General features: G+C 39.1%; 3 protein-coding genes and 1 pseudogene across 4 annotated transcripts; 1 reads left to right on the top strand and 3 right to left on the bottom strand.

The window, feature by feature from the left end:
- The first annotated feature begins 15,265 nt into the window (after positions 1 to 15,265).
- LOC104116632 (nucleobase-ascorbate transporter 3) lies at positions 15,266 to 21,300 on the top strand. Its single transcript, XM_009627526.4, has 14 exons — positions 15,266 to 15,575; positions 17,547 to 17,644; positions 17,733 to 17,909; positions 18,251 to 18,351; positions 18,515 to 18,590; positions 18,678 to 18,737; positions 18,814 to 18,998; positions 19,075 to 19,171; positions 19,313 to 19,399; positions 19,509 to 19,567; positions 20,043 to 20,134; positions 20,241 to 20,318; positions 20,398 to 20,558; positions 21,019 to 21,300. The coding sequence occupies exons 1-14, from the start codon at positions 15,416 to 15,418 to the stop codon at positions 21,235 to 21,237; spliced, it is 1,650 nt and encodes a 549-aa protein (XP_009625821.1). The 5' UTR covers positions 15,266 to 15,415; the 3' UTR covers positions 21,238 to 21,300.
- A 2,859-nt stretch (positions 21,301 to 24,159) lies between these two features.
- Positions 24,160 to 28,219, bottom strand: LOC104116631 (probable disease resistance protein At4g33300). The gene is made up of 6 exons (XM_009627525.3): positions 27,862 to 28,219; positions 26,924 to 27,330; positions 26,286 to 26,695; positions 25,832 to 26,187; positions 25,516 to 25,721; positions 24,160 to 25,236 (listed from the first exon to the last, which is right to left on the bottom strand). Exons 1-6 carry the CDS (start codon positions 28,134 to 28,136, stop codon positions 24,404 to 24,406), a joined length of 2,487 nt encoding a protein of 828 aa, XP_009625820.1. The 5' UTR covers positions 28,137 to 28,219; the 3' UTR covers positions 24,160 to 24,403.
- A 14,303-nt stretch (positions 28,220 to 42,522) lies between these two features.
- On the bottom strand, positions 42,523 to 42,631 carry LOC117281689 (U6 spliceosomal RNA; annotated as a pseudogene).
- Positions 42,632 to 44,979: 2,348 nt separating this feature from the next.
- LOC104117160 (protein OSB1, mitochondrial-like) lies at positions 44,980 to 49,216 on the bottom strand. Of its 2 annotated transcripts, none has more exons than XM_009628168.4 (4): positions 48,820 to 49,215; positions 48,598 to 48,736; positions 46,883 to 46,964; positions 44,980 to 45,600 (listed from the first exon to the last, which is right to left on the bottom strand). In XM_009628168.4, exons 1-4 carry the CDS (start codon positions 49,149 to 49,151, stop codon positions 45,374 to 45,376), a joined length of 780 nt encoding a protein of 259 aa, XP_009626463.1. In that variant the 5' UTR covers positions 49,152 to 49,215; the 3' UTR covers positions 44,980 to 45,373. The 2 variants fall into 2 exon arrangements, with proteins under 2 accessions (XP_009626463.1, XP_009626462.1); XM_009628167.4 differs by having other exon boundaries at positions 45,077 to 45,600; positions 46,877 to 46,964; positions 48,820 to 49,216.
- Positions 49,217 to 72,089: the final 22,873 nt, after the last annotated feature.

Here is a 72,089-nt window from a genome sequence, read left to right as displayed (position 1 = left end):
CTTTTCTATCTAGGCAACCGTTCTGTGAATAATTCCAAAGGCCAGGGCATTCCCCCCTCTAGGCCTCTTTCTTACGCCACGACTTGTGGTCGGAATCCTTCCAATCTCATAACTGTTGCTACCTTCCATCATGCAGTCTGTAGGACTTTGACCTTGTAAGTGTGCCTATGCGACTCTTCTTTTCTTTTTCCTCCACTTTTTAGCTAATCTCTAGGCCTCACTTTGTAAACATATACAAAGCTTAACAAGATGTCCCTCTGGGCATCTATGGGTATACTGAAGTTTTTCGCTCGGTACTTGCCGAACTTATGAATATTGCTATACCTTATTTTATAGATCTGTTTGTCCATCTGTATACTTTTACTGCATCTAGGTAGGCCATACTATACCATAACTCTTGCTTCGATTTATCGTTACTGAGGTCTGCTACCAAACTCCAGGTTACTCTCGTTGCTTATCCTATATGTATAAATCTAAGTCCTTTAATGCTTTTTCATTACTGTTCATCTTAAGAATGATGGTCTAATCTCATCTCATACTTTGTAACTTTTATCCATCCATTGTTGATTTACCTTAATACCGATAACTTGACCTCTTATGTAACACTACCGCTAAGGCTCACGTCTCATCATGGAACATCTGAAATGATTAGATTGATCCACCTGGGGGCGATACCATGCTTCCATAACCATATTTCATAGCATCCCAACGTGATTCATCCTATGGGGGTTATTCTAATCCCGTACAACTCATGACATCCCCCTTTCTTTTCTTCAAATCATAACTCCATCGAAGGCCCAAAAGCCATCCTTTATTTATCATAATTACACCCTTATTTTATTATCAGGGCAACATTTCATCTGTTCTAAATGTTATTAGTCTTAGACTCATTTGAGTTTATTCAAGCTATACTGAACTTTCTATAACTTAGAGAAACCATTAGCTCTTCTTGTTTTCATGAGCTCAATCCTGAGGACTTATCCATTTTCGTCACCTTCTCACTTTCCCTTTTCTTATCCTTACTCTTATCTTTCTAAAGCCTTGTCGCTCTACCATACTTTAGTTTGCGATTTACACATATCCATTTATACTACTCTCAATCTTCCTTCAACTTGCTTGCACAATAGATTTCCTTGTGTCATTATGGAACATCAAGCAAGACATCACATTATCTCTAACTCTTCTTTATTCTCTTGGCTAGATCTCTCGGTACCTAGAAACCATTTGCTGGAAGGTATGCTACTGACGACGCTGCTATCCTTCCTGGAAACTGAATCCCAGTGCTTCTATCCTTTTATCCGAAGTATAGTCTATTCACAACCTTCTGCATTTGAGTATTTCGTATGTTGTTCACCTTTACCTTACTTGCCTTAAAATCTCGCATCACAACTTTTATCTCTTTCATAACCTTACTTCCACATAGGTATAATTCACATCCACAACTTGAAGCTCTATTATAATATTTGCACCTCTGGTGCATACACAATCCGGTGGGAGCTTCATACTAACTTCTTATGCGGCTGGTACTTCTTCTAACTGGCTTTATCGTAAAGCCGTTATAGAATATGGTTGTTGTACTATCTCTCTTGTACCTCTGATATTAGAGTAAGTCTGCAATGTTCTTAATCACGATTTCTATAATTTTTTGGGTCTAATAATCAAACTCTGTTTTACTTAGTTGATGTAACTCTTTAGTTTCTTCTTCCTTCTAATCAGCCTTTATGTAGGCTTAAGCTATCTTCCGATCTGTGGCTCATGGCATTTAGTTATTTCTTTAGCCCTTCATGGACGCTATGGAATATCCATGATACAATCTTCTAATAATCCAATTATGTGTCTATGACCTGGATTCAATTCTTTCTTTTAACTTATACCGGAGTCTTCTACGGCTGTATGATTGTCAACATATATGCTACATGGATAATACTCCGAAATTTTAAGTGCGTTCATAACGTAACTAACTTTGAATCATTGATGGAATAATTCCTTTCGTTCCTTCTCAGTTTTCTTTAAATGTAAGCTATTACCTTTCATGGTCTTTCTGCCCCCTTGTTGCGTGCATACTTAGCTTTATCTTAGTTCCCACGCATTCCGAAATTTTCGTACAACTCATATGATCTCGAATATTACTTTTGATTTTTCTCCTCGTTCATTAGCCACAGTAGGTGCCACTTTCTTTTAAAGTGCATACAATTTTGTAGGGAGACTGTTTTTACATGACCATTTCTCCTTCAAGTTACCATGTTTAGGTTAACGCCTTCTTCCTTATTTCCTCAGTTAGTCTTTCATTGTAGTACTTAGGGAGGACCCTCTGACTCTTGTAAAGCTGCGAGCTTATTATATCGTATACTCGACGGAATTTTTGATGTCCTTCCTCGCATATAATTATCCATAGTTACTTACCTCCACGCTCTTGTGCTTGTAGGGTTGTTCCTGAACTTATATTTTGGTCGTCTTCCCTGTGGTATTTTCTTTTATTTTCGTAACACTCATATGTTACCTTTAACTACCCCAACTCCTATATGAATATTTCTCAAGGATCACGATATCATTATCTGCGAGATTGGATTCACTATGTTTATCTTGCACGATCTGTTGATTGTCTATATCCTCTTGTCTAGCCATAACTAGGCTCTTCCTGAATCAAATACTAACTACTCGTTGGCCCATTCTCATATTAATATTCCGCGTAATCTTTCTTGGGTTATTTCCTTTGTCTTAACTTACGTCTCGCACTGGTTCCTTATCTATCAATAACATCTCGGGCAGGAACCCTTACTTCCTCTCCTTGACGCTATGTTTGCATAATGTTCTGGAATTGTAGCATATCTGTAGGATTTGAATAAGTGCAATCTCATCCCTTTCTCATTTTTATCGCATTCTTCCTTTACCATTCCATAGTTAGTAGAACTGCTTAATTCTGACTTAATGCCACATCACTCCATATTCCCCCCTTTTAGGGGAGCACTGAGATTTAGTGCTACGATGATCTACGTATAGATGTTTTACCTTTTCATCTTTAGCGTGTTTTCACATTATCGATGACCCTTACTCGCCTCACGGTAATCCTTCTGTACCAAGGATAACAAAATTCCTTACTCACGAGGGAGACACCTAGTGTAACTGGCACATACAACCCTTTAAACTTAACTTTGCTCACATTGCTTTCTTTGGGGAAGCGTCTTCCTGAATGACCATTCTCTGAATTTCTCATGAATCTTCTTCTGTTGTCCATTCTATTATCGCCGGAACGAAATCTGAAATTCTCATGACGTCGACCATTATCAAATCACTTAGTCCCTAATTCATATTTAGTTTATCTTGTTTACCAGCCCATACTGATTTCTATTACTCTGGGGTCTAACTTTTCCTTTTGGTAATCATGTTAGAGTCACGAACTTACTTCTTGAAATGATGATATGACTTTATGGCCTATATTCTTTTATTGTCTCAAGGCATGTCACCTCTCATCTTTTCCTTCCCTTGACTATACACTCTGTAATACAGTCATTCATTTTTTTTTCTACCATTGTCATCCATGTATCACCTCTTACTCATAATGCTTCATTATCTCTTTTCTTATTTCCCTGCTAATATTTCTGTCTATCACTTTATTCTGAAAACTTTTACAAGACATTCTTTTGCTTTTAGCTCCCCTTTCTCCATCTACTGGCTCTTCGGGTTGCCTAACATTCTCTCTCTAGTAGGGACGGGAGCCACACTAAGGTAATATTTATCCCTTCCAGGCTTCCAGTGCCTATCTTTGTAGTACTCATATCTAGCTGTACTATTTTAGATAGTACTATCTAGGTATCTCACAAGGAGATCTATTAGCACATTTGCAATATTCTTCGGAAATGTCAGCTAACGCTAACAATCCATCCACCATTTTGGGTTACCCTAACCCCAGCTAGATCCTAATATCCTGCCTTCTCTTATACTACTTCTGTTAGCCCCCATAGGGCATAAATGAGATGGGTGTGGCCGATTGTACTGTCACGACCCAATTTCTCCCTTCGTGAACCGTCGTGATGGCACCTAGTCTCTACGACTAGGTAAGCCTAACACTTTGCGAAAATAAAACAAAAACACAAACATTAACTACTAACAGTAACAATTATCTAATAAGCAGCTGAATGCCACTCGGCATATACAATTATCACCTCTGAAAATGTACAAAAGATTTCCCAAAACCCGGAATACCGTAAGTCACAAGCTACTAAGAAGTCTTAACCATTCTATACATCATTTCTACAGAAAGAAGGAAAAATGAACATAAGGGGATAGATGGGGACTCTGAGGATCTGCAGGCGCGAGCAGATGTACCTTGAAGTCTAAAATAAGTAGCAGCGACTGTAACTAGTGATGAGGCTGGTAAGATGAACCTCGATCTGCACACGAAAAACATATGCAGGAAAGGGCGTGAGTACACCACAACGGTACCCAGTAAGTGCCAAGCCTAACCTCAGTCGAGTAGTGACGAGATCAAGTCAGGGCCTTACTGGTATAAATATAATGAAATAAGACAGAATGAAATATCGCAGTAAAATAAATACGAAAATCTAGCAGGAATAGAATCAAATGAAAGACAATAGCTCAGAACACAGTGATAATAGCAGAGGATCTTCCGAGATACCGTCTCGTAGTCCAAAACGTAAATGTGCAGGAGGATCTCCCGGAATACCGTTCCGTAATCCCAAAATAAATATGCGGTACAAGGAGATCTCCCGGAATATCGTTTCGTAGTCCCAAACGTAAATGTACATGGGGATCTCCCGGAATACCGTTACGTAGTCCCAAAATAAATATGCAAACTAGGAAGATCTCCCGGAATACCGTTCCATAGTCCCAAAGTAAATATGCAGCGTAACCAACCAAAATAACAATTACAACAAGAAATCCTACTGTTTAGACTAATTTCAAGTTAAGGAAAAATAGGTAATTTCACTAAACATGCTGCACAGAGTTCAAATAGGCAATTAAACAAGTAGGCATGCTATTCTAGTCTAAACAGGATAGTTACATATGCTAGTGTGTTTCAAATAAGGAGAAAACAAGTTATGACTTAGTGAAAAAAATGGAGTTTTACAACAAATAGCCCGTGTACGTACTCATCAACCTCACGTACACGGTGCTCACATATCAAACAATACCAAATCCTATGGGGAGTTTCCCTCACACAAGGTTAGGCAAGCCACTTACCTCGAACCAAGCTCAAATCAATATGTTACAATGCTCTTTCCACGAATATCCGACTCTGAATGGCTCAAATCTAGCCAAAACCAATTACATAACATAAATATAGCTACAAGAAACTAATCTAGCTAACGAAATCAAAGCTAAGGCAAGAAATTAGAAAAATGCTCAAAACGCCTCCCTGGGCTCACATCTCAGAATCGGGTAAAAATCACAAAATACGAACACCCATTCACTCACGATTCTAACCATACCAAAATCTCGATCAAAACCCCAAAATTTAGTCTTAAGAACTTTTCTCAATTTTTTCTAATTTTTCACCCCAAATCCGAAATTAAAAGATAAAATTAAGGATAGATTAGTGGGTTATAATCAAAAATCAAGTTAAGAATCATTACCCAATTGATATATCTGAAAATCCCTCAAAATCTCGTCCAAATCCGAGCTCCCAAACTCAAGTTTTGATAAAACATGGCTAACCCTCGATTTTGAAATGTTTAAGTACTGCCCAGGTGATCCTTCTTCGCGAACGCGGTCAAAGCCTCTTGTTCGCGAAGCACAAGCTGCTTCAGACCAAAAATATACTCATCGCGAACGCGATGCACTGGTCGTGAACGCAAAGCTCAACTAGCCTGATCCTACGCGAACGCGGGACACTCATCGCGAACGCATAGGCTAACATGCCTGGAACCCATCTGACCGTTGACTCTACGCGAATGCGAGGTCCTTATCGCGAACGCGTAGCCTTAGTGTTCCATACCTTCGCGAACGCGGGAACGACGTCACGAACATCTCAGCTGCCTTTCCCAGATGCTCTACGCGATCGCGAGACCTTCCTCGCGAACGCGATGAAGGATTATTTGCAACAAAAACACCAGAAATCTGCTATCTTTCAAGTCCGAAAACTAGTCCGTTAAGCACCCGAAACTCACTCGAGGCGTCCGGGACCTCAACCAAACATACCAACCAATCCTAAAACACCATACAAACATAGTCGATCCCTCAAGTCACATCAAACAACACTAAAATCATGAATCACCCTCCAATTCAAACTTAAAGAAACTTGAAACTTCCAAATTCGACAACCGATGCCGAAACTAACCAAACCACGTCCGATTGACCTCAAATTTTGCACACAATTCGAAATCAACACTACAGACCTTCTCCAACTTCAAGAATCGGAATCTGACCCTCATATCAAAATTTCCACTACCGGTCCAAAACTCTAAAAATTCGACTTTCGCCATTTCAAGCCTAAATAAGCTACAGACCTCCAAAACACAATCTGGACACGCTCTTAAGCCCAAAATCACCCAACGAAGCTAACTGAACTGACGAAACTCCATTCTGGAGTTGTCTTCACATAGTTCCATCTACGGTCAAAATCCTAAGACTTAAACTTTTATTTAGGGACTAAGTGTCCTAAATCACTCCAAAAACCAAAACGAAACCTCCCGGCAAGTCAAAATAGCAGAAAAAAGATATGGGAGAAGCAGTTAATAAGGGATTGGGGCTATAACTCTAAAAATGACCGGCCGGGTCGTTATATTTACATACCTCTACTACTGTTGAAGGTAACTCAAAATGCTTATATCTCCCTTCCTGAATGGTAAATAATACCCAAACCGATGGGCCGCGACGGGCACCCGGTACCTTACTCAACCGAGTACCAACGTAACGTATCTTTCGTATCATGCTATCATAGGTAAATGAGCCAGAGAGGTTGTCATGAGATATGACGTACTGGCCTATAAGGCCGGCATGATCCTTAATATACTCAAAACATAGGCCGACAAGGCCATACAAGTATCCGTATACATGACATCTGTCTACAAGCCTCTAAGAGTACATAAATATCATAAAGGTCAGACATGGCCTCGCCATACTAATCTATATATGTCCAAATCATACTAAACAAATAAGCAACTCCGGAGCAAATGGAACGCACCAACATCTTCCGTTGAGCTGATATCCTACTTGGAGGACTCTCTACCTGTCTATCGGGACCTGCGGGCATGAAACGCAGTGTCCCCAGGCAAAAGGGACGTCAGTTGAAATAATGTACCGAGTATGTAAGGAATGAAAATCATTAATTAAAAGACATGAGAGAAACATGGAGTAAAAGACTCAACATGTAAGTCTGAACAACTCTGTGAACCATTAATATTTATAATGCATGCATATGCGTATAAATGTCATACCATGCATAGGTATATGCGTTCATAATATCATCAAGCCTCTGAGGGCATCCCATCATATCATCTCGGCCACTGTGGGCAAAATCATCAACATATACCAGCTGATCAAGTGGTGGTGCGTATATAACGCCGTAACCTTTTCCCATATCCCATATACATATAATATATGCATATATAACGCCATCTGGTCATGGGTCAATGTACATGTATAAATGCATGAAATGCATAAGAAATACGTTAATAAGATTTCTTGAAATGTCATAAAATCAATATGCCTTTCGGATAAACTTTATCAAATACGTATTTTTCTGAGACCCATGAACATAAGATATAATAATAATTCACATGGGGAAATCAATAATATAGACACCCCTAGTACTTATATGAATAGAGTCATTTATGAAAATTGTGTGTTTACTCATTTCGTTTGTATCGTATGGATCATGCCAAAAAGAAAGAAGGGATAGCCTTAACATACCTAAGCCGATTCTCTTGACAATCCCTCTAACACACGTCAATTGCGACAACATGTAACGGCGGATCGAAGTAGGAAAAAATTCATATGATATTCTTGAGAAAGATTGCACTGTATTCCTTAAAATTGCAAAATCTCACGCTATATTGTAACATGAAGTCCATCTGTAAGCTTAACATCACCAAACAAATATCTCATTAAGCTTAGCATCATACTTTAAATGAGATTAAAAGATTTCTCAAAGTTAGGAGCTCCACCCGTTACCTTGTTGAAGATCGTTACTTGGTAGATGTAGAATACCTCCATTTTGGTGAATTTGATCACACTCTTGTATGGCTTTCCTTGCTGAAGCAATAACGTTTCCATTCTATGTTAAATTACAGTCCATTCCTAGCACACATATCTTCATTCTCCATAATAATAATGTAGTAAATAATGATGTAGGAAGATTGTCTTAAGACTTTTGGTTGTGGGCCTCACTTTAAGGGATGACTAAGCATCAAATATTCTCTTAAAATGCCACCTTGTAATGAGAGTTAAGAGTCATTATTAATGCCTCTTTGGGCTGCCACGTGAAGGTTTATTAAACCTTATCCAAATAACGTAATCACTTAGTTAATCTCTTACTAAAATTCATAATTACCTATTACCCACATAACTAAGAATTATCTCAAATTACTTAAAATACTACTCACTTTTAACGCACTTTATACATTTTACTATTATGGTCATGTGGTACCTTGTATGGCACTAGTCCATATATACCGGGTATTATAGCTCGGACCGTATTTTATCCCAAAATGTCAAAATTTGACGAAATTCATTTTCTTCGATTTGTTTACCCTCTCACTTTCACGAATTTACTTATCACTTGTTTGAAATAGTATAATTCTTATAATCTCCAAATAATCTCATTCCCGAGCTTTCATCAATTCACTTACTGCGTACTTTCACGTACGAAAATATGGGATGTAACAAGTGACAAGGTAAGGTCAAGGCCCTACTGGTTTTAAAAGAAAAGTAAGGCATAAGATATAATAATATTTGAAATGACTGAAAATTTAAATACGAGAAACTTCAGAAAATAACAGCTCGGCAATTAGAGGTAAACAACAGGGGGCGCTCCTAAGGTACCGCCTCGTAGTCCCAAATGTAAATATGCAAGACAGGGGGAATCTCCCGAGGAACCGTCTCGTAGTCCCAAAGTAAATATGCAGTACAGGGGGATCTCCCAAGGAACCGCCTCGTAGTCCCAAAGTAAATATGCAGTACAAGGGGATCTCCCGAGGAAACGCCTCGTAGTCACAAAGTAAATATGCAGTACATGGGATCTCCCGAGGAACCGCTTCGTAGTCCCAAAGTAAATATGCAGTACATGGGGATCTCCTGAGGAACCGCCTCGTAGTCCTAAAGTAACTATGCAGTACAAGGGGATCTCCCGAGGAAACGTAGTCCCAAAGTAAATATGCAGTACATGAGGATCTCCCGAGGAACCGCCTCGCAGTCCCGAAGTAAATATGCAGTACATGAGGATCTCCCAAGGAACCGCCTCATAGTCCAAAAGTAAATATGAAGTACAGTGGGATCTCCCGAGAAAATGCCTCGTAGTCCCAAAGTAAATATGTAGCAGATAACCGAAGCAATAACGAATTTACATCAAGAATCTTACAGTTAAAGATCTAATTCAAATCAAGGGAAGCAGGTAATTCAACTAAGCATGTTGCACAAATTGCAAGTAAGAGTTAAGACACGTAGACATGCGATACTAGGCTAAACATGATCACTACATATGCTAAGGCAACTCAATTAAGGAATTTAAAAGGAAACAACTCAGCAAGAACCGAAATTTTCACAATTAGCCCGTGTACGCACTCGTCACCTCGCGTACACGGTGCTCACATATCACAAATTGTTTCAACTATACCAAATCCTAAGGGAATTTTTCCCACGCAAGGTTAGGCAAGTCACTTACCTCTAATCTCGCTCAATCAATTGATAAAGATGCCTTTCCCTCGATTATCCGACTCTGAATGACCCAAATCTAGCCAAAAGCAATTACATATCATGAATACAACTACAAGAAACTAATTTAAAAAATAAAACTACGACTTTAGCAAAGAACCGAAAATTCGGCCCAAAAGGCCGACTCGGGCCCTCGTCTCGGAATCGGGTAAAAGTCACAAAATACGAACACCCATTTGATATCGATTTAACCCATACCAAAATTATCAAAATCCGACACCAAGTCGCCACTCAAATTCTCAAATTTAACTCTCCAAATCCCTAGCCTCAAACTCCCACATTCCACCTTAAACACACATAATCTAGATAGGAAAATCAATGGGGAAACAAGATTATTGATCAAAAATAAGCACAAGGGACTTACCTTAAGAAATTCCTCGAAAATGCTCTCAAGAAATCGCCAAACCCGAGCTCAAAATGTTCAAAATGATAAAAAATTCCGAACCCTTGAATTAGTAGAGTTTGTCAAGTGTTTTTGCTTCTACGGATCAGTTGACCGCATCTGCGATCCCGCTTTTGCGGAAAATACACCGCTTTTGCGGTTTTTCCCAGACTGCCTTACCTCCGCTTCTGCGATTTCCTATACGCTTCTGCGGACACACTTCTGCGGCTCCAGTGCACCTGCGACCTCCTTGTCCGCATCTGCGGTCTCGCAGATGCGGAATTTTCCTCGCATCTGTGACTTCTGCCCACACTGCTCCAGCCCGCTTCTGCGGGCTCGCACCTGTGGTCAATCTTGCGCATGTGCGATTACACTAGAGTTGGTGCCTTCAGCCATTCTCCCAAGTCCAAATTCGATTCGTTAACCAATCGGAATTCACCCGAGGCCCTCAGGACCTCAACCCAAACATACCAACCAGTCCTAAAACATCATACGGACTTAGTCGAGCCTTTAAATCATATCAAACAACGCTAAAAACACGAATTGTGCATCGATTCAAACCTAATGAACTTTAAAACTTCAAACTTCTACATCTGACGCCGAAACCTATCAAATCAAGTCCGATTGACCTCAATTTTGCACACAAGTCATAATTGACATTACAGACCTATTCCAACTTCCGGAATCGAAATTCGACTCCGATATCAAAAAGTCCACTCCCGGTCAAACTTCCCAAAAATTATCTCATTTTTCAACTTTTGTCAATTGATCCTAAAATGACCTACAGACCTCCGGTTCAACATCCGAACACGCTCCTAAGGCCAAATCACCCTACAGAGCTATAGGAACCGTCAAAACTCCATTCCGGAGGCGTCTTCACACAATTCAACCTACGGTCAATTCCTACGGCTTAAACTTCCATTTTAGGGATTATGTGTCCCATTTCACTCCGAAACCAAAAACAAATCCTCCCGGCAAGTCACGTAACCACAAAATGAAATAGAGGGAGAAATAAATAGGGGTTCGGAGCTAATTCTCTCAAAACGACCGATCGGGTCGTTACATATAATTATCACAAACTTCATACTACTACTTAAACTAATGGTTAAGTAATTGTTATCAATCTTTAATATTCAAAAAATTTATCAGAATGCAATTCGTTTTGCTAATATCATCTTAACTTCAATAGATATATTTCTATAGAAGTAATTTTCAGGGGAAAAAATCCGACATGTATATGTTACAGTAATCAAGAATTTTATGTGTGTCAATAAGTAAAATAAAAGAAATATAATACTTTTTACTTTCTAGTTTCAGTAAAAGAACAATTGTAAAACAATTAACAAGTGTGTTATTGAACCATGTAAACCCTACATCAAAATTTTCAAGCTATAAATCTTCTTTAAAATCTGCAATATGCGCCAAGTTCAGATGTAGAGTTTACGCAGATTCTGATATAACTCAGTAATTTTAACTCAAATTCTATATTTATCGTAAAGAATCATTTGATATTCATAAATTATCAATTTAGAACTCATTAACTCTAAAAATCTAGAATATATAGCTCATAAAATTCAAATCCTGAATTAATCTTCGACAATCAGGGCCGAAAACTCTTTCATCAAACCAGGTTCTTGTATTTTCATCTGAAATGTTGACTCCAATGAGGTAATTTGAAGTTTGCTATTATAGGATCTCATTCTGTAGGTTTTCAACTTTCAAGGCATTGGTCCTTGTTCGCGATCGAGTGCCGACCAGGAGATAATCAATTCTCAGATTTTGTAACCTTTATTTACATGAATTACCATTTCAGAAGCCTCTGAAATATTCAATATTAATTAGAACCAAACGTAAAACTTTATCGAGTTAAAAGCTGCTTTTGGTAAAAATAGCAAAAGTTAGTAGAGGGGTAATCAAAGTGCCGGTATAATATACTCCAATAGTAATCAACAATATTTAATATGAATACATAAAACTTGAATATTTGTACTATATGAATATTTGTACATAAAACTTGAGAGTCGAGATCCGAGTATACAATGAATTCTATATGGAGTAATATTTAATAAGTTTTATAATATTAAAACAGTTCGACGCAGTTGTTCCCACTTCCCATACAAACTGCGACTTCCACGTGCTGGCGCGAAGTTTCAAATAGTCAAACCATACTATTTCCCAATTTGGAGCTGCATTTGTTACACATTTACCGGTTCATGCCATCCCCACCGTGCTCTCTAGAGGGATGCAGGTTCCAGAGAACTCCTTAACTTTTGTTCCGTAAACCGTCGAAATCGGTCTCGACTATTGCATGACAGATCGGACTCGAAACGTAAGGGGTTGAAAATTAATCTGAAGTCTCATCGAACCAGAATACGAGGTCAGAATATTCATTCTTAAGAACATTGAGTCAATGATCCCGGGATCGACCTTGACCCTGAATAAGCTCGAGGAAACATAATTGGTATAACCAATAGAAAATCGAAATAACGGAAGGATGAAATATCCGTAACCGATCGAATATCACGGCGGGAATCTCGGCACGTATCAATAAGGAACCGACAAATCAGCAAATCAGGAAATTTTTTACCTTTTATAGAATTGTACCTAAAATAGGACTCCCCTATTATATAAAAGGGGTCTGATTAATTGTGAAACACACTGTAACTCACATTCGAAAGTAATATATTGTTATTTTTAGTTTTTATTATTCTCTTGTCATTCTGTTCTGATATCAATAAAAATACTTTTGGTTCGATGACGGCTAACCTTTTAAGGTTAAGACTTTTCAACCTGTGTGGTTTGCATTTGCTTTCTCATTATTTATTTTAATTTCAATATGATTTATCATTTTGTATCAAGATAGATCACGTATTCTTAAAATCATGTACAAATATAATTGTTATCTAATTTTAAAAATAAACATATTCAAACATTATATTTGTTTTAAAATTTTCATTGACTATATATAAAAATTACATTAATTTAGAATAAAATAACTTAACATGATTATCCTCCTAAACCCATAAGGCTTGAATCTTGGCTTTGCACAGAAGCCTAGGAGGAGCTAGAGGGGCTCCAAACGGCCTTTATCGAAAAATTAACAATATATTTATGATTAATTGTTTTTTCAGTTATATGATAAAAGATGAACTCTTGGTAAACATTCTACTTCCGATATTATCCCCTCCCAATAGTAATATAGTATAGATCCCATTGTTTCCCATAAATTATCTTAAATTACTATTGAATGACCCGCTTTATTTTTGTCATTAACTTAGGATAATTTTGTCATTCAAAAGCTAATGATTGGGATATTGTTTCCCAAATTCATCATATTAAGGGCGTTACATAAAACTTACTCTTGTAATATTGATAATCTTTTTAAATGAAGTAGTAAGCTGTCAGATAATAATAAGAAAAAAAAATAATTCCCCCCTCATGCCCTTCCATGAAGAGACATGTCTGCTTTATTTCTCTTTGATTTTTCTCTTTTTCTCTGTTCATTTTATATCATGATTGTGTCATATCAAATGAAATATTGGATAATAGAGAGAAAGAAAGGTGTAATTTTGTTAAGGTTGGTATTATGAGAATTTGATGGAAGAGTTGGCTGAGGAGATGATAAGGTTATTAGACATTTTTGCCTTGTCTTTATTTGTTAATGGCAGACACTTTATAGGAAAAAAAGTTGAAATCACAAGCTGTTAGTTTGTTTTATTCTCATTTTCTTGGCTTTAATTATTGCCCTTAGGCCCCCCTATATTCTCCTTACACCATCACCCTCATACACCATTTTCATAGTTCCACTATCAAACTAATTAATTTTTTTAAAATCATAATATGCAATCCGTGATCCTTTTATTAAGAAAGTGAAGTGGAGATTATTGTATTATATACCAACAAAAATATTTTCTCCTCCCTTCTTATTTTTCTTTTTCAATTTCCCTTCCCATTTATTGGTTTTTGAAAAAAAAGAAGAAAAAAAATGAGAAGAAGCTTATCTTACTCTCATTATCCTAAATTATTTGACACACTTATTTATTTAAGAGTAAATATACCCATTGATATGACATTTTCATCCGTTTAAAATATTTTTAGCTATATAAAGTTTTAGTCTATAATATGTTTTATTCAATTTTAATTTGTAATATATTCCAACAAATTTAAGAGTTAATAATCGAATTCTACACTGAAAATTGAATAAGTTAATTTTGAAACTTCAGTTTCAATTAGTCTTTTTTGGAACAAAAAGAAAGATTCATTATTTTCTTTACAAAGTTAAGAAGCAAAAAGTGAAAACTCAACTAAGATAGCATTTGTAAAAAAAAATGTTAAATTTAAATTTTGCAACACTATTGTTAGAATTGTTATTGAATAGTAATAAATTACTAATATTCAATAACATTTCTAATTTATGTCTTGCCTTCGTTTGTTTAGTAAATAAATAAATATATTTTTAGTACCCATTACCACTCTAGTACAATGAGCCAAAGAATGTCAAAACTGTAATTAACAGAAGAGTCAAGGGGTATTTGTAAGCTAGCGCATTGATATTTGTGGACCCACGTGGGATGTCCCCCCATCCCTCTTATGTTCCTCGAAACTATCAAAAAACCTTAACCCGTTTTACGTTTAACGTAATCTAACGATCTTTTTTCCCTCCTCTTTTTGGCCCTTTCTGAAAATTATCTCCGCCCTCTGTTTTTTCCTCTTATCCCTACACTCTTCTCTCACTTTCACCCTTGTCAGAAAAATTAAAAAGAAACACACACACACACACACAAAATATTACAGTATAAAATACCAATAAAAATAACAATAATCTGAGTGTCTAGCATGTTGCAGAAGTTGATCCCAATCTGATCTGGCTATTCAAATTTCATTTTCTATAGTAATTAATGCTCGTTAGAAAAAGTCACAATTTATTATACGCATCACACACACTAAGCTCAGATTTCATTTTCAATTTTAGTATTTCTATAGTGTACTTTCCTTTTTTTCCCAGTCTATACTCTATAGTGTCACATGTCGGTCCTGATTCTTGAAATCTAAGTTAGAAAGGTGTCCTTTAATTAAACTCCATTTTTGTAGTTTCTTTTGTAATTTGTAAAGTAGAGAGTAGCAGAAAGAGGAAAAAGAATTATGGGGGAGACTCACAATCATGACCACAGCCACCAGCCACCGCCGCCACAGGCGGCGGCGCCACCAGCAATGCCACTTGGTTCTGCCAGAGGACCACTTTTTCCTCCTGCGGAGCAACTCCTTCAGCTTCACTACTGCATACACTCTAATCCTTCTTGGCGTTAGTATTCTGATTCTCTCTTTTAACTATTTATATAGTAAAAGTGCCATACCAAAAAGATAAAGATGAAAATTTAACACACTCTTTTTGTAAAGTTTGTTTTTTTAAATAATATTTTTTGGTTGGGGTGAATTTTAAAATTTAAAAGTATTGTTATTGAAAGTAACGTTTTTGCAGAACAAGATTCTATTCTGTAAATGTTTTAGTTTTCTGACCTTTGGAGTTTGAGTGGTATTGTTATCTTGGAGAAAGTTGAGCTTTTTTTAGTAGTCTTTTTTCAATTCTTTTCTTTGGGTCTAATTGGTACAAAATTAGATTCTAATTCTCTGCAAGTTTAGTCACTGTTTCCTCTTATCCGGAGATAATTATGAAAAAGAGAGGTTATAATTTTTAGTTTATAGTAAAGTAAGAAAGATTATCGCCTAATGAAGATTGGCCAAGATTGTCATAGAACCCCAGGAAAGTTTCAAAGCTTAACAAAAACAATTATGGAGTAAGTTGTAGAATATAAATTAAAAGCTCATTGGTGTTACTTATAGTTCATGACTTGGAGATTTCCTTGGGCCGATTGCAGTGAGATAAGATTGATCAAAATACCCCAATATTGTTGCTAATTGAGCACAGTGGCGGAGTGAGTATTTTCATTGAGGGGATCAAAATATAAAGAAGTAAATCCATGAAGAAGCCAAGGGGTGTCAATATGTGGTATATATACGTAAAAATAAATTACCTCGCTACACAGTGTAATTTCCGACGAAGGGGTGTCGTGTGGCTCCTCAATCCATTGATTGAGCCAATGCTATGTTCTCAATGAAGAGTCTCTTTCGTGTGTGATTGTTGGCGAATTTGTTTTTGGAATGGACATTGCATGGTTGGGTAAATGGTTGCTGATGCAAGTTGGTTGCCCCTTTGTAATATGGCACAATGAATAATACTTATCTAATTAGAGCTCTTAAGATGAGCCAAAGATTAGATAGACGAGAGTGCCAACACCTTTCAAAAAAGAAAGAATTACAAAATGGACACAAGCCCAATAGCGCACGGGCATTCATCATGCTAAGGTGATTACAGTGAGTAATTGAAAGGATGAGAGGGGAGAAAAAGATAAGTTCAGCTGAATTCTAGTTCAGTCACTTGTCAAAAGGAAAAGCCAATTCAGATTTTAATCACTTAATATTCATCCTAACTTCTCAAGTGTCCGAGGCAGTGCAATGACCCCCTCATGTAAGTTGCTTGATGGTTATGCATTTATGACAACGATCAGGTGAAGGAATCAAAATCATATAAAGCTCCCCGTTTCTCCAGAGTTTGGAGTTGAGATTGCTCCGAGTAAAAATGCTTTTGTTGCTGTGGAGTTGAAGCATGTTCTTCTCTTTTTTTCTCGGGGAAGCTGTATATCATCTGAAGACTAAGAATCAAACTGTTTAATGGGGGACTGAGTTGTATTGAACTTCTTTTCGAAGACTACTATAAACTTTGCGATCATACAATAAATGATTTCCCAACCAAAAGGAGCTGGAGACTCTCCATGAGAAACCTAAAATTATGTGGATTGGGTTCTGGTAAAGACGAATAATCCTCTTAACCATTGCAAGATTGCCTCAACATCACCTTTTGATAGAATAAAGGTCTCATATTGAGAAATAAGACCTGGTTTACAGTTTCCTTGTTTATGCTGCATGTGGACCACTCAAAGGAAATTAAATGACTTTTGAACGAATTTGGAAACTCTCATGGATAATTTGATGTGGCATTTACGGATTCACTTCTAATTATTTGTAATGCAGTTCTTGTTCCTGTCAATTAGGAACTTTTTACTTTGTTATATAACAAAGAAAATAAAAGAATTCCAGAAAATAGTGGCCAGAACGATTTTAGGATTTGAAGTTCCCACATGTGGTAAATGAATTACAGATTCCATAACTTTTGGTCTTTTTTCTCTAATCAGTTGCATGATTCCACATTTTGCAGCACAAACTGTTTTGCTGGCTTTCCAACACTACATAGTTATGCTTGGAACTACAGTAATGATTGCCACCGTGCTGGTACCTCAGATGGGTGGGGGTCCGGTATATCTTCATCATTTCCCTCGTTGAGTATTGGAGATCCCATTTCAATGTAATATTGACATAATGAGCTCTTTAACTTCGTGCATAGGGTGACAAAGCTCGAGTTATCCAATCTTTGCTTTTCACATCAGGAGTGAATACTCTTCTGCAAACGCTTTTCGGCACAAGACTTCCCACTGTGATGGGTCCGTCATTTGCTTACATCATATCAGCACTGTCGGTCATTAACGATCTCTCTGACGGTAATTTCAGAAGTGAGCATCAGGTAAATAAAGTTTACTGTGTAGGTATTATCTCTATTACTTGTATAATATATTTTGTGGATCTGTTTTTCCTTATTTTCTCAACCCTTAGTAGGCTTGTCCCCCTTTTACTTGATTACACAGAAACACTTGCTTAGAAGAGTGATTGCTCATCTTCTCTGGTCTTGTTTATTTCTCTTAAGATCATTGACTACTCTTGAAACAAGGTTCCGTTTACATCATAGTCACCTTAGCTTTAGTACTCTGATATTAATTCTTTGATATTGAATGTTGGATCTTGTAGAGATTTAGTACAATTGCTGATGATATTTCTGATGCATTACCCTTTTATTGCTGCTTGTAGAGATTCGAGCACACTATGAGAGCTATTCAAGGATCGTTGATAGTGTCTTCCTTTATCAACATAATACTTGGATACGGCCAAGCCTGGGGAAATCTTACAAGGTAAGTTGTGTTTTCTGCTTCTAAATGCTTATTACAAATACCATTAGTTCTGTCTTAGAATCTTGGAATTGTCTTTCTGTCTTTGGATTGTCTTCTACTTGTGTTTCATCACTTTATTACTTTCTGTGATGGAGGAATCACATGCCCTTCTTTTTGCCTACAGGTTTTTCAGTCCTATTGTCATTACGCCACTTGTCTGTGTTGTAGGTCTTGGTTTGTTTGGTAGGGGCTTTCCTCAGGTAATGTCCCGCATTCTTAAAAGATTCGTTGGTCGAGAGTTGCATAAACGTCATCCAGTTTTATTTATGATCCTATGATTTGATCAGGTGGGTGACTGTATAGAGATTGGCCTACCCATGTTAATTCTACTTGTCATTTCCCAGCAGGTAATATATTATTCATTGACTAGTTTTTCTAGTGATAATCCTTTCAACTTACTATAAGATTGTAATGTATTTGCAGTATATGCAACGTGTTCATCCAGTTGCCCAATCTATACTTGAAAGGTTTGCTTTGCTCTTGTGCATTGGGCTTATCTGGGCTTTTGCTGCTATTCTTACTGTTGCCGGTGCTTACAACCATGTGAAGGAGCGAACTGAGCTTAGCTGCCGAATTGACCGTTCGTTCCTCTTGCAATCGGCTCCATGGTACTCAGCTGGATACAATAATGACAATGTCTTCAGCCTCTATCTTCTGCTGACGTGTATGTTTGGTTGCCTGTAGGATCAAAGTTCCTTACCCTTTCCAGTGGGGGACTCCCATATTCAGAGCTAGCAGTGTTTTTGGAATGATGGGTGCTGCACTTGTCTCAGCAGCAGAGGTTCACTTGTCATTTTGATTAAATTTAATCCCCCCCGCCAAGTCTTTGAATTAAATTTTTTCTTTTAGAAGCATGAGATTTAGTATAGGAGTTGTTGTCATTATGATTTCTTTAATATATACCTCCGATATTTGTTTGCAGTCAACAGGAACTTTTTACGCTGCATCAAGGCTTGCAGGGGCGACACCCCCGCCAGCACATGTAGTGAGTAGAAGCATTGGCCTACAGGTGCTTCATCCACCAAGTGATTCAACAATGCCCTTTTTACAATTTTCTTCTACTTTTGCCCTCTGATAAATTTTCAGCATAAAAAAGTGGTTCATTTTGCTCTGTCCAGGGTTTAGGCCAGCTCTTTGATGGGTTCTTTGGTGCTGTTGTTGGCACTACTGCATCTGTGTAAGGGTTAATTTCTCTCCTGATTTAACGCAAAGCGTCTTCTGGTTCAGTTGATAAATTTTCTTCATAGACTTTCTTGGCCTTTGCAAATTTTTAATCTTCCCCCTTGCAAACCATTTTGACTAGTTATTTATCACCCAAAAAAGTATTCTAATAAGTTTTAAAGGGCAGCCCGGTGCACTAAGCTCCCACTGTGGGCAGGGTCGGGGAAGGGCCAGACCACAAGTGTATACCCTGCATTTCTGCAAGAGGCTGTTTCCACGGCTTGAACCCGTGACCTCCTGGTCACATGACAATAACTTTACCGGTTACACCAAGGCTCCTCCTCTTTTTTAATAAGTTTTTTGAAGACGTAAAAGACTAAAAGTATCCTTCCAGAAGTACCATCTGAGGGATAGATATTTTCTTCCATGATACTTTCTTCGTTTAATGTTGTGGCATTCACGCCTAATTTATAGATGCTACAAAACTGCAGTGAAAATGTCGGCCTTCTCGGACTAACTCGTGTTGGGAGTAGAAGAGTTGTTCAGATTTCTACTGCTTTCATGATCTTCTTCTCTATATTTGGTTTGGCTCTTTCTCTCGCTCTCTCTCTCCCCCACCCGACCCCTTTGCTTTCTTCATCCCTAAGTATGTTTTCCAACTAACAATACTAACGTAAGTTATTGTCCAGGAAAATTTGGAGCATTCTTTGCTTCAATTCCTTTGCCAATATTTGCAGCTATCTACTGTATCTTATATGGTATAGTTGGTGAGTGCTTTTTTCCCTTAGCTTTTTTATCTTCTTGTAATCTTATTAACAGTAACTTGAGAAGTAAATTTTTTTGCAGCTGCTATTGGTATTTCCTTTATCCAATTCGCTAACAAAAACTCCATGCGGAATATTTACGTGCTCGGAATCTCTCTATTCCTTGGTATATCTATACCCCAATACTTTGTTATGAACACAGATATTGCTGGTCATGGACCTGTTAGAACTCCAGCTGGTTGGGTAAGAAACATAACTTCACACCATCCATTGTTATGATTTGTTGACATGCAATTGAAAATGGATCTAGTTATGTTCACTCATTTTAGCCTATAATAATAGCAGTTCAATTATCATCTTTACTAGACTAGGAATTAGAAGGGGAGCCTTGGCATAATTGGTAAAGTTGCTGCCCTGTGACCGAGATTACGGGTTCGAGCCATGGAAACAACCTCTTGCAGAAATGCAGGATAAGACTGCGTACGATAGACCCTTGTGGTCCAGCCCTTTCCCAGACCCCGCGCATAGCCTGAGCTTAATACACCGGGCTGCCTTTACTAGATTAGGAATTAATGCTTATAAAAGATGCACCTGTAATTACCTTATAAGTGACCTAATTGTGGAGACATCTTTTACACCGTGGTGTATAGAAATTTAACTCATTGATAGGCAGAAAGTTAAAATTCTCCCATGTTTAATGCAGTTCAATGACATATTAAACACAATCTTCTCTTCACCTCCTACTGTTGCAACAATTGTCGGGACGTTCGTAGACAACACGCTCGAAGCGAGACACTCGGTTGACGATAGAGGTGTTCCTTGGTTGGTTCCTTTCCAGAGGAGAAAGGGAGATAGCAGAAATGATGAGTTTTATAGTTACCCTCTTAGAATTCATGAGTACATCCCAAGTAGGTTTCTGTGATATAACTTATACATCCATGTATATGACTGTATCAAGGTGTATGACAAAATTTCTTTTTAGTTCCCAGCCTTGCCCTTTTTCTTTTCGTTTCAATTCTTGTCACCTGAAATTTGTAAACATCAGACATTTGAGGCCTGCAAGTTTAGATGATTCATATATAGCCAATAGGATGGCATGGCATTCACCACTTTCTGTTTATATTTCTCATGTTATTGAGTAAACTTTAGTTTATGGATTTAAGTTATATAACTACAACAATAGTATATGCACGTGAGTGAGTTTGGGAAGGGTAGTGTGTATGCAGACCTTATTTCTACTTTGTGAATGGAGAGATTTTTCCGAAGATTCTCGGTTCCGGGAAAGTATGAAGTATTTGCTATAGAGGCTTCTACAACTATAGACGGTATATTTGTTTGGTTGTCCATTCTCATATACTGTTCAGAGATTCAATAAGCTAATTCCTGTAAATGTATATTTGACAAGTTGTCACCTAAACCAAAAGCAATAATAAATGCTAGGCAAAATACATATTTTACCCATCGATCTTGTACTCAAATTCCTTATACACTTGTTAAACACGTGAATAGTATTACACACCAAAATTTTTATAAGTGTGTTAATTACACAATTCTTTTGTCATGTGTCACAGGCATGTATTACACATAAAAGAGGAATTAAATTTTTTTCCTTTTTTTAACTATTTTCTTTTTAAATTAAAGAAAAAAAAATATAACACATGTCTTCTTCCCCAACCCCAAACCCTAGCCCCCCGGTTCCCGTTTCATCTTCTTCCCCGACCCCCATTCCCTCATTTTTGGCCTCTCTAACCCTTATGACTAAGAAGAAAAAGAAAAGGAAGAAGAAAAGAGGAATTATTGGGTCTTGTAAAAATCACTATTATTGACCTTTTGAAAAAGCTTAAATTTAATCGGGTCTTGTTGATTTTGGTGTTCCATGACCTAGATAATTAATTTGAATTCGTGATTTAGGAACTATTGGGACTTGTAAAAATCACCATTATTGGCCTTTTGAAAAAGCTTGAAAATTTAATCGGATCTTGTTGATTTTGGTGTTCCATGACCTAGATAATTAATTTGAATTCGTGATTTAGGAACTATTGGGACTTGTAAAAATCACCATTATTGGCCTTTTGAAAAAGCTTGAAAATTTAATCGGATCTTGTTGATTTTGGTGTTCCATGACCTAGATAATTAATTTGAATTCGTGATTTAGGAACTATTGGGACTTGTAAAAATCACCATTATTGGCCTTTTGAAAAAGCTTGAAAATTTAGTCGGGTCTTGTTGATTTTGGTGTTCCATGACCTAGAAAATTAATTTGAATTCGTGATTTTTGTTGAGTAAAAATTTACTAAAAATATGCAAACGATTAATTTTGATAAAATTCAAAAAATACCATTAACAAATTTGAAGCTTTGGGTTTGAGCTTGAATTTGAAATTTGTATAAGGATTTGTGATGAATGTTATTAAAACTTGTTAATGGTGGAAGGGTGGTGGTAGTATGGTGGTGGTGGAGAATATGATGGGGTTGGGAAGATGAGGAGGGGGCGGGGTTTTTTCTTTTCTGTATTTTTTTCTTTGTGAAGATGAGGAGAGGGGGTGGGGTGAAGAGTTTTTTTTTTAAATTTTTTTTTCTCGATTTATGACACGTGTCAAATGCTGATTGGCGCGTGTAATAGCAATTTCTAAGCAAATATGGTCAAAAACTAAAGTATTGTGTAATTGACACACATTTAAAAGTTTTGGTATGTAATATTATTCTCGTATTTAATAGATGTGTAAGAGGTATTTGGAAACAAGCTCAATGGGCAAAGTATGTATTTTGCCTAAATGCTATAACAAACTTGGTGGAAAAATATATCTGGAAATCTATGAAGTTCGATTTAAGAAAAGGATGTCACAAAAGAGTGGTTATCTAAAATGACATTTGTGTTCAACGCCTATGGTCAAGATTCGAGAAATTTATTGAAAGCCATATGTCGGATGTGAACACTACCAAATTTGGGTGGAAAATTTATCAAATTCTTTGAACAAACCTCACTTCTTTCCCTATCACCTGAAGGATGAAGCTGAAGAAAAACTAGCAAAGTGTCCCCACATTTGATTTACTAATTCCGTGTTTGGTTTCATGAACTTCATATTAAATATTGTCTTTTACTTTCACAGTTTTAGTGATAATAATAAGTAGAGGGTCCACACGTTTACTTCAATTTTTATTTTTATTTTGGTTTTGGTTCATGAACCCGTACAGAGTGTTGATTATGACTCTCAAGAATTCATTTCGGATATGGCGTCAATGACTTTTTAGCTATATTGTTCACTGATAGCACTCAATTGATTCATGTTTAGCTTTTTGGCATCAGTTTATTCATTGCTACAGTCCTCCTTTTCCTCATAAACAAAACTGTGAGAGTTACACTGCCGTTTATTCAGAATTTAGACAATCTGCGTTCTAAGTTGGGAGAGTGAATTCTAATATATCTAACTCTATCTAAACGTATATACTTATATTATGTGTATACGTCGTGTCTGTGTCCGTCTCTGTGTGTGTGTTGATGAGCTTCTAACTTGCTTTTATCTGCTTAGCAAAGTTTCATTTTCTTTAGCAGAAGAAAAACCAGTAAATTCATGGCTTTCCGGGAAAGTGGAAATGACTGTGTAGTGAAACTGTAAAGGGCACTGTTATATAGATCTTCTTTTCGGATCAAACAAAGATAACTGTCATAAAATGTGGACTAACCTAGTTACTACACCGAAATTAACTTATATAAAAAAAATTAAAAAAAAAATTACGCTATCCACGTATTTGAGCTTGTTATAGTAAGTAACCTGCCTTATAACTTTATTTCTTATGGACGGTTATATGTAGTTATCTTGTTTCCAATACAGGCAAAGATCAACTATTGAGATGTAGTCCATCTATTTATTTACATATCAATATATACTATTTACAAGAGAGCCTGGAAAATGAACTGCAAAACTGACTACTGAGGAAGTCACTCAAGAATAGAGCACTTCTCAGCAACCTGCAGATACACAACAGACACAGTCCTCGTCGTGCTTCTACTAGCGCAAAACAAAAACAAAAAAACTTACTAAATTTACTCAAGAAACCCCAAGGGGAAAAATAGAATAAGGAAACTGGCTACTGAGAAAGCCAATCAAGAGTGAAACACTCCTCAGCAACCTGTACACAGAGACCTGGGATAGCCTTCTCAACATCATTCCACTGACAAAAAACTTCATTGTCACAAATTACACAACTCAACGATTCAAGAAATACCAGAGAGCTTGGCAAACTCTCGATTTGAGGGCACTCCCGCATATCAATTTTCTCCAAGTTTCTGCAGCACCCGATAGCCTCAGGGAGACATCTCAAACCAATACATTGAGAAATGTCAAGATACTTTAAGTTTACCAGATGACCAATTCCGGGAGGAAGCTTTTTTAGATGCGGGCAGGCGTATATCCTTAAAACTTGTAGAGCTTGTAATTCACCTAAATCAGATGGAAGTTCATAAAGACTATCGCAATTAGTGATACCAAGGCTTTTGAGCTTATGCAACTGGCAAATACTTGACGGCAGTTTATTGAAGTTGATGCAATGATCCATTGTGAACTCTGAGAGCTGTGGGAACAAACCAGGGAGGTCTACAAATGATTCATCTAGGTTGTTTTTCATGTCACAAAGTATTAGTGATATTTTTCGCAAGTTATTGAGAGGATTTGTGGAGTCGGACAGGTGAGTGACGGATATCTTCTCAAACCAAAGGCTTCTCAAGTTGGTTAAATTACCAAAGACCGACATGTTATGAAGAACTGCATTGGAGGCACTATAGTTTATGACTATCAATGCCCTTAGCTTAGGCATGTTTTCCAGGAAAGGAGGCAAAAAGTACTCAGATGACGAAAAATTGAGAATCAGTACTTCAGCTTTCGGGCAATCCATTCTGAACCAGTCCATTTCTCTCATTTCATCTGAAGTTAAGAGAAGGAATTAGAGAATTTTTGCTGCTACACACAGGAGGAGACAGGATTTCACTTTAATGGGTTCTGAATTTCAAAACGACTACTTCAAGTGCTAATAACTGGATTTTAAGTTTATATTTAATGAATTTTTTAAACACAAATACATTATTTGAGCAAAAGCTACTTGGTTCAGCTAAACTCGTATACGGGCTTCTAGCTCCGCCCCTGGCTACACAAGGACTAACTGTCATTATAATGCTATCAGTAATGGCCGAGGTTCAGTAATACCTGTATGCAAAGAAATAACTCGTGCGTTGAAAGGTTCATCCATATTTCTTTCCCATTCTTTTGGCAACCTTGTATCTCTTCTCGGCATGACCAATTGCCTTCTCTGATTTACATCCCCACGGTTGCTCACATGAATAGCTAGGTCTCGTAAGACATCATGTTGGGACACCGATATCTCATAGTAACTGGTGTACATATCTCCAGCTCTACCACATGAACAACACATTGAAGTCTATCAACATATTGATTTTTCCATAACAAATCACCTTCTAACAAAATTAAATGATTTTTTCATAAGATTTAAGTTTCCTCTTACCGTGCATCTTTCACTAGATTTAGAAGATTTTTGTCTGAAAGTTCAACAAGAATGTGAAAAGCCTCTTCCTCATCAATATCATGTAGCTCCACCCACATGTTAATTAGAACATCAAGAGGAATCCTTTTGTCTTCTGGAAAAGCACCCAAGTCGAGGAAACACTCTCTCACCTTATCAGGCAAACAGTCAATACTCAATTTCATTCGCTCAAGCAACTGCAGTTCATGAGACTCGCCGACAGGTTGGCTTTGTGATAATCTGTTTTTCGCACTTGTCCAGAACATCTCAGGCTTTCCCTTTAATGAAGATCCAATGACCTTAAGTGCCAACGGAAGCCCTTCACATTCCTCCACAACCTAAAAATTCAAAAAACTTTAGTTTGCTTAGTGCTTAAGTATAAGTAGAAGTTTTCGCAAAGAAAAAGGATATGCTGCCAAAAACATATTACTAATACCTTTTTGACAAGCTTATGATTGAAACCACGCGGAATGGAATTATGTCCAAAAGCAAAATGGCAAAATAAGGACATAGCTTCATCTTCCCTTAATAGCTCTAAATCATAAACACAGTCAATAACCGATGGAGGGAACTTAATGCGCGACACAACTAGGATCTTGCAGCCGGGAATTTTGAGAATTAACGGCTCTAGCACAGAGAGGGACCAAACATCATCAAGAATCAAGAGTACAGGGACTGTAGAGTTCGAGTTCCATTGGTACTGTAGGTTCCACTGGGGCAAAATCTCCGCACGTCCATAACTGTGAAGATTGCACCCTGATATGTTTTCCCAAATCGTTTTCCTCAATTGCTCCACATTTGGAGATTGAGAAACAGTGAAAAAGAAAATCTTGTCCTTGAAATAACCTGGAAAAACATGACAAATTTTAGACTATAGTCTAATCAATAACTTCTGTTCTTGGATTGAGTCATGTACATGCAAAATCAAATGTCTTATTTGTATTTAGAATTCACCTGATAAATTAGAGTTGATAGCCAATAAAGTTTTCTACCTTTTTTTCCACTCCGTTTAAGCAGCAATACAAAAGACTAAACAAAGAGAAATGAGAAACTTTTTTGGGAGTAATTACTTACTTTTAACTTGATCATCTTTACAAATCTCTTTAGCCAAGGTGGTCTTGCCAATACCCCCAATTCCGCAAATCTCAAACACACCCCTATCTTCTTTACCCATTAACATCTCCTTCACTTTCCTCTTCCCCAACTCAATCCCAGCACCTAAACTTACAAAACTATACTCAAACCATTTCTCATCCTCTTCCATTCTTTTCACAGCTTTCCCTAAACACCCTCCACCACCACCACCGTCGTCAACTCCAATCTTTATAGCTTTAAGCCTATGTTCAAGAACATCAAATCTCTGTTCCATATTAAACCTAACGTGATGAACATCAGCTAGTACATGAGCTTGCATTGTAACTTGCATGAACCTCCCTACTCTTTTCTCCAGCCTCTCCATCTTCCTTGCCAGCTGTAGGTTCCTGTTATCGAGCCATAATATAATTAAATAATTAGAAGTTTTTCTTTCTAACAGCTTAAGATGATCACACAATTCGATAAGATATCAAGCAGGCAAGAGGTCTTGGTTCAAAGGCCCGTTTGGCCATAAAAGAAATTTCACTTTTTTCGGAATCGGTGTTTGTCAATGAAAATTTCAAATTTGGATGAATTTCAGGAATTTTTCGAAAAATTTGAAAACCTTCCAAAAAGCTATTTTACAAAATTTTCACTTCAAATCACTCAAAAAAAATTCAAAAACAGCTCCAAATAGTATTTATGTCCAAAAACAACTCTAATTTTCAAATAAAAAAAACATTATTTTTCGGAATTTTACAATTCTTATGTCCAAACGCCGTGTTCCTTCTCAACCCTTAAGATGGTCACGCAATTCAACAAGTTCACGATGTTTGGCTTATAAGAATCACATACATATAAGAGGGGACGTTTTATAATTAAACAGTTAAAGATGTAATCTTTTTAACAGCTTAAGCTTTTAGACGAGACAATCACACCTGTAGACGTTCCAACGGCCAGAGTTGAGAACTTTTCCGGCAAGTTCATACCCATCTTGTAGAATCTTCGAGAAGTCATCGAGCTGACGCTGACGTGTCTGTGAAAGTTCAACGCCAGTTTGTTTGATTTCTTGGATGATTGGAAGGAGACCGTTAATGTCGACGATGAGCTGCTCGGCGGTTGAACGGCAGAAGGTGGATTTTCGGACTATGGCTAGGAGGTGTTTTAGGAGTTCGGTGGCGATTTCGCCGGCGAAAAAGTCCGTTACCGCCATGTTTGGGAACTTGGGAGTTGGTGGTTATTTTGATCTTTTCACATTTTGTTTTGAAGAGCTAGAAGTTTGAGTGATTGTTATGGAGTTGTAATTAACTACTACTAGTACTAGTCTACTACCTCGTGAGGTTTTATTAAATGACAAATTTAACCCTGTCAATTTTTATTTTATTTGTTAATTAAAAGGATAAATTTGTGTTGTGTTGCTTTTTCAAAAAATTTAAAAATCAATATTACTTTGTTAAATTTTGGGAAAAAAGAATAGGTAATATGAGGAATATAGTTAAACAACTTATGAGAAATAAAGATGGGTATAACAAATGGAACTCAAAATTATTATTTTTTTCACTTTATTTTGGAAGGCCATGTCTAATTGATTGGAGTTTGAGAAAGAAAAATAAATTTAGCACGTAACAAAAGTACCTTTAAAACTTGTGATCTGAACTGTGCCATGATATTTTAGTTAAAATAACAAGTTTAAAGTTATTAAAGAATGATGTGTCATTTTTTCTTTTAACAAATTAGAAAGTAACTGAGAAATTATATATTATCCCTTATATCTCGATATAAAATGTGTTTGAAAGATATATTAAAACAACTGTTGATTCCTACTTACAAAAATGTGTTAGAAGAAAACAATAAGCTCAATTATGATCATATTTGAACTTGAGATATTTTACTGACTTATTCTCTCACGATTACCACAACTGCAAGTCTATGGGAAAATAAAATCACATCCAAGATTAGAGTATATTGCCATGATTGAGCTTGAATTTTTTTAAGTCCACAGTCAGAATGCAAAATTGAAAAGTTAATATCCAATTTTTGTCTCTCCCATAGTTCCATATGCCTATATTTCAACAAAATGGAGTCCACGAGAAGAAAAAAGACACTCTGTTTGTTAAAGAAGATGTTTATAGTATAAAGTTTAAACATGAGAAAAAGAAGGCAACTAGGCAAGGTTCCTATAGACTTAATTAGGACATTTGTCCTGTCCCACACTATGGTACTTTTTTCCAGTTATTTAGGACAGCGCTTTTTGTCTTCCTGTGATAAAATTTTCAAACTTGAGTATACTATAGTTGACGACGGGGCCATATATTATTCTGTAATTTTTCATCAGTATTCTGCTACTTTTGAAATATTTCGGATGATTCTCCTTTTTAATCTCCAATCCAACACAATAAACTCGATATTGAGGAGATACTAATATCAGATAGTTTTACTAATTTTGAGACGCAAAAACCGTAATCATATCACCAACTACAGCTCTATCGCAAATTATTACGTCCAAAACTCTAAGACATTGGCATGATTCCGCAATAATAAAAAACTGAGCACGAACTTTCACACGCATGGCTTTAATATCATATGTAACAGCACAACCTACCAGAGTACTAGTAATATTATTCGCTTTGGGTCTAGGTTCGCGCGACTTTAAAACTTATAATTAGAGTCTAAGACTTGATTTTTTGTATTGTCGATGTGAGATTCGCATTCTATAACTATTTTTTTCTTACACAATACAATTTTTCTACGAAAAAAAAAACCTTCTCTCTTTGTAGCCCGGCCCTTGCATATACCTATGTTTCAACTAAATGGCAGTCCATGACAAGAAAAACTATGTCTACAAAAGAAGCTGGATGTACTATACAGTTGAAACGTAATAGTTTATGTATAAGCTAATATATCGATGAGATTTAATAAATTATAGATCACTAAAAGAAATTTGTATAACCTTAACAGGTTCTGTTTTTATTTTGGAACAGTGGTACTATTTTTAGGTCTTATTTATTATTATTTTTATAATTAGAAGGATCGATATATTACTCCTAACATTCTTCTGCTTTTTTCTATTTTCTTAAACAAAAGCTGTGTTTACATTGTTATTTATTTCTAAGTCCCTTTTTTGACGGGAAAAAAAATACTCCTACTTAAGTAATCAACTTTGAACTTACGTTGAATATTTTTCATAGGCATAGCGCAATACAATAATAAAATAACTTCCTTAAAAAAGTTTCTCAGTGAATGTAACACAATGAGACTTTTTCTTTTACTCCTGTCAATGTATTATTTTCTTTCCTTAAGCACGGCCTAAGCATACAAATTTCGACAATTAACATACATATCTCAAATAAAATATTGCATAAAATATACCATTTCTTGAACAATTGGTTCGAGTCAAATTAAGATACTAAAAATAGAACAAAGGAAGTACAATTAGTCTGAATCAAGATTTTATTAATCAATGGAAATCGGGGAAAGACTTCTATTATTGGATGCTGGGTCCATGGATAGACCGACCCGGTCAACACGGTGATATGGCCCATCTTAGTTGAGGCTACTGATTTTAGGAGCATTGTCCTAAAATCACTCGAAAAAGTTGGCAATGTGGGACAATTCTGCTATGAAATTTGGACAAAGATAAGTGACCGAAACTATTTATTTTCGATAATCATAAAAGTATATAAAATTTATATTTTTTTTTTATAATATACCTGTTTATCCAAAAAATGAATAGAGTTGAATTTATACGCAGTTTCGAGGATATGTGACGTAACTTAACACAAAATGTAAGAATAAATAGAAATGTAAATATAGATTGGAGAGAATGCAAAATAGATAAAATTGTCAGGAACAATGAATCTTAGGATTCAACAAATAGAATCAATCTAAGAAATCTGAGAGAAAACAATTCTTTACTGTAGAAGAATATAACACTTTTATTCCAATATAAGCCTCAGACCAACTTTTCTTACAGAAATGGTAACCAAGCCCTTTTATAGTGGAGTGATTTGGCTCTAAGCATAATAAAATAAGCATTCAGTGGGAGACCCATGATAAGTCAGCTTTTCCACAATTTCTGCCAAGATTCTCTCTAGTGGGATTGCAACGATTTTTGTCTGCGAGCTCGATCTTGCTTAGAACCATCGATTTTGGTTTGAGCTTGATTTCGACTCGAGCTCATGATCTTGGTTCGAGCCCGATCCTGGCTCGAGGCCTCGAATTGATTCGAGGTCAATATTGGTTGGTCTCTAGATTGTCAGCATGATAGATCTACTCTGCATCATGGTTCGATTTCGATTCGAGCTTGATAATGATATCGAACTCGACACAGATCGGCCCCCCCGGGTTCGAGGTTAATTTGTTCTACCTTCGGGATCTTACTTCGATAGATCATCATTCGAACTCGATCGGACGTTCTAAGACCGAAATCTATTTCGATCGTATATAGATAGTCCCCTCGTTTCTCAGAAAGAATGTGGCGAGAAACGATATGATTTTTTAACGGCTCGATCGGATTATAACCTGACATTTCCATCGGGTTCGACCATGACGCATTTGGTAACTGTCCCGTCGGTTTAGTCTTTCAAGGCATTTAATGCATGTCAGGCAGTGGTCGGCCACCGCTGATACTGAACTGCCATCGCTTGAACCTATAAATAACCCTTTCTTTTATCTTTTACCACTTTTACATCGTCTATTTTCCAAATTTCCAAGTTCTTCTTCGTACTCTCCAACTTATCAGTAAATCTGTGATTTCTTTCTGCAAAAGCCCCTTTTCAATTCTACCAAATATTTGTCACTTTCTTCTATTCCTCACCTTTGAATTCGAAAATGGTGAAAACATCACAAACCATTCCTCATAAAGAGAAGGCTTCATCTTCATAGTGTGCCGCCGATGAGACACCGGCAGAAACACGGCCTGAGGAGTGTGTTCCCGAGGCGTATGTTCTTACTTCAGATTTTAAGGTCGATAAAGGTTCATCGGTCCCTGGCCGGTGTGAGCCGGTATCGAGGTACATGTGTTCGATAACCGAGAAGTACCTCAAATAGCTAAAGAAGGATTGCAATTAGGGTGAAAAAGAAATAATAATTCCTACCCCTGACGAAGATATCACTTCTTACATGAAAGGGTTTTTGAATGTGTATACTTACCCTTTCACTTTAGGTCCCCTCGATTCCGTTATTATTGACTTATGTCGTCAATACCAGGTAACCTTAGTCCAGGTCAATCCTTCTTTGTGGCGGATCGTTATCCTGATCTGATATTTTGTGAGCAAAATCGAGGGGATGCGGTTCACCCTCGACCATCTTATCCGATTGTACCGTCCTCGACTTTTTCGAGGAGGGTTAATAAAACTTCAGCGTCGGGCTACCAAGGCTCTATTCTCGAGTATTGATGAGGACAGGGACTGGGGTTAGATGGGCAGGTTCGTTCGAGTAAGGACTTCAGACCTGATTTCGACTGAAAAGATGCCCTTTTCCGAGGAGTGGAATATGAAACGTAAGTGTGATCTTGCTGCTACTTCTACTTTGTTATTTCATTTATTCTCTCATCGACACTCCTCTTTTTATGATGTTCCTGGATGCCCGGAGCAGTTCCCGATCTCAAGAACTGGGTACGAGCCCTTGTTTCGACCTCCACACACGCCGAACGCTTATGGCGTGATTTGTCAAAGGGTCGGTGGGAGGCCAAAAATCACGGTAAGCTCATTTCTCATACTCTTTGATGATCTGAACGAGGTGGTTTTCAAAATATTTTATTAAGGTTTTCCATATGCAGGTTTAGGTAAAGACGCGGTTTTGAGGCCCTTGTCAAATGAGGAGGAAATTTCGGCCTCTGTCCCAAAGCCGGTGAAGGAAAATAAAAGGAAAAGAACCTCTATTCTCGAAGATCCAAAACCGAAGAAGAGGATGGCTCGTAAGCCGAACAAGAATGTCATTCCTTTAACCGTGGAATCCGTTCTGCGCCTAAGGGATGAAGAAGAAGAAGAAGAAAACGATGAGTCCGCGCTGGTGGTCTGAATGAAGAGAACCATCGATGCCTCATCAGCGGCTGGATCGATGATGCTCCATGAGGCTCCGCCTCGAACTGAGGATATACGGGAGAAAGATTCGGGTAGAGTCCCCGAACTATCGAATATTGAAGACGCATCTCATCGGAGTCAACGGGTAGGGGATACGATCGAAGAGGCCCCCGAACCCCTTCGAACCGAGGAGAATGCTCCAGGCGATTCATTTGGGGCAGCAGCAATCGAGGATTTGCCTACCTTTCCCGCTTTTTTCCGCATGGGTGATTCGGGAAGCTCAAGCTCTGGGAGCCCTCGATCTAGACAGGCCTCATGATGAAGAAGATCCCTTTTGTGACCTGTTTATCGGCATTGAGGACGTTGCCGGTGCTTGTGATGAATTGGATCTTTTTCACGGATTGCGGCAGGCTTTGAATAAGGTGAGCTTTTAAAATTATTTTTTCGGTACTATCTTTATGTTCATTTTTCGTTAACTTCGCTTCTTGTTTCTTTGTAGGCAGCGGCAGTTCATCGAGAACAATGTTCTCGATCCCAAAATGAGCTGCATCGATATGAGATCTACCTACAACGGGCTACTGACGAGAGGAACTCCCTTAGACTTTCCTTAGGGAAGAGAGAAGAGGAAATAAAAGACCTCCGAGCTGAGCTGGCCAAGGCTTATCGAGATCAGGTTGATTTGTCTGAGCAGGTAATGATGCTTTTGAAAGCCTATGGGCTTGATACCGGAACGATAGCTAACAGTTCGGTCTCACAGCTGCAGCAAAAAATTGAGATAATTGGGAAGCTTCGTGAGGAGGTCGACGTGATAAGAACGGATTCTTTGCGGTGGAAAGAAGGTATGGACCGCTTTGCTGCAGAAAAAGAGACTGCTCGAGCCCAGTTATCATCGTCCAAAACTCAACTTCAGAAAATGAAGGAAAAAGGCCTGGTTCAAGCAAGAAGAATTGAGGAGCTTGAGGCTCGGTTGGCCTCTGTACTTGCCAAGGCCGAATCTGATGCCGAAAAGGCAAAGGCCGATGCAGATGCGCTCGTGGCCATCTATCGGGCCGATGCTGAAGCTGCCCAAGTCCAGGCAAGAGAGGCAGCCGAGTCCGCCGATACTCGAGCACATTGGGTCGTCGAACTTGCTAAGTGCCGGTCCCGAAGGGAAACTCTCTAGGAGATCCATGCTCGTGGTTTCGATCTCGCTAAAGAGATAAAAAGGGCCAAAGAACTCAAAGCCAATGCCGAAGCTCTGGTTTCTGATGGCGATGATGACGACGACGATAATGATGATGGGAGCAAGAGCGGATCCGAAAACGAGGGGGGAGGGGATAAGCAGAAGGTCGTAGGTCGGGGGGATCCTGATAAAGAAAAGACCGCTCCTGACCGAGAAGTTTAGTTCTTAGTTTTTACGTTGTAATCACTCATGCAGATAAATTTGTATATAGATATATCTCCTTTTTTTGCCGACTTGCTTCTGTTTTTGTTTCCTGTCTTGTGAGGACTTTATTCACGCCCTATGAATATTTTCACAGTGATTTAAATAACTTAATCAAATTTGGACTTCGTAGCCTCTGTAACCGAGCGAGCACTTACTCAAACTTGGAGCGATGTAGCCCTTAGGCTTATTAGTTGAGTCAATGATTCGATCTTGAAGAAATATAGCCCGTAGGCATAATGGTCGAGTGAGTGCTTGCTCGAACTCGAAATAAAAGTAGCCCGTAGGCTTAGTAGTCGAGTGAATGATTCGAACTCGAAGCAATGTAGCCCGTAGGCGTAATGTTCGAGTGAGTGTTTGCTCAAACTCGAAATAAAAGTAGCCCGTAGGCTTAGTCGAGTGAATTATTCGAACTCGAAATAATGTAGCCCGTAGGCGTAATGGTCGAGTGAGTGCTTGCTCGAACTCGAAATAAAAGTTTCCCGTAGGCTTAGTCGAGTGAATGATTCGAACTCGAAGTAATGTAGCCCGTAGGCGTAATGGTCTAGTGAGTATTTGCTTGAACTCGAAATAAAAGTAGCCTGTAGGCTTAGTCGAGTGAATGATTCGAACTCGAAGTAATGCAGCCCGTAGGCGTAATGGTCAAGTGAGTGTTTGTCCGAACTCGAAATAAAAGTAGCCCGTAGGCTTAGTGGTCGAGTTTATCTTAATTCTAATTGCATAATAAATCTCAAAATAGAGGAATTTTCCTTGGATATAAGATGCCGATAAAGAAGAGAACTTTCTTCGCACGTTATTACACGCCTGGGTTTGGGCCAATCTATATGAGCATGGTTCGCTTCGACCATTTGGCTCTTACAATTTTTCCTATTGGAACCCTGTTGTTGTGAAATAACTCTCTTGCGAGACCTCGGATATTGTTGTAAATGCTGCACGATCATTGGTCGCCTCATTAAAAACCTTGCCGAAAAACCCATTTGGGATAAAACCGATCTAAGGGAAAAAGAGTGCAACGCGTGCTTTCAAGCGAGAGATCCATCTTATCCCTTGTTCAGACTTCTGCAGGGGTCAGTTTTGAAATATAAACGAATATGGAAAGGTCGTATCTTAGAAGTAGTATCATTTTAGATGTGATACATTCTAGCTGCTTGATAGCCGTTTGCCGTTTATAATGCCGAGCATGTACGATCCCTTTCCGATGTTCTCGAGCACCTGATATGGTCCTTACCAATTCGGTCCTAGTTTTCCTTCGTTCAGATTTTGGGTATTGATGGTGATTTTTCTTAACTCTAAGTCCCCAGGCTTGAAATGGCGGAGCTTGGTTCTTCGATTATAATATCTTTCGATTCGCTGCTTTTGGGCGGCCAATTGGACGAGAGCAGCTTCTCGTCTTTCGTCTGATAGTTCAAGGCTGGTATTCATAGCCTCGTTATTTGATTCTTCCATTGCGAATCGAAATCTGGCACTGGGTTCATCAACTTTGACTGGTATCAATGCTTCGGACCTATATACTAAGGAGAATGGGGTCGCCCCCGTATTGGATTTTGACGTCGTCCTATATGCCCAAAGGACTTCGGGTAGGATTTCTCTCCATTTCCCTTTAGAGTCGTTCAACCTCTTCTTTAAGTTTTGACTGACAGTTTTGTTCGTTGATTCGGACTGTCCATTCCCACTGGGGTGGTATGGCATTGATATTATCCTTCTTATCTTGTGGTCTTCGAGGAATCTTGTTACTTTGCTGCCAACAAATTGTTTTCCATTGTCACACACTATTTTGGCGGGTATCCCGAATCGGCGTATGATATGATCCCAAATAAAGTCTATAACATCTTTCTCTCTTATTTTCTCGAACGCCTGCGCTTCAACCCATTTAGAAAAATAGTCAGTCATAAATAAAATGAATTTGGCTTTACCTGGGGTCGATGGCAGAGGGCCGACGATATCCATTTCCCACTTCATGAACGACCATGGGGATAGGACTGAGTGGAGTTGCTCTCCGGGTTGGTGGATCATCGGTGCAAACCTTTGACATTTGTCACATTACGAACAAATTCCTTCGCATCTTTGCCCATATCGATCCAATAATACCCTGCTCTGATTATTTTTCGAACTAATGTATCGGCTCCAGAGTGATTCCCGCAAGTACCCTCGTGCACTTCCCATAGGATATAATCGGTATCTCCCGGACCCAAGTATACTGCCAACGGTCCATCGAATGTTCTTCGGTACATCGTTCCGTCCGAAGCTAACGTGAATCGAGCAGCTTTAGTCCGCAGGGTTCTGGAATCTTTAGGGTCCGATGGGAGTTTTCCGCTCTTCAAGTATTCAATATACTTGTTTCTCCAATCCCAGGTTAAGCTTGTAGAATTTATTTCGGCGTGACCATCTTCGATTACCGATCTCGAAAGTTGAACAACATTCCCCGAGCTCGAGTTATCTACCTCGACCGACGACCCCAAATTCGCAAGCACATCAGCCTCATTATTATGTTCCCGTGGTACATGCCGTAAAGTCCATTGTGTGTAATTGTGCAAAGTGACAAGCAGTTTATCTAAATACCTTTGCATTCTACCTTCTCGAACTTTGAAGTTTTGTTTACTTGACTCACTACCAGCAAGGAGTCGCAATTGGCTTCAATGACTTCTGCTCCCAAGTTTTTAGCTAGCTCGAGACCTGCAATCATGGCTTCATACTCGATCTCGTTGTTAGTCAACCTGATAGTTTTAAAAAATTGCCTAATAGTGTTACCCGTGGGTGGTTTCAAACCTATGCCCAGCCCGGACTCTTTCACGTTCGAAGCCCCATCCGTAAAAAGGATCCATACCCCCGACGATGTACCTAATTTCAATAGGAGTTCTTTTTCGACTTTGGGTACGAGGGTTGGCGTGAAATCGGCCACGAAGTTTGCTAAAATTTGAGACTTGATGGTCGTATGGGGTTGATATTCGATATTGTACCCACTGAGTTCGACGGTCCATTTGGCCAGTCGGCCTGATAACTCGGGGTTGTGCAAAATATTACGAAGCGGGTAAGTGATTAACACACATATGGGATGACATTGAAAGTACGGCCTTAACTTTCTTGAGGCGCTTATTAGTGCAAGTGCCAATTTTTCTAAGAGCGGATATCTAGTTTCCACTTCTCCTAAGGTCCGACTCGTATAATAAACGGGAAATTGCATACCTTGCTCTTCTCGAACTAGGACACCGCTTACGGCGACTTCCGATACTGCCAAGTACAAACAAAGTTTTTCGTCTATTTTTGGAGTGTGAAGTAGTGGTGGGCTTGATATATATCGCTTTAGTTCCTCTAATTCTTGCTGGCACTCCGAGGTCCAAGCAAAATCGTTCTTCTTTTTGAGTAGAGAGAAAAATTTGTGACTTCGGTCAGATGATCTTGAAATGAACCGGCCTCTGCAATCCGACCCATTAGCCTTTGTACGGCCTTCACGCTGTCCACGATGACGATGTCTTCGATGGCTTTGATTTTATCGGGGTTAATCTCTATTCCCCGATGTGACACCATGAAGCCGAGGAACTTGCCCGAACCGACCCCGAAGGCACATTTTTCGGGATTGAGCTTCATGTTGTATTTCCTCAAAATTTCGATCGTTTCCTGCAAATGGGCCAAATGGTCCTCTGCGCGCAGGGATTTAACTAGCATGTCATCAATATAAACTTCCATTGATTTTTCCATTTGTTCTTCGAACATTTTATTTACTAGGCGTTGGTAAGTAGCCCTTGCATTTTTTAGCCCGAAGGGCATCACATTATAATAATACGTTCCATATTTGGTGACAAATGAAGTCTTTTCCTGGTCCTCCGGGTTCATCTGGATTTGATTATACCCGGAATAGGCATCGAGAAAAGTGAGGATCTCGTGGCCGGCTGTGGCATCGATCATGCGATCGATGTTGGGCAGCGGAAAAGAATCTTTGGGGCATGCTTTGTTCCAAACCTTATAGTCCACACACATTCTAAGTTTGTTCCCTTTTTTAGGGACTACAACTATGTTGGCTAGCCATTCGGGATATTTCACCTCCCGAATGGACCCTACTTTGAGAAGCTTGGTTACCTCGTCTTTTATGAATGCGTGCTTTCTCTCGGACTGGGGTCTTCTCTTTTGCTTCACCGGTCTGAACCTGGGGTCCAAACTTAGTCGATACGTCGTTATGTCTGGCGGGATACCTGTTATATCTAAATGGGACCAGGCAAAACAATTGATATTATCGATAAGAAATTGAACGAGTTTCTTCCTGAGTTCGGGGCTCAACCTCGTTCCCAAGTATACTTTTCGCTCGGGCCAGTGCTCGATTAATGTGACTTGCTCTAGCTCCTCGATTGTTGATTTGGTGGCATCGGAGTCATCGGGAATCACAAAAGATCGAGGTACCCTTTGATCATCATCCTCTTCGATTTTCTGGTTGTCTGGCTGGGTTGAAGCCGATGCATGTGATTGCTATTTGGTGTCCCGTTCTCCTTCCGGGCCCGATCCTTTTATCGACGAAAGTGAGGATATTGGTTTAGTTTCATCGACGACGAACATTTCCTTTGCGGCTAGTTGTTCTCCGTACACCGTTTTGACACATCTCGATGTCGGGAATTTGAGGGCCTGGTGTAGGGTCGAAGGTACAGCTCTCATGTTGTGGATCCATGACCTTCCGAAAAGGGCATTGTATCTCATATTGCCTTCGATCACGTGAAACTTCGTTTCCTGGATGGTTCCGGCCACGTTTATTGGTAGGATTATCTCACCCCATGGTGGTTTCACATGCCATATTGAACCTGTTTAGAACCAGAGTTGCGGGTATGATCTGATATTGTAGGCCGAGCTGCTCTACTACCTTCAATCGGATGATGTTGGCCGAGCTACCTAGATCGATTAACACACACTTAATTTTAATTTTATTCATGAGTACGGATATTACCAGTGCATCGTTGTGAGGTTGGATGACCCATTCTGCATCTTCATCATCAAAGGACAAAGTCCCCATGGGTGCGTAATCTTGAGTCCGAGATCGCTTTTCCCTCACCATCGATGTTTTAGTGCGTTTAAGCACTGGTCCCTGAGGGGTATCGATGCCGCCGATGATCATGTGGATGACGTGTTGTGGTTCTTCTTGCTCGTTTTGCTTGCTAAAATTCCTGTTTTTAAAATGGTTCTTCACCCTATCACTCAGAAATTCCCGAAGGTGCCCTTTGTTAAATAAGCGAGCTATTTCCTCTCTTAGTTGCTTGCAATCTTCCGTTCTGTGGCCATGGGTACCATGATATTCGCACATTTGATTGGGATTTCTTTGGGCAGGGTCGATCTGCATGGGCCGAGGCCATTTAGTGTCTTTGATGCGTCCGATGGCTGACACGATAGCGGATGCACCAACGCTGAAGTTATATTCTGATAATCGAGGTGCTTCTATAGGATCGACATATTTATCGAAGCCGCTCTTACTCATAAGCCCCCGAGAATTTTGTCCTCGATCAATCCTTCGATTGTTCTGAACTGCATTGCGTGCTGAACCGTTGTTCACACGATCTGCTACGTACGGTCGATATCGGTCTCTGTTCGTTCTTTGTTCTCTATCGATCTCCTTTTGGTTTTTAGTAACTGTCCTGTTTTGATGAACAGGCCCGTACGGAGCCCCCAACTGATCATCCTCGACCCTAATTTTTAATTGGTATCGGTTGTGTATACTGCCCAAGTTATCGCTGGATACTCGATCAAATTTTGTTTCGGTCGATGTGATGCTGTCGAACTTAGCTCGTTCAACCCTTAGGTGAAAGCTTGTACGGCCCAATCGTCTATGACCGGGGGTAATTCCATGCGTTCCATTTGAAATCGGTATACGAATTCCCTCAGCATTTCATTCTCCCTTTGCTTTACTTTGAAGAGTTCTGATTTCCTTGTTGCAACCTTTATGGCACCAGCATGTGTCTTTACGAACGAATCTACTAACATGACAAAAGAATCGATGGAATTCGGCGGTAAATTGTGGTACCGGATCATCGCTCCCTTCGAGAGGGTCTCCCTGAACTTTTTCAACAACACGGATTCGATCTCATCGTCCTCCAAATCGTTGCCTTTTATGGCACATATGTAAGAGGTGACATGTTCGTTAGGATCGGTCGTACCGTTATATTTGAAAATTTCGGGCATACGGAATTTTTTGGGGATTGGCTTCGGCGCCGCACTCGACGAAAAAGGCTTTTGTATGAATTTTTTCGAATCAAGCCCCCTTATTATTGGTGGAGCCCCCGGAATTTGATCGACCCTGGCATTGTACGTTTCCACCCTCTTGTCGTTGGCTTTGACTCGTTTTGTGAATTCCTCGAGCAGTTTAGTAATTTCGGGAGTAGTCCCCGATTCTTGCTCGTTAGATTTCACTATGGCGGGCTCCGTTCTGGGGTGACTTCTCGAAGTGGATTGGAATCCGGCCTGCTTTGTGCGCGAGTTTGGCTCTGTAGCTAAGTTATCGCTACTTGTTAGGCTTGTAGCATCTCGAAGATCATACGTAAGCTGGCCCCGATTTTTCCCGCGTTTTGGGTGTCTTAGGCTACGGATCGAGTACCGCCCTGAATGCTTCTTTCCGGTTCGGAACACTGATTCGCCTCCAAAGCTATTTGTGAATTGACATCCAATGGTATTTCGGCTCGAATTTCGGGTACTTAGATTCGAGCCTCGGTGCCATTGTTTATTGGCCTTCCGGCCCCAGGTGCCAAGTTGTTGGTTTCATCTTGAAGGCCGGCTTCGTTATCGATCGGTGAAACCATTTGATTGGTAATTATTCGTAGCTGATCCGAAATTCAAGATGTTTTCGAAAATAAGCGCAAAGCACAATGGCGTGTTTTTTCAGATTTGTATCAAATAACCACTGTTATCCTCGGCCCCACGGTGGGCGCCAAACTGTTTACCCGAAAAATAGATAGAGTTGAATTTATACGCAATTCCGAGGATATGTGGCATAACTTAACACAAAATATAAGGATAAATAGAAATGTAAATATAGATTGGAGAGAATGCGAATTAGATAAAATTGTCAGGAACAATGAATCTTAGGATCCAACAAATAGAATCAATCTAAGAAATCTGAGAGAAAACGATTCTTTACTGTAGAAGAATATAACACTTTTATTCTAATGTAAGCCTCAGACCAACTTTTCTTACAGAAATGGTAACCAAGCCCTTTTATAGTGGAGGAATTTGGCTCTAAGCATAATAAAATAAGCATTCAGTGGGAGACCCATAATAAGTCAGCTTTTCCACAATTTCTGTTAAGATTCTCTCTAGTGAGATTGCAACGGCTTTTGTCTGCGAGCTCGATCTTGCTTAGAACCCTCGATTTTGGTTTGAGTTTGATTTCGACTCGAGCTCGTGATCTTGGTTCGAGCCCGATCCTGGCTCAAGGCCTCGAATTGATTCGGGGTCAATGTTGGTTGGTGTCTAGATTGTCAGCATGATAGATCTACTCTGCATCATGATTCGATTTCGATTCGAGCTTGATAATAATATCGAACTCGACACGGATCGGCCCCCCGGGTTCGAGGTTAATTTGTTCCACCTTCGGGTCTTACTTTGATAGATCATCGATCGAACTCGATCGGACGTGCTAAGGCCGAAATCTATTTCGACTGTATTTTCTCTAAAAATATATATATATATATATATATATATATATATATATATATATATATATATATATAAAATTGGCTATTATTTTGAAAGTGGCGGTGGACAGTGCAAATTTCCCATGAATTTCCCCCATTTCTCTCACTATTTGGACAATTAACTCGTGATCAAATAAAGAAGAGAGCATTTCATGACAAATAAATAGAGTAAGATGGAGACAAGTTCTTGCCAATTTAGACTTCAAAAGTAAAATTGGACACGAAAGTCTATAAACGTCATCCAGTGAAGACGCAAATGGTAAGTTAATTATTTGGTAAACACTGAAGTGAAAGATTGTACTAGGAGATAAAAGATAGATGTGTCTCACCAAAGACATCAATTGTATAGACCTACTATACACTTTTAGGCTTTGACTTCTGTTGGTAGTCCAAACTCCAAAATGGCACAGTACGCGTACCTATTTCCTAGTCGCCTTAAAAGAATTTGCCTATAATTCCATGTAATGGCTGCTAAACTTTTTATTTTTTATTGTTAATTTGGACCATGTCTCAATTTGTGTGTGTTATTCTCGTGCAAGGGCCATGTTATGGTCTATCTTCTTTGTATCATTCTAATTTTATCGGATATTTTCGAACTAATGACTGCTAACTCACTTCAATATCTGATTCTAGTCCTTTGCCAGGTCCCAGACTGAGTTCTTATGATAGAATCTTACATAAATATCTCAAATAATTTCTAAGTTACCAACTTCTTGCCATTAATCATAAACTTATTAAAACTAGTCAAGCACATATAAAAATTAAAAATTCAAATGAATAAGGATTCTTTCTCTTTAAGAATCACACACAAAGATCTCCCTCCATCTTTTAAGCGTGATCAACAACATTAGATGCAAGACGGAAAGGAATGAATAAGATAGCAAACAAGGTGATAAAACAAAAAAAAAAATACAAGATTCCAAAATCTAAGCAAAAAGGGACCTTTTTCAATAGTTATGATTGAAATCTATTGAAAACATATAGATGAGTCAATATACAAAATTTGAGGAAGATCGGAGGTAATTGACTGATTTGGTATCAAAATTCCTTGTTAAAATCGAGTTTTAAAAATTCTTCTGCGGCACACGTATCAAACATATATCACGCATGTATCTCACACACATATATACATGGATATACTTGTAATACACATTTGACACGAATATGATACATATGTGATACACATATCATCATTTTTCATATTTTATCTTCTATTTCGAATTTTCGATTAAAATTACCTCAAAACTCTACCAAATCATCCCAAAACTGAGATTTAAACTCCTTAAGATGTATCCAATCTATTCCAACAACATCCACTCAAAAGAAAGCAAAATTTTGATACTTTTTTTTTTGTTGCAAATAGCTAATTGGATAATATTGGTAATATTTTATGAATTGACTAATTTTCGTACTAACTTACTTATGGGCTGACATAACATGTAATTTCTTTTTATTTCGGCTGAAATTCAAAAATAGCCAGATTTACAAGTGGTAATTGAAAAATAGTCACAGTTTCAAAATTAATCGAAATTTAGCCATTTTTCATGTAAAGATAAATCTGAACGAAAACACTATTTAAAATCTGAAAAATATTCCAGCATAATATACTGGAGTTCGAATTTTTTACATGTGAACTTCCAGTATAATATGCTGGAGTTTCAGCATAATATATTGGTACAATATAATATGTTGGAAGTTCATACACAGGTGCTCCAATCTCTAGTATATTATGCTGGAACTTTCTGTGTGCTCGAGTTTCAGCATGATATGCTGGAAATTCATACATAGGTGCATCAATCTCCAGTATATTATGCTGGAACTTTCCGTGTTGCAGCAAAATAGTAGGTATTTTTCAATGACTATGCAAACACTGATTATTTTTCAATTACGAGTCCGAAAACTGACTAGCCCGTGCTATTTTCACCTTTATTTCTTACCGAAAGTATTATGATTGTGGTTAATCCAAATTCCAACAGGAGCACACTAATCACTGGCTTTTTACATTCTCATACAGGATAATATGGACCTGCATCATTCTTGATTCAAATAACAAATTGGGTCCTCTCTGAAGTTGGACCATGGATCAGTTTTATCCTAAACAACCAAAATTCCCCTTTTCAAATTAGGATCACATGATAATCATGTCAGATGTGCTTCCCTTTCGCTAAATATAAGTTTATAAACATTATCTTGAGCTTCATTTACACCAGGTGGCCCCTTTTCTGGTGTTTGTATTTAGAAAGTTGACCAGCTTTTCAAAATTAGACCAGCGGTTTGAAGTTTGAAGGTGGCCACCTGGCCTGAAGTTTAAATTTCAAAACTAATACAGTCAAACCTCTTTATATCAGCTTCATTTATTTCGATATTTTTTTGCTGCTATGGTAAAATGTTGTTATATAGGACATATATTGTAACATAACATAAGAATCGGTTCCGAAAAAAACTTGACTTTTATAGTGCATGACTATTATATAGAGATATTGTTATAAAGAGGTCTGACTATATTTAAAAAGGCATGTGTCTTATTTAAAACCCGATATTCAAAATATCCCTCTAATGTTTTATTGGAGGGGATCAGAAGTTTCCTCCTATAGAGGCAATACCACGCCCTGCTGCAGCAGGGATATGAAAAAGAAATAGAGTATAAAACTTGTTAATTGTGTAGATGAGTACAATAATAAGATTCACAGCTCAAGCTGATCAATCTACAAGGTTCCAACAAGAGGAAGTTGTACTTTAAATGACAAAACAATTGATTCTCAATATGAACTAGTTCCTGACGGCACACAGACAAATAACAAGATCAACGGGCAGCACATGTCCAATTTGCCGCACAGCACGGGGAGTTTTTCAGAGTTCCTAGAGCCCCTCGTAAGGCTTGTTGGAAAACCCGTTGTCGGACAAATTTGCCGAGCACAGGAGCACAGTATCATGTTAATGAACCAGGTATGGGTTGGAAAAGGGGAGGGCAGCCATGATATTTTGTAATACAAGTGTTGATCTTACAAGAAAATTATGTACAAGACATACTTTTCAAGAAGCAAAATTTCAAAAGCATCCAGCACTAAACAACTAGTACAACTGGTCAACTGCCAAGTAATCATAACTTGTAACCTAAACATGTGGTGGATTCTTCTCATCAATAATGGGGATCCTATTATATTTACCAAATCAAGTTGTATTATAAGAAATATGCACATATCTAACAGCACGTTTAATGTTTGTAGCACAGTGTTTGTAGTCTTCTATGCTTCACAAGCACTTATGCTCTTGTAACAGGTTCCAGCACTGTTCTGCATGCGTCTGTTCAGAAAGACATGTCTTATATGGAGCTTAATTGTTCTTAGAAACCTGGGTAAACGAATCTAGAATCTAGAATCTCCAACTGTCTTTTTATCCAGGGGGGATCATCCGTCCTGAGCCAAAGAACTTCACCAGTATCTCTGTGCTTAAAGTCTGGGTATTTAGGATTGACTTTACTCTTCCTGAAGTCCATCCATTCATAAGGGCTAGCGAAGAAAATTTGCCACAAATGGATCCGGTTCCTGTACTTCTCCAATTCATCTTCATCTGAAAACGCAAGTGAATGGACCTAGAAATAAGTTAACGAGTTCGAAGAAGCATGGATATGTAGGATCAACAAATTTCAATACCCAACATGCCCAGACTGGGCACCGTCAATGGTTTTATTAATTGGATTTTTTAATTGGATTACTGGGCCTCCAAGCTGTTTGGTTTGGCGCCAAAATCAGTGTGTAGCTCTAGATTACAGTCTTGATTGAACTCCAAAGACCCGGAGCAGAATCAAGCATTCAGTGTCGAATGTTTTGACACAACATTCAAAGCAGCAAAATTGTTAGCAGGAATATCCAAGCCAGCTCATATTTCAGTTCATCTCTCAATATCCCATTGTTCCAATAATCAACTACATGGAATGGTCACTGGCGGAAAGAGAAATATAAAAAGAGGATAACCTAAACCCTGATTATGTGAAGCATATTATAAAGTCTCTTTAGTTGTTCTTCCTTTCTTTCTTTTATCAACACAGAAATTCCCACCCCCTCCATTCTACCTCGACGAATTAAAAGGTGGAAGCTACAGAGGATATCTTACAATAAGCTGCATTTTCCTCTACTAAGTAATAGCATACTTAGATTTTAAAATCACGATATAGTGAATGTGTCATAAAATAGTAATTGATTTTTTATAATTTCTAAAGTTCCATCCTAGAAATTTTGAAGTTATCCTCCTGCGATCTGCTATTTTTGAATTATCCAGATATGTCGTGCATACAATCAATCAACTGTCCTCAATCCCATACTACTCGCTTACTTGGGGTTGGTCATAGAAATCCTCTATATGGCATTCTGCTCTATTCAGGCCCATTGCACTCCAATATAGAGAACCTTTACCAATTGCCAGTGTTATCAAAGGCGAAAAGCGCAAAAAAGCTCTAAGGTATGTTGGGGCTTTAAGCGCAAAGTGTAAATAAAGCGTGGGCTTTAACGAAGAAAGGCGCAAATTGAGAAAAAACTACAAATATGTATATGTAGTCCAAAACTAATATCTACAAGCATGAATACCAAATATATGGATTAAGAAATTGAAGAAAATTTACAATAAAGTGAAATATCAATTGTGTGTGGCTTCTTCAGGATTACACTCATTAGCAAGGAAAAGTATGTCTTAGAGCTTTGATGACAATGCTGAACCGCCCGCTAAGCGAGGCGAAGCACTCAATATGTTTTGAGCCTCGCTTCAGGGATTAAGCACGCTTTTGATAACACTGCCAATTGCTTACAATCTATGGACGGAATCAATTTATAGAAACGCTCAGAAAGCCAACCTGTACCTCCTGATTCTTTCTTCTCAAGTTCTGGGCAGGCCGAGGCTTGAAAATCTGGAGTAACAAAATTTATTTCCTTGACAACTACCTTCACAAAAGAATGAATACATGAAAACATGGAAAAATAAAAAAAGAAAGCATTTTGTGCGCCACAAGATACATAAAAATAGGGGAAAAGCAAAAGAGAAAACATTACAGGAAACAGAACAAGGATCTTGAATTTGCAAAGACACATCTCAGACAGGATCATATTTTCTGTAATGTATAGCTTATATGCCATCTTTTTTGTTCTTTGAAGATCCAAAAGAAAAATCAACAGTCAAAGTACAAGTACGCTTATGCCACACCTTCCTTTGTTAACCTTTGTCTTTGGAGAGATTTTCAATAAATAAATAGAGCAGCCCGGTGCACTAAGATCCCGCTATGCGCGGGGTCCGGGGAAGGGCGGAATCATACACGAATGCTAAACATAAAACGGCAGATGCAATTCTGATTAATTACCTCTCTGAAAGCTAAATTTGAGTGCTATATCAAAGAGAAGAAAATGGAATGTTACAAGCACATTACCGGACTTCTCTTAATGGATATCTGCAACCATACCATTCCCCTCACCATCATAGAACGTTGAGGTGCAGACACAACAGCAGAACAGTTTGAGTTTGAAAGTTAAGTCTATCTGAAGATGAATTCTTATAGAAGTCTAAAACATTAATAATCCATAAGGCAAATAATGATAATCTCATGAAGAGGAAACAGGCTATGTTCCCTCTAATGTGTAATTTTATCCCCCCCGGCGTCCTGAGAAAAAAAGGTCACTGAGTTCGTTAAAGAAAGGAAACCTGGTGCTTGCAACTTTGTATCCGAATGCTCCCTATACTCTAATACGCCTTATTGCAACTGGACAGATAAAATTCAGTCACATTTTTGTGCAAAATAGCTGAAACTTGTCATAGTCCTGGATCATAACTTAATGGCAATGCCCAAAAGACACTCACAAATTTGCTGGATAACCAACATGCCAAAGTCTCTAATAGATGCAAGGAATTTGGATGACCAGGGTATGAAATGTGGAGGGCGCATGCCTAATAATTTTGAGATCATGCAATTGCACCATAGTTAACTTATTAACAAATACTAGACAATCTTGTATATATATGAGGAGCTATAGTGTTACTTTTATTTTCATTTTTACTTTTAATTTTATTTGATATGATGATAACATAAGTTGAGCTTAAAATGGAGAGTTGAGGATTCATATAGCCGACCCCAACTTGTTTGGGACTGAGGCATAGTTGTTGACTTGTTGTATAATGTTAATTGGTTAACAGACAATAACATTCTAAACAAACTAACACGGGGAAGTACAAAACTATCAAGCTAAAAAGTTTACCCAATTTTTTGCAAATACTTTTATATAGAAATACTTTTTGACAAGAGTGGGTTGCTCGAGTGGTAAGTGTTAAGCACCCTCCATTTCCAAGAGATTGTGAGTTCGAGTTACCCAAACCCCAAGAGCAAGGTGGGGAGTTATTGGAGGGAGGAGCCGAGGGTCTATTGGAAATGGCCTTTCTACCCCAGGGTAAGGTCTGCGTACACACTAAACTCTCAGACCACACTAGTGGAATTATACTGGTTGTTGTTGTTGTACTTTTATATAGAAATAACTCTACATAAAATGGGCATAAGAAAAAATGGCTTTTTTCTTGTTCTGGATTACAAACCTCGTGTCTCATCATGCGTTTACCATTCTCGTCAGTCTTCATGTATGATTTCAAATGACCCCAAACATACACCAAATCCTTCGGTTTCAAATGCTCCATTGACACTTCCGCCATTTCATCCCATATTTTCAGCATAACTCTGCGCACCGACAAACTTTATTCATTAAAAACAGAAATATCAATAAGGAAATTTGCAAATCAGAAATAAAATTAAAGTCTTACTTAAAAGAGGGGCGGGAATGAGAAGAGGCGGAGACATTGAGGAAAGTATGAAGGCCAAAAGCGCCGTTAGTGGTGTTAATTCTTCTGAACGGAGAATCAATTTTTCCTATGAGACTGACGGAGTTGCGGAGAACTTGGTGTTGTTTTATAGTTGACGGCCGTTGGAATTTAAGGGCGTGCTGATACACTGCACTTTCCTCGCCTTCACTATCACCGTAATAGAAATCCCACGGCCCGTGATTCGCCGCCGACGACGACGAGAAGTGCTGGTGGCGGCGAAATTGAGCTGCCCTTTTGAATATGGAGAGGGAACGGGCGGCTGCTGCTGCCATGGAACTTTTGGGAACTTTTGGCCGCTTTCTTTTCGGCGGGTGTTTTTAGTCTCTATCAACTCTCTAATCACTAGTTTAATTATGGTTTCATTCTTTTTCTTTTTTCTTTTTTATGCTAGCGGTGTATATGGATCGGATTGGTTCGATTTTTATCTAAACCAAATTAAACCAAACTAATTATATCAGTTTGGATTGATTTGGTTTTGTAATATTTTTGGGTTTTTTTATTACATTAATTTTTGGTTACGTGCGTTACACGTGTAAGCTTGTCTATTAATAATTTTTTTTTATATATAACAAGAATAAATTGTGTATAATAACAATTGGCCTCCTAATAGATCTTATATGCATTTAAATGGATAAATGAGTATAGTTACATTAACGTAATAGGTGAGTTCAAAATTGTTGGATATTAAACCTACAAACATGAATAATTGAATTAGTTAAGTTAGTTATGTAGTATTTGCAATGATAGATGTTGTATTGTATGGGATAGTATGATGTAATGTTGTGATGTATGTTCCGTTTCTTCAACTAAACTATCGTGATCAAAATTTTTATTGTTGGCATCAATATTCCTTCTAAAAGTATAATATATAGTTGTTTATGTGAAAAAATATATACACAACAAATATAGTCCAATTTTGAGGGTTATTTGACCCTGTAACTTATTTATTGTTGATGTATGACGTATCTATAAATTATTTAACTTATCATCTTTTTTATTAATCACAAGCTTTATGCCCGTACAGTAAAAATGCCAACTATTAATCTATAGTTTGCACAAAGCGGTGAGAGTATAAACAATAATCAAATTATACTCATCCCTTCAAGTTAAACAACTGCGTAATAGTTAACTATTAAGAGTTGCCAACTATCATGTCCATCAACGCCAACATGAATGCGTGTACTGCTAAACAATTAAGGAAAAATGATATGGTATGCAACGCATAAAGAAAATTGATAATATTTTGGCCTTACATTAGGTTTGACAACAGAAGCCCAAAAAAAATTGGCACCTAATAACCAAAATTATTTTTCTTAAAAATAGCAAAAGAATTTAGAACCTTCTCATCTCTTCTTGCGACTGCCAATTCTTCCTAAAATTTAGGTGCCACTTCCTTTCAAATTAGAGTAAAATAAATCTATTTTTATATTTTAAATCAAAATCCTATAAAGGAACAAAAAAATCAAAATTTTATTAATTTTGAAGTCCTAAATATTAGAAAATACTTAAATAACTATTTCTAAATTAAGAAAATCAAAATTGACTATTTTGTCCAATATGAACTTTATTTTTAAGGGTTAAAAAAGACGAATGATATTTTGCTAAGGGCTTTCGTGCTTTTAATATAGTATAGATAAATATTTTTTAACAAAAAATCAAAGACTACTAAACCTAAAAGGAGTCCTTAGTGGTGTTAAAAAAAGGAGTCCTTACAAAAGTTTGCTACTTTAATAGCTTTTCCAAATGTTGTTTTCTTTTTATTAATAAATTTGTTATGTTACATTATTTAAATAAGGAAGCATTTATATAAGATGTTTAATATTAAGAATTTGTACATACTTCAAATAAAGAAGGATTTAGTGTACTAATTTAGTTTATAAAAAACTCTTAAATATTAGGGAGAAAATTTAAAATGACTATTTTGTCTAATATAAAATTTATTTTAAGGGGCAAAAAGGCGAACAACATTTCGCTAAGGGTTTTTGTGCTTTTAATATATTATAGATATATGAATATTATTTTAATCTTACTTTGTTAAAGTTATAGATAAAGTTTTGAAAAGTAAATATATATCTAGTAAAAATTAAAAATTGACAAACATATGATCTATTAAAATATTCTGATAGGATAATATTTTTAGTAACACATGATAGTTATTTTCTTAATTGTATAACAATAATTTTTTGTTGATGTACGCATTCAAGGTTAACCGAATTTAATAATTAAACATAAAAATCAGTATGATACCTAAACACTAATATTTTCTATTTAATTTTAAATTATCGAAATACCATTTAAAATTCGAAAAAGTATAAGAAATCTTGACATATGAATATGGAAGAACAAATAGATGATTGACGCATTTCAATAATAGTTGATAAGAAAGTGATACAATCCCATTATTTAAAGAAAATAAAAATGAAAGCACTTCATAGTTCTATTAAATATTACATCCCATGATAGGATCCCAAATATCTCTAGACATTTTTTAAAGAAAATTCTATATAAAGTCTTAAAAGTACATATAAAAATTATATATTTCTATGTTGTTTGGTTCGAATTTTTTTACTCAATACCAAACCAAATCAAATCAAAACTAATCGAATTTTTTAATCGATTTAATTTGACGTTTCAATTTGGTGCGATTTTCCGTTTCGATTTGAACATCCCTACTTTTTACCTCTTTTTTCTTGCACATTTTATTGGTGTAAAATATTACTCTACCACTCCATATGACAAAGGAAAAAAAAATTTAATGCTTCGTTTAATTTGACCATTTCAAACTTCATATTAGTAACCATCACTTTTTATGTTTTCAGATTCATAGCTAGTATTTGACCATAAATTCTCAAATTTATTTTAAAAAAATCTGATTTGTCAAAGGGAAATTGCCAATCAGGTATCTTGGAGTCTCGTTGAGCTTTAAGCGAATTTCAATAGTACAATGCCAACCACTTCTAGAGAAGATGATAGGGAGGATTACTTCCTGGACTACAAAATTCATGTCATATGTTGGGCGACTTCAGTTGATAATGAATGTACTCTTCTCAATCCAAGTCTTCTGGTCACAAATCTTTGTGCTACCAAAGAAAATTATTAAGGTGATTGTCACGACCCAAAATCTAACTAGTTATGATGGCACCTAACCTCACCCGCTAGGTAAGCCAAATAATAGCAATCCGATTTAATTAATATTTAACTAACTCTAATATACTTTCCAAGAATCAATAGTACAAATCATGAGCTTCTAAGATTAGAATTTACAAAGCTGGTATGAAATAAATACATCATCTGTTCGAAATGTACATAAACAGATTTTTATAAGTCTAAAGCTACCTTGAACAAGAGGCAGCTACAACCGGAACGCAGGTACGTCTTCAATTCCAGCTCCCGTCGATCACAGCAACATCAGCAACCAACATCTGCACGCAAGGTGCAGAAGTGTAGTATGAGTACAACTGACCCCATATACTCAATAAGTAACAAACCTAACCTTAGGTTGAAAGTAGTGATGAACTGGAACAAAGGTCGGATCCAACACCAATAGCCAACAACAGTCCATAACAACGTAAAACAAGTAATAAAAGAAGTAATTCAAAGATAAAATGCTCAGCTTAATCATGATTTTTGAAAATAGTTCTGCCTTTCAAGTGCATCAGTGAAAACCTAAGTCGTTTACTGAAGTTACCAAAAATATGAGTAAGTTTGAAAACAGTAATTTTTTCCAAAACTCCTTCCAACAATAAATAAGATATTTCATTTTCTTTCCCGATAGCCAGTGTAAAATGCATCACTATGCCCATATGTCAATATGTGTGAGAAGTCATGAATGACGTGACACCGCGCAACATGAGGAAAAATACACCTCATTGTCTGTATGTCATGTGTGCATGTCAATGCAATGTATCTCAGAGATGAACTCGTGTACTCATACTCTCAGGGTACTCAATCTCACTGTCTCACACTTTTCACTCATCATGCTCAATCACTCGGTACTGTATATGACCAATCCGGACCAGAGAAGATCCATCCCGGAATATATACATCAACTGACCATCAGTTACTTAGTACTGAGTAGGACCAATCTAGCCCGTGGGGAAGATCGATCCCCAGGTATAAATGCTTCGTATAAGATCCATGTCCAAGGAAGATCCATCCCTCAATATAAATTAACCGCGCTTACTGGGGGGTGGGTGCAGACTCCGGAGGGGCTCCTTAAGCTCAAGCGCTATAAACCGCATGAACAACTCACGTGATGCACTGACAACTCACGTGCCATAATATCAATATCATCACAATCAGGCCCTCGGCCTCACTCAATCATCAATCTCTCCAGTTTCTCGGGCTCACGATGTCAGGAAACTAGCCCAAAAATGATGATATGATGTGTCAATATGTAGCAACATAGACTGAGATATGATATGAAATGAATAAACATGACTGAGTATGAAATTGCAATGTAAGCAAATAACTCAACACCAGTAACGACCTCAATGGGTCCCAACAGAATAAGCATGTAGCCTAGACATGGTTTCTAATATGAATCACAACTCGATAACTCTAGTACGTAAAGATTTCATGATTTCAGATAAGTTCAGGTAACTACACAGTATCACGGGAATAACGGAATCACCGTTTACACGGTGCACGCCCACACGCCCATCACCTAGAATGTGCGTCACCTCAATACCAAACACATAGCACATATAATCAGGGTTCATACCCTCAGCTCCATGCTTAGAAGAGTTACTTACCTCGAACAAGCCGAATCCAATGCCGAGCAAGCTAAACAATACTCCGGAATTTTTATTCTGCACGTATCAACTTCCGAACGCTTCCTATATACTCAATTCAAGCCAAACGATCTGTATCTATTCAAACAACGTGCAAATAAATCACAATTTATTCCAACGCTTACAAATTAACAATTTATGAATATTCCTAACTCTGCTCAAAAATTCGACAGTGGGGCCCACGTCTCGAAATTCGATGAAAGTCAAAATCCGACAACCCATTCAATTATGAGTTCAACCATTCTAATTTCACTCAAATCCGACTCCGAATCATTGTTCAAATCTCGAAAATTTATTTTATGGAATTATCAAAAATTCTCCAATTTCTCTTGAGAAATCAATAGTCTAGCACCAAAAATGAAGATTAATTCATGGAATATAATCACAAGGGAGTTATGAACACTTACCCCCAAGTTGTGTAGAAAATGTCCTCTCCAAAGTCGCTCAATCCGAGCTTCAAAATCCGAAAATGAAGAAAAAAACCAAAACTCACGATTTTATCTTCTGTCCAGTCATTCCGCTTCTGTGGACACAAGAGTCGCTTCTGCGACATGAGCTCCGCTTGTGCAGACTCCACTAGCCAACTGACTCCTTGCACATGCAGATCTCCGTCCGCTTCTGCGCAACCTAGGTGCGAAGCCAGACACGCTTCTGCGCCCAAGGTGCTCGCGCGGGGCCGCAGATGCACTCCAATTTCCGCTTCTGCGATCTTCCCCAGCCAAGCCTACTTGCACTTTTGCGATCAACTGTCCGCATCTGCGCCCATTCTTCCGAAGATGCGGAAAAACCAGAACCAGCATACCTCCAGCAATGCAACATGAAATAAAAATGATCCAAACTTCGTCCGAAACTCACCTGGGACCCCGTCCGAATATACCAACAAGTTCCATAACATAACACGGACCTACTCGAGGCCTCAAATCACATCAAACAATACTAGAACCACGAATCATACCCCAATTCAAGCTTAATTAAAATTAAGAATTTTCAAATTTTACATTCGATACCAAAACCTATCAAATCAAGTTCGATTGACCTCAAATTTTGCACACAAGTCATAAATGACGTAACGAACCTATTCAAATTTTTAGAATCAGATTCTGACCCCGATATCAAAAAGTCAACTCTCCAGTCAAACTTCCAAGCTTAAATTTCTATTTTAGCCATTTCAAGCCTAATTTAAGTACGTACTTCCAAATAATTTTTCGGACACGCTCCTAAGTCCAAAATCACCATACAGAGCTATTGAAATCATCAAAACTTAATTCCGGAGTCGTTTACTTATAAGTCATTATCCGATTAACTATTTCAACTTAAGATTTAAATCTTGGAACTAAGTGTTCCAATTCATTCTGAAACCTCCCCGACAAGTCACATAATTATAATTGAACACAGAATAAGTTGTAAATGGGAGAACGGGACTGTAATACTCAAAACGACCGACCGGATCGTTACAATGATAGAAGCAACATGTAGAAGTTTTCTATAGACAGACACATATGAGATATCAAGAAGAGCACTACTAGCATGGGAGAAAGTATGCTGGCCAAGAACTGCATGAGGATTTAATGTACTGCATCTGGAGACCTGGAAAAAGGTTACGACGATTAAACTACTGTGGAACCTATGCACAAAGAAAGATAAGATTTGGGTAAGGTGGGTCCATATATACTATGGGAAAGGAAGAAATATTTGAGAAGTTCAAACCAACCAAGCTTCCTGGGTTCTAAACAAGATACTAAAAGCTAAAACATATCTGTCAAAGGCTGGCTTGTGCATTACTGACCTGCTGAAAATGGATTCATACTCCATAAAAGTGATGTACCATCAGTAAACAGAAGGCTATCCTAAGATGTCATAGAGGAAACTAACTTGTAACAACTATGATGTACCTAGGTGGGGTTTTATATTAAACCTTGCACTACAATAAAGGCTACGTACCAAAGACAAGGTAGCAGGGTAGGGATCGATGAGTGATCAAACATGTGATTTCTGCAAGGAAGAAAATGAAACCATGCTACATCTATTTTTTGAATGTAAGGTGACTAAAGAGGTTTGGGAAAGATTATTGAAATGGTAGGGGGTTCAAAGATCAGTAATGACATGGGATGAAGAAGTGGAATGTGCAATAAAGGAAATGAAGGGGAAAACACCGAAGGCATAAGTATATAGAATGACATTAGCAGGCTGCATCTACAACATATGGACACAGAGGAATTCAAGAATATTCAAGGCTAAGTCTAAGAATGTAGAGGGGATACTTAGATCATTAGTTCAGGATATTTTTCAGAGAGGCAAAAGAAAAACTAAGATAAATATAAAATGTAGATTGAGAGAGCTCAATGATTATCCATAAGCGTAAGAGATATAAATATAGTGAGGAAGACAAGATGATCCTTGCAGTTGGGGCTTCATGCCCAACTTGCAGGCAGTAGCTCAGATTTTCTTCGGTTTTTTCCAGTTTTGAACTTTGTACGTATTTGATACTTGGTAATAAAATTCTTTAATTACCAAAAAAAAATTTGATTAGTGTGAAGTTCGATTTGAAGACGAAAATATGTTTGGACATAATTTTTCAAAATATATTTAACTTATTTTTTTTGAAAAATATAAAATATGACTTATACCTATAAGTTCTAAAAACTATCAAAAATACCCAACAATACCAAACAAACACACTTGCTAATCATGTATATGCAGAACCTTCATCGATACCATTCATTATCATTATCACAAACAATAGTCCTGTGCATAAATAAGTTTGGCACAAAATTATTATTTTTATAATGAATTATATAATACACTATCCAAAAATCATAACCTGATATTTTAATATCAACTGCTAATAATACAATTACTAGCTACTATAATTCGTCAAATTGCAATAATATTACAAGATCCACTAGTCCAAAAGAAAATGATAGTAATTAGTTGGTGGATTAGTTGATTCATAATAGATGGTGGGCTTTTTTATAAAATACAAAAGTTTGGAATAATTTTTGAAATAGTTAAAAAAATTCAACAGTAATATTTTGGGCCAAAAACAGGTCTAGAGCTAATTTTGGGATTTGGAAATATTGTTTTCAAAATTTATAAAATCTATAAACAAACATATTTTGCCAATTTTGTTTTGAAAAAAACTTGATAAAATTTATGGCCAAACGGGACATAGTTTGTAAAGCACATACTTAGGGTTGCTAATTACTACCGATGGTTTTTAGATTACCTGACGGTGTAACTTACTTCATGTTTTATGAGGAATATAACTTACTTTTTGGCGGAATACACTGAAAATCTAAAACTAGACAATAATTTTTACTTTGATATTTCATTTGTTCTATCAGACACTTTAATTATAGGTAACAATTGTTTTCACATTATGTACCATTGCTTTTGAATATATTCGGTTGAAGTTGAAATAAAGTATTTGAAAATCAGTATCTTATGTATAATACTACTCAAATTATTTAATTTGCAAGTAGCAAAGGCGGATGCAATGTATCGGCATCGGGTTTAACTGAACCCGATACTTTTGATACGTAGCATAAATTTATGTGTAAAAATTTATTAATATTGTAATATATAGCAATATTGTTTGACTAAAAAATATAATTTCCGGCTAAACTATTAAATTTATAGATTGAGGGGTTAGACTTAGTTAAGGATAATAACTCTAGATGTTAAGCACAAAGAGGTATACTAGATGGGACAGATTTCGTATGTGGTTGTGACAATAAATACCGAATTCTCTTAAAGCAAGAATATTAAGGGAGATATGGCCATCAATAAATGTCGATAAATGACATTTAAGTAAATAAAGAGAATGATTTACCCAATAATAGATAAGTTGGAAGAATATTTTTTCTGACAATGATGAATGACAGATAGATCCAAGATTCACATGAACGGTCCTCGGATCTGATGGAAAGTGGGGAACAATATGAATAAGAATCTTTGTAAAAAGGTAATCTTTGTGTTTTTGCGAGAGGGAAAGTCCTCTTCTCAAAAGTGTTCTTATCAGAATAATATTACATGCCCCTATCATTGTCTCTTCTTTCTATATATATGAGGCCTTTTTTCTAGGAAACCCTAATAGTACAAATGCAGGAAATAGTCACTAGAATATTTCCTTTTAGTACCCAATCTTGACAAATTAACTGTTACAAGTCCTATCATCAATATTCGATCTCGACCTCGACCCTTGCTGACATCTTGATTGTGATAACCGTCGATATCTTGACCATGGCTCATGTCGGCACCTCGGCCATTGACCTCGCTGCATCTTGGATGAGCTCGACCGATAACTTTCTTTAATGCCATATTACGCAAAATATTCTGAAGACGGATTTTGGCCTATACAGTTAGTCCCTCCGCTTATTAAGACCGAGCTCAGACGGCCTTGGTGAGCGGACTCTGTATGTCGTAGCCGATGAAATGAGGTGGGCGAGCTGTGTAACGACGCTTTAGGCGAGGTAGAAACATGAATCTTCGTGGGATGCAAACTTTGGGGATGCATTATTTCAGAATGACGTCACGACATCATGCGTCATTATGACGTGTTTTCCCGATGCCTTGCATCGTTTCCTGCACCTCTGACGTTTTGATACCTGCGCTGGGTAATGATGGCCTGATTTCTCGGTTTCGATGCTTGTATCCTTATAAATAGGGATGTGTGGGCAACATTTTAATATTTACGAAGCTTATAATACTCAACATACTTTGTATCTTTTTCTCCCTCCATTGTTTGATGCTCCTTAGCAGTTTTAGTGATTCTTACTATTTTCAACCCTTATGTGTTTAAAACCCCATTTCTCAAGAATATGGTTAACGTACCTTCTGGTTCTTGCATGTCGGCTAGTCCTACCCCTTTGGCGGTGCGTATGACTCCTCACGGCGATGATGTTTTCGTTTTCCTTGAAGACGAGAGGTTTCCTACAGTAGAAGAAATAATTCCTCGTAGTGAAAATAAATCTGATTTTTTGAAATTGCCTGAAGACGATTCTGAGGCCTCAGAGTCGATGATGAATGAGGTCAACCTTGGTGAGTTCAGGTCAAAGTTCAAAATCCCGGCTCACATCGATCTGATTCCGGTGAGGCACGATGTGGTACAAATACATCGGCCGGAATATTGCGCGTTCTATGCGTACCCGTTCTATGTAGGTTATTCCTTTCCTCTTCTCCCATTGGCGGAGAAGTTTTGCCGTTACCACAGTGTCTGCCCGGGGTTGGCTGGCTGTGGGGTCTCTCTTCGCCACCTGATGCATCTCTTCGCCCCCAGTTTCTATAGGGGATGATGTTGCATCTTAGCCACCAAGGAAGTAAATGTTTGGTAATGAAGATAGACGATAAGGCGAATCGTCAGTCCTGGCTATACTATTTCTTCGTCAAGACCGAGGACGTGGTAGCCAACGCGAGCGGGTTTCCTGAGGCTTGGAATTACTCCCGTAAGTATTTCTTTTAGCATTTGTTTTACCCGTTTTAGTCGTGATCTGACACTCTGACACTCCTTCCTTTCTTTGTACATCCGAGATTTCGCCCCCGCCTTTGGTTGGGGACATCCACAACTAGGTGTCACGACCCAAAATTCTATCCTGTCGTGATGGCACCTATCTCAATACTAGGAAAGCCGACAACCTCAATAAACCACATTTTCTCCTAAGTTTGAAATCATAATGTCTGAATTTCCATAGAAAAATCTCACAAATTACTAACATAAGATACATTCCCAAAACCCGGTGTCACTGAGTACATGTGTATCTAAATTATAACAAAGTCTGACTGCTAAAAATACTGTCTAAAAATATAGAACAGTACAAAGCCGAAAGGAAAAAGAGTCAAGGTCTGCGGACCCCAAGCAGCTACCTCGATAATCTCCAATAGATAAAACTCCGAGAACTAGAAACCACTGTGTCCAGAAGTACCTGGATCTGCACACGAGGTGCATGGTGTAGTATGAGTACAACCAACTCAGCAAGTAACAATACTAAATAAAGAACTGAAAGTAGTTCCTAGCTTCACAACTAAGTCCAATTACAGTAATTAGCAACATAAGAAAGTAGGCATGCTTGTAAGTTTAACAATTAAGGCCCAAACAGTAATTTCATATCAAGTTAAGCTGAAACAGGAGATAATATCTTTCAGAAATTTCCAACATAGTGATATATGACAACTGTAGTACAATAAGAATGAAATCAAATGCATCCTCTCTGGACCATAGTCACTCAACCATTCCATTCACTCAGCACTCAGCACTCGCACTCAGTAGGTACCTGCGCTCACTGGGGGTGTGTACAGACTCCGGAGGGGCTCCTTCAGCCCAAGCTCTATAATCTGCACGGACAACTAACGTGCTGCATGGACAACTCATGTGCTATATTATCAATAGCTGGATCCGCACGGACAACTCACGTGCTGCACGGATAACTCACGTGCTGCACGGATAACTCACGTGCTGCACGGATAACTCACGTGCTATAGTATAATATCTGGATCCGCACGAACAACTCACGTGCTATAATATAATATCTTACAATAAGGCCCTCGGCCTCACTCAGTCATAAATCTCTCCAGTCTTTCGGGCTCTTAATAATCATGAAAATCAGCCCAAACAACAATGATATAATGCATCAATAATGAACAATAGAGACTGAGATAAAATAAATAGGCAAACTGTGACTGAGTACAAAATAACAATTTAGCAGATAATTCAATATGTACACGACCTATGTGGGTCCCTACAGTGCCAACACATAATCTAAACATAATTTATGGTTCAATTTCTCTACTACATGGAGAATGTATAGATAACAATAGATTATTCAACTACACAGTTCCGTGGAATTTGACCAAGTCACAATTCCTACGGTGCATGCCCACACGGCCGTTACCTAGCATGTGCGTCACCTCAAAACCGATCACATAACACATAATCCGGGGTTTCATACCCTCAGGACCAAATTTAGAACCGTTACTTACCTCAATCCGAGCAATTCTTTATTCCAATAAGCCTTTTCCTCGCAAATCGGCCTCTGAATGCCTCGAATCTAGTCACTATTAATTCAATTTAATTAATTCAAATTATAGGAATTAATTCCATATGAAAATACTAATTTTCCAACAAAATTCGAAATGGCACTCAAAAATCGTCTGTGGACCCATGCCTCGGAACCCGACAAAAATTACAAACTATGAACGACATCCAACCACAAGTCCAACCATACAAATTTTACCAAATTCTAACATCAACTCGACCCTCAAATCTTCAATTAAAGTCTTTGAAGATTTCTACCATTTTCAACCCAATCTTTACCCATATGAACTCGATAATCTTTCCACAAACCTTATTGGTACGTGTATGTAAAAATAATACTCTTACACCCAAGAATCATACTCCCAATCACCCATCTTTACCCAAACTCGAAATTGAAGACTAGGGTTAGAAATTCTTACCTCTTTGAAGCTCTAGCAAGATCCTTGTAAAATCTTCAAACCTTGAACAAGAATTGATGGACAAATGGCTAGGTCTTCACTTTCTCTCTCTAATATGCTCTTACCTCTTTCTAAAATATCAGATGAAACCCTTCAAAATGACCCCTAATAGTGTTTTATAAGAATGGAGTCGGGTTTATAAAACCAAAAAAATGAAGTCTCGAAATACACTTTGCGGTCGCATATGCGACCGCATAATGCTCCTGCGGCCCGCATAATGGATCGCAAAAAGGCCCTTCGGAACTGGGCAACACTGTTTCAGTCTGCGTCCGTTATGCGGTCCACAGACCTGTTCTGCGGTCGCATAATGCGCCGCAAACCTTTCTCCAAAGTTGCCCCACTTCTAATTCACTCTGCGGCCATTATGCGGTCCGTAGAGTGATTTTGCGACCGCATAATGGGCCGCATAAATGACCTTTTTCCGGGAAAATATTTCCTTTACTCATCGGCGCATTGTTCAACCCAAAAGGTCCGAGCCTTCAAACACGTAAGCCTAGTTCGGCACCACGAAACCTGAATTTACTTAGCAAAACTTTTCCGGAGTCGTTACACATAAGGCAACATCCGGTCACCCTTTTCAACTTAAGTTCTAAACCTTGGAACTAAGTGTTCCAAATCATTCCAAAACCTCACCAGACCCGAACTAATTACCTCGGTAAGTGAAATAACAACTGAAAAGCACAATTTGAGCAGTAAATGGGGAGGCGGGGTTGTAATACTCGAAACGACCGGTCGGATCGTTGCATTCTCTCCCTTTTAAATAAATGTTCGTCCTCGAACGGGTTTAGAATTATACCTGGAGTCTCAAATAGGTGTGGATATTTGCTTCGCATCTCCCGCACAGTATCTTAAGTAGCTTCTCCGACTGGCTAGCCTCTCCACTGCACTCTCACTGAAGTTATGTTCTTTGATCTCAACTTTCGAACCTGCCTGTCTAAAATGGCCACCGGCTCCACATTATAAGTCAAATTACCATCCAACTGCAGTGTTCTGAAATCCAAAACATGAGACGGATCCCCGACATACTTCCGGAGCATAGATACCAGAAACACTCGATGAACACTCGATAGACTAGGTGGCAATGCAGGTTCATAATCCACCTCTCAAATCTTCTTAAGCACCTCAAACAACCCAATATACCGAGGGCTCAACTTGCCCTTCTTCCCGAATCTCAACACACCCTTCACGGGAGAAATCTTGAGCAGAACCTTCTCCCCACCATGTAAGCAACATCACGGATCTTCCGGTCAGCATAACTCTTCTGTTAGACTACGCCGTGCGAAACCGCTCCTGAATCAATTTAACCTTCTCCAAAGCATCCTGAACCTAATCAGTACCTAATAGCCTAGTCTCACCCGGCTCAAAATAACCCACTGGATACCGACACCGTCTCCCATATAAAGCATCATACGGAGCCATCTGAATGCTCGATTGGTAGCTGTTATTATAAGCAAACTCTGCCAGTGGCAGAAATTGATCCCAAGAACCTCAAAAATCTATAATACAAGCACGTAGCATATCTTCCAATATCTGAATAGCGCGCTCGGACTGTCCGTCCGTCTGAGGGTGAAATGTTGTACTCAACTGAACCTGTGTACCTAATTCTCGTTGTACTGCCCTCCAAAACTGTGATGTAAATTGCGTACCCCGATCTAAAATGATGGACACTGGCACACCGTGCAAACGAACAATCTCACGGATATAAATCTCAGCCAAACACTTAGAAGAATAAGTAGTACCAACTGGAATAAAATGTACGAACTTGGTCAACCGATCTACAATTACCCAAACAATATCAAACTTCCTCAAAGTCCATGGGAGCCCAACTACGAAGTCTATGGTAATACTCTCCCACTTCCACTCCGGAATTTCAAGTCTCTGAAGTAATCCACCCGGTCTCTGATGCTCGTACTTTATCTGTTGATAATTTAAACACCAAGCTACAAACCTAACTATATCTTTCTTCATTCGCCTCCACCAATAGTGTTGTCTCACATCCTAATACATATTCGCGGCACCTGGATGAATGGAGTACCGCGAACTGTGCGCCTCCTGGAAAATCAACTCATGCAAACCATCTACATTAGGCACACATAGCTTGCCCTGCTTCCGTAATACACCATCATTCCCGACTTCCTTGGCATCACCGTGTTGAACTGTGTCCTTAAGGACAAGCAGATGAGGGTCATCATACTGACGTTCTTTGATACGATTATAAATAAAAGACTGAGAAACCACGCAAGCCAAAACTCGATTAGGCTCAAAAATATCCAATTTAACAAACTGGATGGCCAAGGTCTAAACATCTAAGGCTAAGGGTCTCTCTGCTACCGGTAAGTATGCTAAGCTGCCCAAACTCTCTGCCTTACGACTCAAGGCATCGGCCACCACATTGGCCTTTCCGGGATGATAGAGAATGGTGATATCATAATCCTTAAGCAACTCCAACCACCTCCGCTGCCGCAACTTAAGATCCTTCTGTTTAAACAGATTCTGTAGACTCAGGTGATCGGTATAAACCTCACAATGGACACCCTACAATTCTCAAACACGTAAGCCTAGTTCGGCACCACGAAACCTTAATTTCCTTAGCAAAAATTTTCCGGGGTCATTACACATAAGTAACCATCCGGTCACCCTTTTCAACTTATTTCTAAACATTGAAACTAAGTGTTCCAAATCATTCCAAAACCTCACCGGACCTGAACCAATTACTCCGGCAAGTCAAATAACAACCGAAAAGCATAATTTGAGCACTAAATGGATAGACGGTGTTGTAATACTCGAAACGACTGACCGGGTCATTACACTAGGTCAGCCAAGTTTTACCTCACACAGTGGGGATTCGTGAATGGCCGGCCTTTATCAAGGAATTAGGGTCCGCGCCTTCCGTGACCGGTGAGTTCGTCTATATGTGTTTATTTATACATGTGCACTTGCTATCCTTTGTCTCTATCGTTTTGATAGTGTTGTCGTCTGTTCGTCATGATTTTTCACAAGAGGTGATAGTCTTCTAAAAAGGTTTTTGGCTTTTCTTTTTCAGCTAAAGGGTCTTCGAGGAGGTCGAGGGCTCCAGCTTCGGCATTCCGTAAAAGGAAGGCAACTTCTATTCCTTCTGTCATGGTGAGGACTTCTCGGTCATCGACTAAGCCTGTGGAAAGGATCTCGACCTCCCCTCTACGCCATCTAGTAGACGAGGACGATGAGGAGGAGCTGTTGCTGAATAATGATAACTTGCTCCCCCGTAAGAGGCGATCTGTAGATGTCGGCGTTGATGCCGTCCGGGTGGCGAGTTCGGCGATGGATGATTTCGTCGTTCGAGAAATAGTTAGCATAAATTTATGAGTTGAAGTCGAGTTTCTGACCACGATTCTGCCATTGCCGGGGGCCGAGGAGGGTACGTCTCTCCCTGAGACTATGATGAATTTTGAAGGGCCGTCAGCGAGAGTCCCTGACGCTTTACGACAGGATGAACCATCGGCCTTGCTACCAATCGAGGATCCTTCTTCTAGGGTTGACACAAAGGGTAAAAGCATAGCTGAAGAAGGTTATGAGATGGATTCTGACATGGATGCCAAGGAGGTGAGGATGATGGGGGAAGGGCTTACTCGACTTGAGGTGAGATTGGAGGGGACCACATGGACCATTGTGATCCCCTTGGACCGGGATTTGCTGGTGAATACCGAGGATGTGATCCCTTATCTTGGTCCTCTCTATTCCGATATGGAGGGTAAAACCCTCGAAAAGTTAAATGATGCTACTTTGTTGAGGAGTATAGTCGGCCTCACACTCAGGGTAAGCCTTTTGACTTTTATTTTTGTTCTCTTTTTTTGTTGGGCTCAGTTTCTTTCTTATTCCTTGTTTTCTATCTTTCTTTCAGACCATGATTTTGGAGATCGAGACTGCCTGGCGGGAGGAGAGGCATAAGGCTTTTTTTCAGAAGATGGAGCGAAAGTATCATGAATACCATGATAAACACCGCGAGCTTTGCATGCGGCTTGGTGGGAGAAGTAATTTTCGGGCTCTCTGAGATGAGTTGTAGGAGAAGAATGACGAGTTGGTGAGGGTCATCAGAAAATACAATGTCCTCGAGGGGGCGTTGAGAGATAAAGAGGAAGAACTTGAGGTCAGCATGGGGGTTGAGGCCCAATGCGCCGATCTTCAGGCTCAGGTAGTTTCACTGCGGGCAGAGCTCGAGGAGTGCCAACTCAAAGTGGATGCTATGAGTAGTGAGGTTGCTGAGAAGGAGACGAGCTTAGAGAAGTTAGAGTCGGCTCAGTTGTTGGCCGTGAGAAGAGCAGAGGCTTTTGCAATTGTAATCCGCGTTCTACGTTCTATGAGGGAAAGTGCCCTGGAGACGGCCAGGCTCAGAGAGGAGAGGCTTGACGAGCGGGTAGGGGAGCTTGAAAAAGATGCATCGAGCCTTAATGATCGGGTTGCTACTCTTGAGGCTGAGAAGGCGTAGTTGTTGGCTCAGTCGTCCTCTTCCCGGACTTCTGCTTTTCCTGATATTCCACGGGAATTGTACAAGGAATCGATTCATCCTGAGGCCCAGCTGGACATATTCAGGGATATGATAGGGGCGAGACTATTTCAGAAGCCGACCTCGAGGATGCTCATGCTAAGGCGCGTGAGGCTCGATTTGCTTGTGGATATAATCCCGTTACACCAGAAACCGGCGATGAGGAGGAGAATGCGGGCGTGGATCGGATTGAACAGGACGCCTGGTATGAGGATGAATATCCCGATGGTGATGGCGAGAAGGTAGGTGGAGACAGTCTGCGTGATAAAGCTGGTGGTGATTAGTTGTTCTTTTTTGTTTAGCCGCAGATTTGTGTATACCTTTTGTAGGCGTGGATTCGAGCCTTTGTAAATAACAAATATTCTAAGTATGAAGTGTTTTGCTATTCGTACCATTTTCTTTGTTTGGGTTTGTGCGTTTTTCTGATTTTGTTGCTTGATTACCTTTGTCGTAACCGGTTTGTTTGAGTAGGCTGAACGAGGTTTAAATTAGACTTCATTTAGTTAAGGTTGTGGGTCGAGTAGGAGTTAATTCGAATGAGGTCGAACATAACCTCTGATTAATTGAGGTTGTGGGCCGAATATGTGTTAATTCGAATGAGGTCGAGTGTAACCTTTAATTAATTGAGGCCGTAGGCCGAATAGGTGTTAATTCGAACGAGGTCAGATGTAACATTTAATTGATTGAGGCCATGGGCCGAATATGTATTAATTCAAACGAGGTCGAATGTAACCTTTAATTAATTGAGGTCGTGGGCCAAATAGGTATTAATTCAAATAAGGCCGAATGTAACCTTTAATTAATTGAGGTCATGGGCCGAATATATGTTAATTCGAATGAGGTCGAATGTAACATTTAATTAATTGAGGCTGTGGGCCGAATAGGTGTTAATTCGAACGAGGTCGAATGTAACCTTTAATTAATTGAGGTCGTGGGACGAATATGCATTAATTCGAATGAGGTCGAATGTAACCTTTACTTGGGGAGAGCGGGGATAAACTTCATGTGCTTTATTCATACTCTTGGAGAGATTTACATATTTTTCGGAAGCTGGCTGGTAGTTCAGTCTCAGTCCCAGTCTATCTAGTCCCTTCATTGGTCGAACTTGAAAAATAGTAATAGATCGAGCAATGAACTAGTCGTCCAGTGCCCTCGTCTGTGTGCACCTCAATCCTGAAGTATCCCCATCCCCGCCTCGTTAAAAACCTCCTCAAGAAAACCCAATTGGGACAAAACTCGAGTGAGGGAATACGAGTGCAACTTTTGGGACCTCGTCTTTTAAAAGTTGAAGTACTTGAGGTGTGTAATGTTCCAGTTGTTTGGTAGTCGCTTTCCTTCCATTGTTTCTAGTGTGAATGATCCTTTGCTTGCCGCTGCAGTGATTTTGTAGGGTCCGTCCCAGTTTGTTCCTAGTTTGCCTTCCCGTGGATCTTTGCTTGCTTGTGTTTTAGCTTTCAGTACGTAGTCCACGACTTTAAGTGGTATGATCTTAGCTCTTTTGTTATAGTAGTGTTCTACTTGCTGCTTTTGGGTGACCATTCTCACATAGAGCATATTTCTTCATTCCTCGACTTCGTCGAGTTCCTGCCTTCTACTGTCATTGTTCTCGGGTCCTCTTTCGCGGAAGTATCTTAGAATGGGCTCCCCGACCTCGACTGGTATTACTGTGTCAGTCCCATAGACTAACGAGTATGGCGTTTCCCCTGTGCTTATTTTTGGCATCGTTCGGTAGGCCTAGAGTACTTCTGGTAATATCTCCAGCCACAGTCCCTTGGCGTCATTGAGCTTCTTTTTCATGATGTTCAGTATTGACTTGTTGGAGGATTTCGCTTGCCCGTTACCTACGGGATGGTAAGATGTTGACAGTATTCTTTTGATGTTCCATTTTCGAAAAAGTCGGCGACCTTCTTTCCTGCAAATTGAGGTCCGTTGTCGCAACTGATTTCTTTGGGGAGACCAAAATGACATATGATGTTCTTCCATATGAAGGAGATTACTTCTTGTTCGCGTATTTAGGCGAATGCTCCTGCTTCCACCCATTTAGAGAAATAATCAGTTAAAACTAAGAGAAATAGTATGTTACCTCATCCGACCGGGAAGTGGCCCACGATATCCATTCCCCATTTGATGAATGGCCAAGGGGAAGTTACTGAGTGTAGGTGTTCGCCTGCTTGGTGGATCATTGGGGCGTACTTCTGACATTACTCATATTTTTTCACGAAATCTGTGGCCTCCTTTTTCATGGTGGGCCAATAGTATCCTGCTCGTTTGAGGCACCTGACCAAAGCTCGATTGCCGGAGTAAGCTCTACAGTGGCCTTCGTGCACTTCTTCAAGGATGCATCGCATCTGATTTGGGCCCAAGCATTTCACTAGGGGGCCGCCATATGTCCTTTTGTACAGGTCGTTATGAATGATGCTGTACCTGGCCGTTTATATTCGCAGCTTCTTGGCCACTTTTTTGTCACTAGGGAGTGTGTTGTCCTGTAAATATGTAATAATACGGTTGCGCCGGTCCCAAGTTAGGTTTATAGTTCTTACCTCGATTTGGTCTATCGATGAGTTGAGGAGGTGGACCACATTTTGGTCTCCGGTTGTGTTGTTTTTTGTAGCTGCTGCTAATTTGACGAGGCCGTCCGCCTCGATATTCTGTGCTCCGGGAATCGGGTCGAACTGACATTTGTCGAACTCGGGTAGTATTTTGCAGATTTTGGTCTGGTATTTTTGTAACCTTTGCTCCTTGATTTTGAAAGTCCCTATGACTTGGTTGACCACGAGCTGAGAATCACAGCACAACCTTAGCCGCTTCGCCCCATATTTGAGTTCTAGTCTTAGTCCTGCAATTACGGCCTCATACTCGGTTTCGTTGTCAGTCATGTCCGGGCATCTTATGGACTGGAGAATCACTTCGCATGTTGGGACTTCTAGTACGAGTCCCAGACTGGATTCCGATGCGTTAGATGCACCGTCTGTGTATAGGACCCAGAGGTCGTGTATTTGGGAAGAAGCGTGGATGACTTCCTTTTCGACTTCGGGCAGTATGTATGCACTGAAGTTAGCGAGGAACTGAAACTTTATCGCTGTTTGCAGTCGGTATGTAATATTATGCTCGCTTAGTTCAATGGCCCATTTTGCCAATCTGCCCGAAAGTTCGGGTTTCTGTAAAATGCTTCTTAAGGGGAAAGTCGTGACGACTAAGATGGGGTGGCATTGGAAATACGGTCTAAGCTTCCGTGAAGCTACGACTAAGGCCAGAGCCAGCTTTTCAAGATGGGGGTACCTTGTCTCGGCGTCGACCAGTGTCTTGCTAATATAATAGATTGGATATTGCGTACCTTTATTTTCTTGGACTAAGACTGCGCTCACAGCTACTTCGGACACATCGAGATAGATGAGAAGAGGTTGTCCTGGTTCCAGTTTTGAGAGCAACGACGGCGAGGATAGGTACACCTTTAACTCCTTCAGTGCTTAGACGCACTCAGGGGTCCATTGGAGGCCATTCTTCTTTTTGAGTACGCCGAAGAACCTATCGGAGGATCGCGAGATGAACCTTGACAGAGTGGCTATTCGTCCGGTTAGCTTCTGGACTTTCTTTTTTGGTGGCCAAGTGCTCTGGTATACTATCGATGGCCTTGATTTGGTCGGGGTTGACCTCGATACCCCGCTGCGACACTAGAAAACCCAAGAATTTCCCCGAGGCCATGCCGAATGCACATTTCTCGGGGTTAAGTTTCATGCCATATTGCCTGAGTATGCCGAATGCTTCTCTTAAGTGGTCGATGTGATCTTCTCTTTTTTTGGACTTGACCATCATGTCGTCGATGTATACCTCCATCATGTTTTCGAGTTGTTCTTTGAACATCTTCGTCACCAACCTCTGGTAAGTTGCCCCCGCATTTTTCAATCCGAAAGGCATGACCCTGTAGTAGTACGTCCCCTGGTGGGTGATGAAGGTGGTCTTTTCCTGATCCTCTTCCGCCATAAGGATCTGATTGTAGCCTGAGTAGGCATCCAAGAAACTTAGCAACTCGTGCCCAACTATCGCGTCGATGAGCTGGTCGATGTGGGGCAATGGTAACCAGTCCTTGAGGCAGGCTTTGTTTAGGTCGGTGAAGTCTACACACATACTCCACTTACCATTCTTCTTTTTCATCATGACCATGTTGGCGACCCATTGGGGATACTTTGACTTCCTGATGGAACCATTTTCCAATAGGTTTTCCACTTCTTCGCGCACTGCGTTACTGATTGTGGGGTTGAACTTACGTCGAACCTGCCTAACCGGGGGGTCGAGTGGATTGACGTTCAATCTGTGTGTGGCGATCGCCTTTGGGATGCCTGGCATATCTGCATGGCAAAAAGCAAACAAGTCCGCGTAAGCAATTAGAAATTTGTGAATCTTACCCGATTCTTGGAGTTTGCAGCCGATGTAAGCTTTTTTGATGTTGTCCTTAACGTCTAGATGAACGGGGTCGAGGTCCTCTATGGTCAATCCAGTGACTTCGGCCACATCGGGGTCTCTGATGGCGTCCCCGATGGCGTCGCCTACCGATCTCGACCCTGTTGATTGCTATGTTTCCTTCTCTTGGTCTCTCATTTGTTGAGAGGTCGTGCAGTCTAGGGCGATGCGGTAGCACTATTGGGTTGTGCGTTGTTCCCCGCTTATGCTGAATATGCACCATGGAGTTGGGAATTTGATGACTTGGTACAAGCTGGAGGGTATGGCCCTCATGGTGTGTATCCATAGTTGCCCTATTATGGCATTGTATGCCGTATCCTGGTCCATGATGTGGAATGTGGTGTCTAGAGTGACGCCACCTGCCAGGACGTGGAGTGTGATCTCACCAGATGTTCATTCAACTGCATTGTTAAATCATGTTAGTGTGATGCAGCGTGTTACTATCTTGTCCTCGATTTTCATTTGTGTGAGTACTCGGGGATGGATAATACACACGTCGCTCCCGTCATCTACCATAATCCATTTTATATCGGTATCTAAAATTCATAAAGTAATAACAAGAGCGTCATAGTGAGGGAATGCCAAACCATTGGTATCTGACTTATCAAAGATGATACTTTCTTCGAGTTCATCATACCGTTCATGGGTGATCGACTGTTTGAGCTTGTGGGTTGTGGTGAACTTCACGCTATTGATGGAAGCGTCGTCTCCTCCACCGATGATCATATGGATGGTGCGGGCTGGCAAGGGCGGCTTCGGCGGCCCTTGATGTTGTTCGCGTCCCCTGGCAAAGTTGGTTCTTCCCTGATCGCTCAGCAATTCTTTGAGGTGTCCTTGTTGCAGCATGTTTAAGACCTCCTATCTTAAGGAGGTACAATCTTCGGTTTTGTGTCCTCGCTCATGATGGAACTCGCAGAGGGCGTTTGATTTTCTGGTATTAGGGTCTGACCTCATTTTCTGCGGCCACTTTATCTTTGGTCCTAGCTTCTCCAAGGCGTAGACGGTCTCTGTAGGTGACGTAAAAATTGTGAGTGGATAATAAATGGGGCATACCTCTTTCATTCTTGTGAGTCCCTGTTCTTGATCGGGGTTGGCCTTCTTCATGGCGAGGTGAGGATATAACGACAATCTTGACATATGGGAGATGCCATTCCCGGTTCGGCCATGAGGTCACCGGATCTCTCCTGATATCACTTCTCCGATGTTTTCTAGATTCTGCTTGTACTGAGGTCAGTCAATGAGTCGGCCCATTGAGGTCGTATTCGTCTGCTCGCACTTTGGCACAGTATGCGTTATGTATTTCGTCCCAAGTTGTAGGGGGTATTTTATAAGCTGACTTAATAATTTTCTTGTCGCTATCGAACCATTTCTGTTCAGCCCGTTTTCAAAAGTGACTACCGCCATTGCTTCTGATACACTGGGCAAAGTCATTCTCAGTCAGTTGAAACGGGAGAGGAAGTCCCTCAATCCTTCTCCCGGGGACTATTTGATAGCAAAGATATCATTCACTCTCACCTCGGCCTTCTTGGCCCCGACATGGGCCGTCACGAACTTATTGGCCATTTCCTCAAAAGTTTCGATGGAACGAGCTGGTAGTTGCGAGTACCAGGTTAGTGCCCCTCCCATGTGGGTTTCGCCGAATTTCTACAATAGAATAGAGGATACTTGTTATTTGGCGAGGTCATTGCCTTTCACAGCGGTGACGTAGTGAGTCACATGATCCTTGGGGTCGGTCGTGCCGTCGTATATTTTCAGGTAAGGCGGCATTTTGAAAGTTTTCGGGATGGCGTGTGGGGCAACACTATCACTGTACGGCTGCTCGATGAACCAACCGGCATCTCTCATCGGCAATAACTTAGGAGCGCCCGGTATTTTATCGACCCTTTCTTGGTGCTCTCTCATTTGGTCCCGAAGTGCCTTGTTCTCATTTTCCATTTCCTCCATCCTTT

Source organism: Nicotiana tomentosiformis, chromosome 4, assembly GCF_000390325.3.
Source record: "Nicotiana tomentosiformis chromosome 4, ASM39032v3, whole genome shotgun sequence".
NCBI classification, from domain to species: Eukaryota; Viridiplantae; Streptophyta; class Magnoliopsida; order Solanales; family Solanaceae; genus Nicotiana; species Nicotiana tomentosiformis.
Note: the sequence above shows the minus strand (reverse complement) of the source record. Positions and strands in the feature narration are given on the sequence as shown.

Bases quoted from the DNA above. Each gene is read 5' to 3' on its own strand.
- LOC104116632 (XM_009627526.4), top strand. From the start codon at position 15,416: ATGGGGGAGACTCACAATCATGACCACAGCCACCAGCCACCGCCGCCA. The intron at 17,910-18,250 runs GTAAATAAAGTT...TGCTGCTTGTAG, and splicing joins ATTTCAGAAGTGAGCATCAG to AGATTCGAGCACACTATGAG. The intron at 19,172-19,312 runs GTTCACTTGTCA...ATTTGTTTGCAG, and splicing joins CACTTGTCTCAGCAGCAGAG to TCAACAGGAACTTTTTACGC.
- LOC104116631 (XM_009627525.3), bottom strand. From the start codon at position 28,136: ATGGCGGTAACGGACTTTTTCGCCGGCGAAATCGCCACCGAACTCCTA. The intron at 25,722-25,831 runs GTAAGAGGAAAC...TTCATGTGGTAG, and splicing joins AATCTAGTGAAAGATGCACG to AGCTGGAGATATGTACACCA. The intron at 25,237-25,515 runs GTATTACTGAAC...TCTTAACTTCAG, and splicing joins AGTTATTTCTTTGCATACAG to ATGAAATGAGAGAAATGGAC.
- LOC104117160 (XM_009628167.4), bottom strand. From the start codon at position 49,151: ATGGCAGCAGCAGCCGCCCGTTCCCTCTCCATATTCAAAAGGGCAGCT. The intron at 48,737-48,819 runs GTAAGACTTTAA...GTCGGTGCGCAG, and splicing joins CATTCCCGCCCCTCTTTTAA to AGTTATGCTGAAAATATGGG. The intron at 45,601-46,876 runs GTTGGCTTTCTG...TTGCGTTTTCAG, and splicing joins GAAAGAATCAGGAGGTACAG to ATGAAGATGAATTGGAGAAG.